Genomic DNA, 72,089 nt, shown 5'->3' with positions numbered 1-72,089 from the left:
ATCTCGCTTAAGATAACTGAGTCTCTAAGCACTTCAAAAACACCGCGAGGGTCACATTCAACGAAATCTTTTATTTTCTCACTTCAATCGTCACTCAATAGAGGAAACACTTTGTAGCATTTTGTATAATTTTGTTTAAAAGCAACCTGAAGGACTTTCACGTCATTTCTTGATCGTGGAGAAACTTTTGTCGATGGGTTTCATACTAGAAATACTGGACTTTCTTTCCGGCCGGAAGGTGTTGTTCTGGTGTGCATCTGCCACTCTACAATATTGCCTTCCATCCAGAAAATAGTAGAAAGGGGCGAGGTAGATGAACGTAGGGTGGAAGCATCTATACAGATGGCTCCAAAGCAAGATAACCGAGTGCGAGGTAGTGTCTTCTCCTGCTAAATTAGAGACCAAATTCAGCGGAGATCATATAATTTAAAAGAAAGCCGTTTTGTTCTGACGTTTTTCTTTAAGCACCTTAATTGGTCCCTGGACATAGTAATATCCCGAGGAACTGTGGCTTGAATTAGCCGGAACAGCCACCACCCTACAATTAGACTTTGGAAGGGAAATTTTATGCCTCTGTTCACTTGCAGATGTCTATTCGACAATATGTTATACATAACAGACTAAATATGGGTCACATGCCGACTACTAAAGAATTCTATCAGGAGTATTAACAGGGTCACTGTCCAATAGGTAAAAATACCGGTAAACTAAACATATAACGTCTATTGTAGAAGCTGTCAGGAGGTAGAAAGAAGACAATCAAACGTCTTCTGTGTGGGCGTCTGATTAACGACGTTTCCGGATTTGCTCCAGATAAAACTTCTCATGCTGATGATCTTTATCATCAAACTCAGGGGTGGTTCAGGGAGGAACCAATAGAGAATATAGCCGGAGATGTCTAAAAGAACAGATGCGTCATGAGAGAGCCGTTCTACTTACCTAAATCGCTTCTTGGAGGAGAAGTCAAAAGGTCAGGGCCGACCATATGTATTTGTTCTATCTAGGCTAAGAATCACTGCTCGGAACGACTTCTTTTTGTTTCCAAACAGGGAAGAATTTCACTCGTCAGAAAAACGTTTGTGTCGAACGAAGAGGTTGAGACCACTACAGGCCTACTTTGAAACCTCCCCAAAAGCAGTTCTCAAGACAGCTGTGGGTTGAAGTATGGGCTGTAGGAATAGAGAAGTTAAATAGAGACCGAAATGGAAAGAAAATTGAATTGTTTCAAAAGTTGTTTAAAGAACAACCCTCGTAACACTAACATAGTTCCACTCACAAACAATGGGAAATACTCATAGCCCACATATTCAGTTCACTTTAAATACACACAAAATACACGTACGCAGTGCATATTATATGTAGATACATTTGTTGATCTGCATAATTTTTCCCCCCAGTGCTATCTACTTTAGCCTGCTACCCTCCCTCTATCCTTTGGCATGTGGGCCAAGTGAATGGCGCATTCAGGAACTTTTTGAATTGCACCTGGTGGGTGTGTATTCGTTGTGCGTTGTTAAGTTGACTTCCGCTGGAATGCTGCCAAAGTGTTCGGAAATAAAAGCGAAGCAACTTGAGAATCACTTGAGCGCCAGAATGTTGCTATTGCACTCGTAACTGTTGCAGTGCAGTGTTTGTAACTTTTCCAGTTGCGTGTCACGGTTCAATGCCAATAAAAAGCGTTAATTAATAAACAAGCAAATGTAACCAATTCATTCGGCTGCGATTCGGCACACGTACTGCAAAGCTGGCTTAAGCAGTGATTTTACTTTTCTTTTTCCCATTTATTTTTTTAATTTGGCAAGCGCTTTAAATGCTAAGTGTGGCAAAGCGATGAATCAAGGTTTGATTTGGAAAACTGGTGATGAGCAATGTGTATGTACAACATGTAAACTCGTTTGGTGGAAAAACGCAACTCCTGAATTTCCAACTTCGCGCCCCCTGAAATGTGCCAATTTGGTGAAAAGTTTGATGATGTGACAAAGGTTCATATTAACGTGTCCTCATTGAGTTAAATCTGGTAAGTTCAATTTTATAAAGGTTGCAACAACTAAGATCATTAAGAGCAAAGTCAATGGCGGCACAAACACAATTAAGGAAAAGTATTTTGTGGTGGTGTGGCCCCAAACCATGGCGCTAACGCTATCTTACAAACGTGCCGGTAGACATCATCGGCAGGTGTATAACTGCGAAGATTACTATCGAACTCAGAGAATCTGGGTTCTAAAAGAACACCTGTTTGAACACAACTCAAAAATCCCTCCTCACTTTGACTTCATACGTAATGCTTGGATCATGGAGTCGCCAAACTCAGACTCTGGTGACACCATATCTGCCCCATTTCCGATGAGGAGTTGTGCGTTGGAAAACGCCGTTGAAGCAGAAAGGGCGGTGAGGTTCCTTGGATGATTAAGCAGGAAAAGTTGGTGGGGATTCACTCTCTATTTATCTATTTCAACCTCAGACTTTGCTGATTATTGCAGGAAGCTTAGCTGAGTTGCAGCTATTAAGTAGCGGTAGATTTACAGCTCCGGAGTGCAGCCTCCTATGGAAAAATGACCATCCACTCCCGAATAACAGGTGACCTTCTTCAGCCTGAACTCGTGGAAGCTGGTCAGGTGTGCAGTATAACCTTGCTATCAATGGCGTAAATGTCTTTTTGCGTTAAGACTGGTAAGGTGCAGAGCCACAGCGAAAATCGCAGGAAATCGTAAAAGCTGATGAGCTGAAAAGAGAAAGCACCCTTGCCAGGCCAGATCACCGCAAAGAGATCAGTGATCTCTTCACCCTCACTGAGCTGGCCCCCTCCATAGTTATTGGGGCTTTTAACAGTATATTATACGTGGCGTGACACAGTAGAATAATTATCCTATCAGACGTCATTTAGAAGTTGGTGTGGATCGTCATCTTCCATTTCAACGTTTATTGGTAGATTTTAACAGATTTGGCTGGAGGTTAAGCGTTGTAATGCAGCAGTATGACTTTCGTGCCTGTGTTGTGCCGCTTTTTCGTATAGTGCTTAGGTTCAATCGCATCAGTTGAAATCATTGTCAACACAATCCCTAAAGACTCTCTTTCATCGGATTGCTGTAATGAGATCCGCCACTGCATCTTTCGTTGCAATTCGATGCAGAAACCCCTTCCTTTTTTGGTAAAGAGTCGAGGTGGTTTCAAATCATAAGGAACCCAAATTTCTTGTTTTCTGAATACTGCATTTAGTCGCTTTGAAATGGCTTAGCGGATAACTCACTGAAGAAAGGTCTTCTTGCATTGACTCAAGATCCTCATCCAACAAACCCGTCTTTCTAGAAGAGAAATTGGCGTTGTCTCTGGGAAACAGACTTCGATGTTAATTTTCCATTGCATGGGTCTCTCGGCCATGCCTAATAAAAGTAGCTGTGTTTGGTTCTTAAAAATAGTATTCAGAATCTCACCGTATTTCCATTAAAAAATAAAATTGTAGATATTTTAGATATGGACACTGACCATATTGTGGTGATTCAAGAAAGCAAAGGAACCAAAAGATGAGCAAATTGTAGAAGAGTTGTATTATAGTCACAATACCTGCGTCGTTATACACGCCTATAATGTAACTAGTTGATGGTAATACTCATTTCAATCTAATTTTTTAGTTATATATGCCAAGTACCTCTCGGTTCCATTGCATCTGGTAACCAGACCACAGCACCGTGGAGTTTACTCTATCGACATCTTTTCCGAACACCGACCTCGAGGAAGATTTGTGGAATCTCTGAAGAAAAAGGCGCAAAAGAGCTTGTTCTCAGAATCTGTCAAAAGTTCAAGGCGAGAGAGAGTCTTTTGTCAGGGCTCTCAAATAGCTCTTCCGGCCACGTGCGAGTAAGCGTTGGTCAGCAATGATATTTTCCCTAACTGAACACCCTGCCCTTTGGCAGTTTGATTACATAACTTGTCAGGTTGCATCTAGAAGAATGGATAAAGCATCTGAATATTTTCTACTCACAGTCTAGCTTTCACCAGATTAAGGTTCTTGCATATCAGGTGCCATACTTTCAGGAACCCAGAGTAAGATAACTTTTCTGGTTCCAATAAAATTGTGTCTGGCTCCCGGAGTCGCCAGTGGGAATTCTGATCAGCGATAGAACAGGCGTCTCCAGCTGTCAGATGGGAATTATTCGACTTCACGAAAAAATCGACCTGTTTACCTAGCGCCTAACCTTTCGGCAACTTACGTCTCCAAATTTTGAATTTTGGTCAGTTGTTTTCAGCTTCAAGCAAGCAGGAAGTATTCTGAAATACTAAATATTGTGGCGCTGAGTTGGGTCACAAAAATATTGAAATAAAAAGAATTTCATCGGAGGAACATGACCACTATAGAGTTATTTAGATTTTAATGATTAGTAATTTTAAGATTATTTTGAATAGTACAGATTTCTAAAGACAAATAATTTCATTATTTACGAAATTAGTAAAAATTATTACACCCTTTATAGAGAAGCGTTATAAACATCTAAAACTTTTGCACCACACGTGACTACCGACATCGAAAAACCACACCTGCCTTCACCTGCTGGATTAATATTCTCGAACTGCCCGGGCGTGTAATAAAATAATGAATCTAAAAGCGTCGAGTTATTCAGGGAGTGTTATCACCTGCAGTGAGCGAATCGATGAACCGCCGGAACAGTAGCACGTCAAACACACCGCACAAACGCCGCACAATTATTTAACAAATTGGCGCTTGATTTTTAATTTAGATTTGGTGCAAAAATAGAGTGAAACAAGATATGCGAAAGGCAGTTGGAAAACACGCCAACCTAACGGAAGTTGTCGAGTGGCGATAACGGCAGAACCGAAGTATTTTCAAAGGCCTGCCAACAGCAGTGAAGGGTGCAAACCATGCGAGAGGAATTTTCAACAGTTATTGGTATGTGAGCACCAGGCTGACTAGTACATGGTGTGTGTGTGTTTATTGCGATATTTGTATATACCACAATTATGTCTTTCTATTTACGATATTCGCGTATACAGTTTTCCTTTTGGCGTTAATCACCGAACACACTGCGGTGTAGCATTGCGGTGGCATTCTGCGGCGTCCGGTAATAGTCGCGGCAGCTGCGGTTGTGCCTGGCGGCCCGTTTGCGCAGCTTGGCTGGCGAGGGTAGGGCGGTTGCGGTTTGCACATACCTATTCGCCGTTCAGGAATTTTCGCCAGTACAAGCGCTTACCTTGCGCGATTTTCGATTACTTACTGGTATCTACGTGAATGCACACACGCATAAGGGAGGGCTATCATGCCTACCCACGGGCATATGTTCAGATAACATAAGTATATACAAAAGCCCTATACATATTTACCAGCTAACGACATTAAGCCGCATTGAGGTTTTCGCAGCCGTGCTCGATATCGTTCGCTCGCCCCTTCTATCTCTCTTTTACGCCAGCAATGTCGCGGTGGCGCGTACTTGTAAATTCACCAAAATTCATCATTTACTTCACTTGGCCGACGTAACCTTACGCTGGTTGAGCGCATTCGCCACAAGCTGATGCGGCACAATTGATTTCAATTTTTATGCTTCTTCGGTTTCCTTTGTTGTCAGCCAAATAGGATAACATAATGCTGCAGTTAACTAAACTCTGCTTGCAATAGTAAAAATAGTTGGCAAATAAATTGAGCGGAGCAGCAGAGGGATAGCTGTAGGGATATTAAGCACTTGGTTAGTGTACTTGATTGTTGGTGTTGTTGTTGTTGTTTTAGACTTCAATGGTCTTCTGCACTTCAACATAAATATTTATTTACCCTTTCAATTGAAGCAGATAAAGCAATCAGAATTATGATAAAGCCGTTAAAGAAGTGGTTCGAGCGGATTTAATAATTAATGGCAGGTAATTTGGTGTTTGGTGTTGTAATTGTAGGGAGTAAATATAGAACATGAGGCTCTGCATAAACAGTAATAATATGTTTGGGTTATATTGGTTCACTTTTGTTTCTGAAGTTCATAGAAGCTCTTCATAAATTAAATGGTACTTTTTTAAGACTGTGGTTTCAAACGAAAAATTGAGGCTGTATGTCATTACAAATCTCGTCAAATATTCTCTTCCAAGCTGTCAGTCGTCTCGGGGTTGCCAATGCGCCGAACCAAGTGACTTCATATAACCCAACAAAAAACTTTAGAAGTCTTAAGTCGTTGTTGAACTTGGAGACCACATATAATGTCCCCAAGCAGAGTCCTACGCTTATCTAAAGTTTCTTCAAGCAGTTAGTTGTCTCGTTTCTGAAGCAGTTCAATTCGGTTCATCTAGTTTTGGGTCCCCATTCACCGGGCAGGCGACTTGTTGGTCCTTCGGCTTTAATTTTGCACGATTTCGATTTTAAGCCAAGCCCCGCAAACTAAGACTTTTCCCGGAAATCTTCTATAAAGATGAATAGTCACAGCTCAATTTCCCATAAACCAGATATTGATAAGTGCTCTCCGAAACGGGAGTTAAGCCGGAGTAGAATATCGTTCGGCTGTCTGTGGTGATTGCAACTTCTCGACGTCGAACCTTCCTTGTGTTTTGTTGGCGTGCGTTTGCTTGCTGAGGCGGGTGCGAATCTTGGCTGCAACAGATAATGGTCGAGTCGATGTTAGGACCTCGGGTGTTTGCTGCATTTAAAACGGATAGATCAGATACGTGTCTTTATCTATCTGGCATGTAGTCTTGTTGGTGGTTTTTCCAGGGCAACCAGTTAGCTTGATAGATTTTTATGCTGGAGTCTTGTGCTACATATAACCATATTTCGAGACTTGTAAGTCGATGGCCTGTGTCAGCTTTTAAAGAGACCTACTCGACTCAGTCATTGCCCCGTCCATCGCATTTCGGCGGACGGTGGGCGTGTCAACCTTCGCATTCAAAGAGGACATCAGCCAGATGGGCAGCGACATCTTTGATCAGGACAAGGACATTCAGGTGCGTGCCTTAAATCGTTATCATAGTTCATTTATATGATCGTCATCAGAGGTCTCTCATCCAGAAACATTGCCGTTTTTCATTGGTGATGTTTTTTTGCAATGGCGGGTTCAGCACAGCCCGACCCTGTGGACAGGATATTCTCCTTCTCACGCTTTAGCTCGCCTTCAGAGCGGATGTTTTCTGTAAGCTACCCAGAAGAGGATACTTGAACAAAAAGACTGGAAGTCGTGAGCTACTTGAGACCATATGTGGAATAATCGTGTCCCACTACCCGAAGTGAATGGCGATCAGAGGCACCTCTCTTGAGTGAACTTACCACATGACTCCGTCCCCCTTTGTTCTGATTACAACTTTGGAAAAATGGTTTCTATTCAGAAACCAACTAGGTGACCTAAGCAAATCGTTCTGACTCTTTTCACAAATGCCTCGTATTTTTGTTAAAAAACGCTAAGAACTTTCAATTAATTTGAACTATATGATTTTCAGGAACTACAATTTAAAAAATCTTTTTAGCTAACTATAGCGTAATGTGCAAGTCTGCTTAGCTTTATGGGACAGCTTGTTGTGGCTTGCGCTCATTCTTGCAGCAGCAGAACTGAACTTTGTGATCGGTTGCTTATCCTGGTCTATTGCTTTGTCGTTTATCAGTAAATATAACAATATGGATTATGGAAAAACTGTAATCGATTATTGCAAAAGTTGCTCCTAAGCAGAAATATTTAATGCTGGATTCTAGTGTGAAACACACTTTTTCGAATGGGGCCAAGTTAAAATCTAATGAGAGATTCAATTTGTATATTGATGATTAAAAAAATATGTCAAACAAATTCAATTTTTAGTACAATTTGTCTTTAGTTTTTTTAAGATATGGTAACTCTCTTTTAAAATTTCTAAGCCAAGTTATTGCTCAAGAAACACTTTGTTTGACAGTAACATTGTATTTGATGTAAATATAATTAATAAATTTTGGTAATTAGGTAGCAACTCTGTTTGCATATTTTACCAAATAAATACGTTCTGCATAGTGCTATAATCTATTATAGAATCATCTACTAAGAATCTATTTCTAATTTTCATACGTAATTAATTCTTGTCTGTTCTATAAATTTTATAAATATGTGGTATGGCAACACAAACTTCTATTAAAATCATACTTGTATGTACACTGTTTTCTTATTTGTTTTTTTTTTCTAATATTTAAGTAGCAACTCTGCCTTGAATATCTAGCATGTGTACGTTCTGCTTAATACTATAATAGTTTATAAATTATGTACTCACATACTATATTTCTTATTTTTGTAATTAGGTAGCAACCTTGTTCTGCAAATAATTAACTTTTTCAGAAATAGCTGCAATTAGTTAACTAAGTAACTATCTCGTATTGTAGTAGCAATAAAATGGTTGTTTCATCATGTCTTATTATTATGAGGTGGCAACTCCTTTTATAATTTTTTTATTCAAGCGTTTTGAATATTTTTCTTAATACATTGGTTGATAACTATTTTTACTTATACATTGAATTAAGTGAAACAAGAAGTGGCAACTCTAACAAATATATCCGAACCATGCATGATGCAAAGCTACATGCTACATTGCAACAAATTTCTGAAATTGTATGTGTTGAAAACATAAATTTTACCATATATGCTTATAGATTTATAATCACAAATATGTGTTGCTAAATATTATATTATAATTTCGTTTTCCAAAGCTACACTTATAATACTGCATAAACCATTACAGATAATGCTTTTAAATCCACTAAAAATCTCTTTGCATAATTTGCCGAAATTTCCCGATTCCCATTTATGTAATTACAATATTTCCAATATTAGATAATATATGTATGTATGTATATGTATAGTGTGTAGCGCGGGCGATAAGCTAAAGCCATTTGTATTTGTATTTATGTAGTTTGTGCATCATTTTAAAAAATATGTGGCTATTAAAATTAGTTATTACCTTATTTCTGTGCACATGTGATGGTCAGTGCGCGTTTGTTTGCGCCCAACCGCACGGCGTATGAGTAACAATTGGTGGTATGATGGCTGCCCTGCGCAAAGGCAAACAAAGGCGACTTAATTTAAAACAAACCTAACAGTGTGTTGGTAAATTTCAGCAAATATTTATCATTCGTAAATGCAGACAACAATAAATAATAAGTAAATATATTTATTAATAAAATTTGCAAACTAATTCACTTTGAATAGTATGGCATTAACAAATGAGTATTATTTATTTATAACAAATAGAGTGCAACCGAACTGCGGTGACTGGTAGCTTTATTACTATTTTATGAATTACTTTCAATGTAAATTAAACCATTTTCTTTTTGTGGGTTTGCAAATGAAATGAATACAGTTTAGCATTTTTATGTTGCTCTGAGCAGTTTTCTGATATTTGTGTTATTTAAACAATGCTTCTATTTTGATACAGATGTGGCAATGTGCATGGTACTTGGCTGCAGTGAAGTTAAAAGGAAATTCCAGGCGGCAAGCAAACACCGCTTAAATGAAACTGGATTTTCTAGTAGAAGAAGTGAAATCTGGTTATTGAGCATGAAGAAATATAAAACAAAGCAAGGTTATGGCTTTGGATTTGCACCAGCTAAATATAATACACAGACAAAACACTTTTTCCATAAAAAATACAGTTTTGCTCACGACCAGTTTGTATACCCACCTATATGTATAGTTATCCGATCTGAACAATTTTTGCAGAGATTTTAACTAATAATCTGAAAGTTTCGTGAAAGAACATCTTATTAGATGTTTTTATCATTTTCAAGAACTTGAGTTTGATCATTGGTGTATGACAGCTATATGCGATAGTGGACCGATGCTGATGATTCGTTATGGAATTACCGTTAAGTGATTTTGAAGACAGTTCTTTGCAATTTCACCCAAGCTACTTGTTCTACAATTGGTGCACGAGATCGTGCTACAAAAACAAACCATAATAACCTTCTTGTGCTTGAGTAATCCACGAGATGGAGCCGTAATGTAGGATTCGCCCCAAATAGAGTAAGTTTCTGATCGCCATTCACTTGGGAGTGACTAGAAACGATTCTTTTACATGGCTCAAGCAGCTCCACATGCTTCGGTCTTTGACCAATATCCTCTGGGTATTCAGAACATCCGTTCGAAGAAGGCGAGCTAAAAGTGAGAAGGCAGAAACATTCCCTGCATAGGATTATTGCGGTGGGCTTAGGACCGCCACGTAAAGCCACCCCAATGAAAAAAGTACCAACAGCCTCGGATAGAAACCCCCCTTTTGATGGCGTGTAGCGATAAAATAAAAGCTCTGAATCAGCCTGGAAATACAACACTGGTTGCTCTTGCCAGCATGTTCTACTTCGGACTGAGCGGGTAATTGAAAAGTAAAATCCTCTCTCGACGAACAGAAACCAAACTCTATAAGTCAGCTCATAAATTCCCGTCCTGCTATGGTGCAGAGGCGGACGATGACAGCAACCAATGAGTCGACGTTACGGTTTGCGAGAGAAAAGGATTCTGCGAAAAGATTTATGGTTCTTTGCGCGTTGGCCACGGCGAGATATCGCCTTCGATGGAACGATGCAGGCTGTGCAAGAGATATGCAGAAGACATTGACATAAGTTCAGCAGATTAAAAGACAGCGACTACGCTGGCTGGTCATGTTGTCCAGATGGACAACCTCCAGCTCTGAAAGTATTCGACTCTGTACCCGCCGGAAAGCAGAGGAAGGAAGACTTCTCCACTCCGTTGGAAAGGCCAAGTGAAGGACCTGGCTGCGTGGAATATCAATTGGCGCCACGTGGCGAAGAAGAAACTGACGCTGGCGCGCTGTTGTTGTTAACTCGGCTTTATAATCAGCGTGGCGTGTTTACACGCAAATTAAGAGAAAGAAGAATCCACGTAATTTTTATTTTTATTTGGCAAGCTATTATCTAAATTGTTTAGTGAATGCTTGGTATACACCGAAGGAAGTTTTGGATAAGTACCAAGTATGATTGTCCATGCTTTGATCATCATTTCCGTCAAGAAATTCGAACGGGAGTTTAACATGCCCTCGAGCTGATGGACATTTTCAGGATGATAAAAATGTTTGTCGAGTATCTTTGGTACGAAGAACAAATCATGAATGTGTTCATTTCCAAAGATAACATTCTTCTAAATTCAATTCAGTAGTCAGAGTTTTCAATTAACAAATAATTCCAACCAATACGTCTATATAAATAAAGATATTCATGGATCAATTGATGATTATAAAACTCTTTATTGTCAAGTTCAAATATCCAGGACCATTCTGCTTTCTTTCAACCACTTTGTTTATTCTTTCAATGTTTCAAGCACATCAGTCAAGTAATAAGAATATCAATGATATTCTTTGTTATATCTGATGGACCATTTTTGTTGAACAAATAACCAACAAACATCATTGCTGGGTGATCAAATCAAATGTCATTGAGCAGCCATTTGTTGACGAATTTTTTTCTGTGATGTGTAGTTTAATCAGAAATTTTTATTATTAATTATATTTTTAAAGAATGCTAGTATGTCAATCATTTGTCAAGTGGGCGCCGTTTTCTACCAAAATCGATTATATCATCAAACATATGATCGACAAGTATGCACGATCTCTCCTAATTGATGAGACGCTCTTGCTCAATCCCAGCTTTTCTCCCGGGTACGACCAAACATGTGTATGCCGTAATATTTCAACTCGAATCTTAATGCTTTTAGATGATTCACTGTGTCTTCTAAATACGTACATCTAATTGTAATTTGTAGATATGTAGCCTGCGCATCTGAACCTAATGTGAAGACAGAACAATTGCCATGGCGGAGAAGATGGAACTTGCCAAAGTAAGTAATTAAGCCTTTCGCATACCACTAGCCAGAAGGATCTCACATCCTTCAACATGACGCCTTTCTTCCAAAAAATTCAATGTTTTCGGTAACAGTCCAGATTTGACGCGCTTGAGGCCCAAAACATCCGTCAAAATGGTATTGGCTGAGCCTTTCGATATGCCAACTTCATCAGCAAGGTCTCTAATTGTCAATCGATGGGTTTTCAACACTAAATCTTTGATTTGTTGAACGTATTTCGTCGGTTGGGAGTTGATAGTCACTCTGGACGCTCCTCGTCTTCGACATGCTCACGGCCGGCGGAACTCACTGCCACCACTTGCAAACATTTTCTTTGACATAGCCTCATCACCAAAGCGCGCCATCATCAATGTATCCGCAACAGAAATTTTGATTCCGTAAACAAATTTAATGCAAATTCTTTGCTCAACAAATTTCATTTATCAAACACTAATGAATATTTTGACATGGTGACATAAATGTGACTGACAGTACTGCAATCTAAAAAAAAATAATTCACCCAAATCCTACACGACGCATGATTGAATTCAAGTGTCACCGTATAACTATTCCAAAATGATAAATTATGTTTCTATGCACTAGATTCAATACCTATAACTTACTTAAATTTGTGAAATTGTAGGTCACTATTTTACACCATGGATTATTCTATCCGTGTTTTAGAAAGGAATAAGATTCCTTCCTTCAGTTTTAGTGTGAGTATATGTGCATAATAAGAATAATAATACAGAGTACAAAAATATTGTGTTCTTCATATGCTGATATATATATATATATATATATATATATATATATATATATATATATATATGCATCTTCAGTAGAGCTCTACACTCATAATACAAAGTCATTTTAATTTATTTGCCCTTCCTCAAACAAGGCATTGACTTGTTGCAGGGACAAAAAAGCAGGATGGGGCGAAATTATGGCAGAGACATCAAAGTGATTGCAAGCAATTTAGGTCGCGGAGTTCTGGCTTCAACATAACACCAATAGCAACAGCAATAGCAACACAAACAACAGCACCAACAGCAGCAGCAACAATATCTTCATTAGCACATGCTGCAGCCGCAAACGATTACAGCAAACCGTGATTAATCAAACAACAACTTACGGCGACAACAAATTATGCACACTCAACAAACCAAGTTGAATGCAATTTATCATTACGTTCAGTGCTTTAGAATATACCACCTCAACTCGTGCCTGCACGCCATATACACTCTGTCGTCAGGGCAACGCGTGAGCTTTCTTCAGCTATTTTTGCGTTACAGCTGCTGTGGTGCATTGCCCTTCTGGCATGCTTCCCTGGTGGCGTTGCATTAACAAAGCCGCGGCAGCCATTATGTGTATTATAATAATTGTTGTGTGTTGCGTTGTGTTTCCATACAAAAATGTGTGCACTGTGACACCATTTTGTTGTCAATGTTGTTGCTTTTTGTTCCGCATAACCGTTCCAGCAATTTTAGAAGCAGCGCAGCAGAGTAAATACATATATAGTACGACCCAGTGAAGATCACAACGATCTCGCAAAGCTAATACGCTGCAAAACGGCGTTCGCTTAATGCCAAACACTCCGTCAGGATCGCAAGAAACCTCTCCGAGCCGTTTCTATCTGTCATCAAACAAACTGTCGTCGCACTGGCGACTTGGTGCCCATTTCACTGTTGGTGACAGTCATTACTTTGATTTTAAATTCAACGGCAACAACTTAACAAACGTCGGCAGCGAAATCAACGCTCTTAACAGTGCTACTTCGGACTAAGTAGAAAGTGTGAAACAAGTTCTCTCCTGGGACGGAGCAAAAGATCAAAGCCTATAAGTCACTCCATGTTCCTACTATAACAAGGACATTAATGTACAGTGACAACATCTGAGAGTCGGCATTACGAGTATTCGAGAGGAAAGTTCTGCTTACATTAACAACGGCGAAGCCGCATTCGATGACGCTGGTGTGCGAGATATAGGACGACATTGACGCCAGTTCAGCCAATTGAAGGCGGTTGCGCTCCAGCTCTGAGGAAGTCAGTACCCGCGAAAGAAAAACCGCCACGCGGTTGGAAGGAGCAGATGAAGACCTGGCTGGTTGGACCTGGCTACCCTTGGAATCTCCAATTGGCTCAAGCAGTGATCGACTTCTTGAGCTGTTGTAAACTCGGTGAATATTCGTAAAAGAAGTGAAGTCCACTCAGTTTGGCGGAGGTAAGTAGTCAGGGAAAAATATAGTCTTCTTTGACGGTTCTCCGAAGAGCAACTACGTGTAATAAGCGACGGCGAACAGGAGCAAACACATTGAAATATGGGAGTGTGAAAAAGAACAAGTGGCGATACTGGGGGCGTTCGTGTTTCGCGGCAATACTTTCGTTAAATTGAAATCAGTTTTTGTTTACTATGACATCATATGTTTGATCATCAAAGCATCATAAACAAATCGCATTGACCACCGAGAATAAAAATATTCTCAAAAGTTCTCTTAACGTGATCTGCCCCAACTCATATGGTCAGACAAATCTTCCTGTTCGCGCGGTATGCGTAAACGACCTTTCAAACGTACGTAGATCGACTTATATGTATAAAAACTGTATTATTAGCTTGCGTTACATTTTTCTACAAGAGAACAGTACTGGTGCTGCCAACGCATGGTAAACATGAAAGTGGCTCATTTTGGTATTGTAAAATATTTCGATTGTGTTTGCTAGCTTACTTTTAGAGATGGCAGTCGAGAACCAGTGATCGCATTTGCAATTCTGAAATGGTGTAAATACGAATACGAAATACTCGGGCTTAAATATTGAACCGCGATGGAACGATCTACCGTGATGCAAGTCATATGCGAGGCGGTAAACTTAAAATATATAAAGTTCTAGCTCCTCTTGATATAAGGTGGTGCGGGATCATAATTCAAATCCTCAGTGGTGATAGTCTGGTGTCAGATCATGTCTGCAGAGATGGGGCTGACTAATCGAGATGACGGCGGGAAATGTTGCATCGTGTAGGGCAGGACAAGGTCTATGTCTGGTTCAACAACCTACACTGCTAACCTTACTAACCTATGACAAATAAGTTCAATAAAACGTTGTCTGAGTATGCCATCTAGACTTTCTCCCCTACTCTAAAATGAAATCTGTTGAACAGTTCACTAACATTTTTCCTGTCATTAAAGTGAATGTTAATAAATAAATCACTAAGTGAGGAAAGAGCTCTTTGTAATTTCTATGCAATTTAATTGTGATTTTTAGATAGATAGGACCTATCAAATCAAAAGAAATTTAATATAAAATGAAGACTAGCTCTCAAAAGATGGTTCATATAACTAAACGCTATTATCTTACAAATTTAAGACAAGTGAAGCCTGATTTTTGCACGAAAAGTTTTCTGTGCTCAGCTTGTTGCCTACATTTGCCTGTGTTGATATTATACCGATTATTATTACAGATATTATCATCCTAATAACTGCTTAGATGTATTATATGTGTATGTTCCTCACATATAGCGCATGTAAGAGCTTAAGTAGTTAATTGAAGATGTGTTACCTCTCCGTCATTGTCGTCATTTGGTGCAATTTTCTAAAGAGCGCTTCTTTGGCTTAAATTGCCGCCTCAAGAATGAAACGCAGAGCGCTGTGGCGCAGGCATTTACCTTTACATATGCGTTGCACACCAGATTACGTAAGTGCACTTTATGGGCATCACACACATATAACTACTGTATATTGCGTTAGGAGCTACAAGCATGACACAATGCTGAGCTAAATGTTTAATCACAACAATATACACCTTGCAATTGTATATAATGTGACCAATATTTATATATGCTTATATATAACATTTATATACAATATGGTAGCCATAATGAAACCACTAAGCGACCTGCTCTACAAGTCGTTGAGGCTTAAAATTAAAACCGTTTTGTTTGCTATAATTAAATTTAAATTGAATTATGAGCCAGAATTGAATCTCTATCTCATCTTTCTGTCTTCCACTTTGACGTGTATTTCTCTATGTGTGTGTGATAATCTTCATTGCTATTACTGGTCTTCATCAATCATATGCAACTCCAACTTTCGACAAAGACATTATTCATCAACTATTCTCATTCTACAATAAACACGCATACATCCACGTAGAAGTTGTGTGATACGGTAAACAAAATGTTGCTAACTATTTATTTAGAAACTTAATACTTAACTTACCTTAAATAAGCTCAGTTTCAGTTTTGATCTAACAGAGAAGCGCGATACTTTGAAGTATTCCATTTCGTGAAAGTTTTACTTTCGAATAATTTACATTAAAAGTATCTGCAATTAAAATTTAGTTGAAATTGATTAAATATGAAATACGCTGTATTCGAAATATTTATGAAAAGTGTGATTTTATACTCATTTGCAACAATCGATCAAATTTTAATACCTATGAACTCTTTCTAGAAAAATTGTAGAACAGAAAAATTATGCCTTTCTTTATTTGCAGCCTCATCACATAAGCTAATAATTATACTACAAAACAATCTAAGAAGCAAGCTTCATTAAAAGTTTATTTAATGTGACTCAAGTATCTACAACCTTCATATAACCTATATAGTAATAACCCCTCCATTGGGTTAACAAGCAAAACAAACGGATGATTGGTTCAAAATATTAAACCAATTAATTCCATTTAGATCATTTAATTCCGCTTGCTGTGAGTCCATTTAGGGTACGAGGCTTATGGCCGAGCGGTTCCCGAAGAGCAAATTGTGTTTTGTTTCTTCGTCTTTAAAAAACTTACAATTTATTATAAAGATAAGAGTTTCTGGCAAGTGAACACCGGGCAGGATCAAATAAACTCCGATCGAGGGCCAATTTTCAACCACTTTGCTACTCGCGCCGTATGTCGGTGCAGAATTCCCCTTCAAAGAGTTATCTGCGTGTGACGACTTCTGACGCCTCAGATAATGAGATAATGAGCTCACCAAAGTTTCCTTCAATAATTTAGCGCATCTTTTTTGGAACAAAAAGTCGTCCCATATCAATATCCTCAATTCTGTCTTGAAAAAGTCATTGATCGTGGCTCTATAATATTAACCCAAAGCCTGTAATAATTATGGCCGGTTTTATCTTTCAAGAAATATATGTACCAATGATTCCCTCTGATCATAGAGTACACAAAACAGTGAGTTTTGGAGGATGCAATATCGTTTCAGAAATGATTTGTGGATTATCATCACTCGATATAATAAATTTAACTTCCCACAAAAGAAAAGGACTGTCAACTATTCCATTTAGGATATTCATTAAGAATATTATGCCAAGCTTTTCTAAGCTTTGCTAAGTTTAGAGACTTATAATTTTAAACGACTAATGTAAGTGGCAAATGTCCTAAAGTTAAGAGAAAGAATTAGTTCTCAGCAGAGTCTAACTTGTCAAATTGATTTGGTAGCTAGAACTCCATATCACAGAGCCATATTGTAATATAACCAAATTTTAAAAAAGTGCCTGGTTAAATTCAGAATTTTCGAATGTGACAAATTATTTTCAGGCAAAATGTTAACTACTCATGTGAACTGACTGAAATGGACTACATAATTAAAATCATAGAAATAATAGGCTTAAATGAAAAGTTTTGAAATACATATATACCACCTAGCCACTATTGGAGGACATACATACATATACTATATATGTATGTAATAATAAACAGAAGGTATTGAAATCAATTTATGTGTTTCAAAGGCTTCCGTTGTTTTATATTTCAGAATTGAGAACAACAACTAATATTAATAACCGAAAATAGCTTTATTACTTTTATTATTCTCAGTTGAGATCTATACACTTTCGAGTGCGTTTGAACCAATTATCGAAGCGCTTTATCCTCTCTGATTAAGGTATCTCCAAAACAAGCCTTTTGAACGCATCAACCGCCTCTTCAGGTGTCAGCGTAGTCCTCTTTGTTTATTTTCGCTTACGGGACTAAAAAGAACTCATTCGGGACTCATCAAATCGATTTTTAAGTGCTCAAAAATGCAATTGTCTTAGTTTAATGTGTGAGAACTCGCACTGTAGTGCTGAAAAGTGATACCTTTTCGGTGGTTAGTTTTCTGATTTCTTGAAAAACAGCTGGCAAAAAAATGTTTGTATACCACTAAGACTTTACATTTCTGCGTTGTTCTAGTGTTATGGTTACGACATGTCCCCTTTTCAAAAATAGGGCGGCCATTTGCTTGGAAAGGGCTTCGTGCGCCAGGCTGCAACTTTGCTGTATTTACCTCCACTTTGACATTCAAACAGTTTACTTTCGGGTTCATAAGTATAAATCCACGATTCATCGTCTGTCACGTTGTCATGGACGTGTTTCGAAGCACCGCTCTCATATTTTGTTAACATTTCTCGCGACCAATCGGCAAATTGTGTAGGATCCAACTTGGGAAACAAATTGTTGCACTCAAAAGTTCATGCAATATTGAATGAATACTACTAGTTTCACTGTACTGATTGTGGACAAAGCTCCAGAAATTCGCCTTTGAGCAATTTTATCACACTCTATTGAATTCACTATACCATCGATAAACGCTGGTCTTTGGTGAGCTTCATCCCTACAAGTTTAATAAGTGCATCGAATCACTGTTGCTGAGATAATATACGTCGAAAGTTGTAAATAGCGCGAAATGTTTTTGCGATTAATTTGTTATGGCTGAGATGAATATTTCAAGTTACTAACAAACAACACAAAAAAACGCGCTTGTATTTCAAACGTTCTGTATAGAGGTTGCCAAATTATATAAAAGAATACAGTAGGCAACCTACTTATAGAATTTAAGAAACATTTTTGCCAACAAAAATGACTGGTTGTCTGAGACCCACCAAAAAAGGCAGATTAAACATAATACTTTGTGCTTTTGCTAGGGGTATATTCAGATTTAATGCAGCACACGTCAATATATGAACATCTCTACTAGTTTCTTTACCCTATCAGTAAATGGCACAGCATAACCAACTTCTTTGAACACTAAAACTAAAATGCGAAAATATATTGTGTTTTTTTTGTTGCTGTTGCTTTTTTGTCTGTCACATTCCTTGCTTGCAATATTGCTTTTCGTAATATTTCAAAGAATCAATTGCCTGTAGCATTTTGCCTGCGAATCAGTTGTGCCCGCTCGATGGGGGTTGTGTGTATGTGTGGTGGGTGTGGGTGTGTGGGTAAGTTGGAGAGTAGTTAGTATGTGCTTTGTCAAGTCAGTTGCTGGCATTCAATTCCTAACTGTACAAACACTAATAACTAAAATGTCAATCATGTGATTGATGAGATTGACAATTGCTGTGCTGCTATGACAACAACAACAACAGCAACGACAATAACAAGCAGCAGGAGCATCCCACATATAAGAGACGGCAATGGTAAGAGCAACGGCGTAAAGTGTCCCACCGACCCTTTGAAACTGCAAATGCGCACACACACACATATGTACATACATACATAGTGGAGAGCAGATCTGAGGGCTGGAAGCCATCTTATTCTTTATTTCTGCTAGCGAACAACACATTTAGCTGACAGTCAGTCAAGCAGTCAGACAGTTGAGCTGACAGGATTATGAATTCGTGTGATTACAAATGTAAGTGAGTGTGTGTGTATGCATATATGTGAGTTGGTGTAATAGCTTGTTTGTAAGTAGGTGTGTTGGTGCGTTGGGGACTGAGTGCATCACTTGTATATCATAGTTAGTACTTCAAAGTTGTAGGTATGAAGTGTCTAAAAGCTATAAGCACACACACAATCATATACATATATGTATAGGCACTCTTACACACTTATAACATATATACATATGTACACGCTCAATATATGTATGTATATGTCGTATGTGGGCATGCAGGCACATCCGTCCGCCACCAATTTCGTTGCGTACGTTCAATGCGTTCGATGATGGATGATCCTGCCATTGCTGCTACTTTGCTCTTGTTGTTGTTGTTGTTTCGGCTCTTTTCGCTTGGCTCCCGCTGCTATTAAAGATGTTTGTTGATGACCTGGTTTCATTCATTCATTCACCGGCTACAGCGGTGGCGGGGCGGTGAGTAACTGTTGCGATTATGCGCATAATGAATGCAAATAAAAAGTTTAATTGTTTTTATTGGAAAAGTAAAATAAATAAACAAATCACTGCTGCGGGCTTCGAGCGCCACAAACAAGCATGTATTTGTATATTGACGTTTGTAAGTGCATGTGTGTGTTGGCTTGACATTTCGCTGCAGGAAAACAAATTATGTACTATAAATTATTACAAATGCTCGAAAATGATGGATGAGCTAAGCGGAGAAAAAGCAATGCATACAATATGCCAGCTGATGTTCGAAAGATATGCAAATGAGTTTTATTGTTGATTGTAAATTCGATCGAAAAAACACTTTTTGTAAACCAATAAAAGGTGGCAACAATTGCGATTTGTATACATTTGGCATGTGCATACTTAGCTTCTGAGTAAGTACATGTGTGAGGAGAGAGTATTGTAAGTGAATGAGGGATTACAGAAGTTCATTGGGTCAAACTAGGCTAGAAGCTTTCTGTACCATCATATTCGAGGCAAAAATGGACAGAAGACTCCGGTGCAAGCAACTTTCAGCCATTGCGGTAACTAAAATAGCATAATAGTTGCTAGTTGGTGCTCCATAATCGATTTTTTCAAACATAGAGTCCAATTAAGACAAGAAAAAATGTTGACTTTGGCTGCTAGAAAGCTTTAATACCTTTCATAAGTGAATTTTTGATAGCAAAAAAGTGTATACAAAGATCTATTTCTTGATTACGATCAGTCGGTTTATATGGCAGCGAAATGTTTTAGTGATTTTCCACGAAATTCTTAAAGATACCATGTCAAGTAAAAAGTTTTCCATACAAGAGCTTGAGTTGATTCGGTCAGTTTGTATGGCAGCTATATGTTATATTTGTCCGATATCAGCGGTTCCGACATGTAAGCAGGTTCTTGGGCAGAAATACGTAGGTTGACTTTTATATTTCGGTATTAAGATTTATACTCTTTCGAATGCGTTTCAACAAATTGTCGATACACTTTTGACATTTTGATTGAGTTATCTCAAAAACATGCATTCTAAACGCATCAACCGTTTCTTCAGGTATCACGAAACCCTGATCTCTTAGTTTATTTAACTCGAACAGGGCTAAACAGAAGTCAATATGTAAAAAGTCAGGACATTATTGAGAATGACTCGTCACATCGATGTTTTGAGTGCTCAAAACTGCAATTGTTTCAGTCGATATGTGAGAGCTTGCTTCGTCATGGCGAGGAGTGATCCGTTTTTAGTATTTGGCTTTCCTGATTTCTTGAAAGACAACTGGCAAGCAAATGGTTGTATGTCATTCAAAATTTACTAGTCTGTATCGTTCTATTTCTTATTTTCTACAGCGCCGTGTCCATGCAATGTTGAATGCGTGCTGGTCCGACTAATGCTTATAGTTTTATTTTTCTCAGGATGGGTCACATGATGATCTTGCAATATAACTTTGCGCAAAGCATCAATAGATTCCGGAACAGCAATTAGTTCTGAACGACCTTCAAGAAATTTCGATGGGTGTAATTTACGACCTTGATTAAGTTCATCATATGTCACCATGGGCGATAATCTTCATCGCCTAATTTGAATTAATAATCGATGCTCTAAATGTTTGCTGTAATTCCATTATTATGTCTGCGATGAATATTTTAGGTTACTTTAAAGAACACAAATAGCGCTTGTATGTAAGTTTTGAACTCAGTTGTATATTGCCGGATTGTAACACTAGGGTTGACAAACTCGGAAAAAAGAGAAAATCTATGTAGTCAGCCGATATCGCAACTTTTGAAATATTTTTACGTATATTCATGGGATATGGTTAAATCGTGTGCAGTTGGTCATGATGATATTTATATGCATAAAAAACTCAATGCCCGTGACTTCTGGCAAGTTTGTTTCGATGTGTGTGACACTGATGCTATACCGGTAAACAAAATCCCTCTACTAACCCAAAGCTGGTGGTTTCGGGGCTATTGTTATTTAAATTTTTAACAGTATATTTGCAGCTCATCGTGGACGATTCTCTAAATCTACCTTCTACATCAATATTTCCTAATCGTCAATCGAGACTTGACCGTTTATGACGGTTTACCGCGATTAGACGACGACTACTCGCTTGACGTTGTCGTAAGTGACACTTTATCCGCAGTAAGCATTCGCTTCAGAATGAATCTAGCTTCGTTTAATTTCCAGCTTTAGCTGATTGAGATTTCGTGAAAGTGGGTTTTTCTGTTAACTCGGGGTGGATGAAAAATGGGTCTTCGTTTTAGTATCCCATTCTTGAAAAGTTAACCATTAGAGTTAAATGCAATGAAAATGGATACGCGATTCATACGATTTAATCGATAGTTTTGACATTTGGCCTTCAGAACAGTCCATCTTTGACGACTGCTCATAGTGTTAGTCAATGCAATCAGAATTACATTTCAAACTTAAAAGCATATATAGAAAGAGACCTTCAAAGTAAAGCAAGACGTATTTAGTCACCTTTTATGGACTCCATCATATGTGTGTATTCATTTGCAATATCGACGATAGAAAAATAAAGAGTTTCTTAGCGACAGTTACATAAAAGTCCCATTGGTTTCAAGCAAAACATCGTATAGTTCTCTTTTAATCGTCAATCAAAAATTGGCCGCTGAATAACAGTTAGCACTCCTCGTCAATAATATTGCAAGTTTGATGAGTACGCAAAACTGAAGATGGCGACTGAAATCTAATAAAACCAATTGGTTGACTTGGATACACATTTAGTATTCTCTTTTGAGAAAATTACAACACTCTTTGGCTTTGCACAATATTAACGGAAGAAGTGAGTTCTCAGTGCAACCAACATGGAGAGTAATACAATTAGAATTTTCCCAACTTTAATACTTTAAAAAATAGTTAGAACAAATTCGAATGCTAAAGGAAACCTGAACCAAGACTCAGCACTCTATTCTCCTTGAAAAAATGGTAACAATTGGTCGTGTTTTCTACGATATATCAGTAATGTCCTTTTGAGAAGCCTATTTATAAATCGAACATCATTGTTGGGCTTGTGGAAAATCACTTCCCCATTGACTTGACCAGCCATTGCTTTAAGTCTAGTCCAAGAAGTTTCTACTCTAAATGTTCTGGACCATCATGAAATAACTGAGCCTACTGAGGCTTTTAAGGTTTATATAAAAGATAAGTTTTAATTTTCAGAATTCCACACAACCAAATTTATCCACAGTCAGTGTCTATTGCAATGATCCGTAGAGTATTATTGCTAATCTCTAACCATGTATTATATTATTTTCCAAATCTCATGGAAAAAACCAATTGAAAATTGTCACAGGGGGCCCATCTCGCTATTAATAAAGATGACCTGTGAAATAAGATTTATTTATATGCAATACTTTGGAAGTCTCAGCTAAGCCTTAATACAAAGATAGAAGATTTTTTATCCATAATACTGTTTTTATGAAAATGAATATTTCCTCAACCTTATTATTCCATTTTATTCGCATTCCTTGTTGAGGCATAAAAATCATGAGATCTGGCTAACATTTGAAAAATAACGTATATTGCAGGTAATTCACTATTCAGGGAAAAAGAGAGGCCGTACTTCTCTTCTTCAACACAATTTGCTCCATATAAAAACTGTTCCCGATATAATGGGAAAAGCAGACATTTATCATTGCCTCACACCAACAGCACGCGACAAAGCGACAAAAGTCGTGGTAGGATAACTGTGGTGAAATATGTTACTGTTGGTTTTACCTTATGCGCAATCAAATAAAAAATAAAAAAGAATTTTTTTGAAACTGAATTTTGTTTTGCGATTATGAATGAAATAATTTCATAAGTCGTAGCTAATTTTATATCCTATACAATAAATGTTGGAAACTGCTCTCACAAGTGAATCATAGGACTACTAACACAATACAACACATCAACGAAAGTTTAAAGTAACTTCTCGCAACGGTATTTTCTACATAAAAATACTTTACACTCTCTCCAGAGTGCGTAACTATCAACGTGAGGTTGCTCTTGAAAGGAGCCAACAACAAGGCGTGAGAAACTAACTTGTTGAAATTAAAGACATTAGCGGTGGGTTTTTTAATATTTCTGTGTTGAAATTCGGTTTGGCCATTTTATTTGTAAACAAATGTAAATACAGTTTTTGTTTACCTAAACAAATTTTTATGAAAATAATGCTGAAAGAGAAATGTGAAACGCGGCAAGGCAATGCTCTTTGTGGTCTGACAGTTACTGGATATGATGTTAATACAATACATTACCTCTGTTCCAATGAAACTATTTGCCGCACCAACACCAGAATTGTAACTTACGACACCAACTGTTTAACATCTTTGGAGTTAGCTTTCAGCCTGAACGCCTCACCACAAGCTAACCTAAAGCATAAATACAAAGCGAACCGAATAACTCAGCAAGAAGTTACAAGTCACCTACTACAGTAGTGGAAATATGTACATTTCGACAGAAGTTGGTACAGTCTTCGGAATACATTTGATACCAGTATTTCTTATTAGTTTATTTTATTCACAAATAGCGTTGAGTGCTATTGTACCATTTTATCTTATAGATGTGGTAAAATAAGTCCCAAATTAATTACGTTATTTACCTATTGTCCATTTTAAACCAATCGAAATATCGGAAAATATTCCGATATTCGGTAATTGAAGGACTCAATTGAATCCCATTTGAACAGCTGGGAAGTGTGGTCCTTTATGATTCGCAACACTCCTATATACGGAGCGTAAAACCCTTATATGTAGATAAGCAGAAGCTCTTTGAGCCTACATACAAAATTGCTAAGATGACTAATATCAATGACAAAAATTTCTCCCACGTACGCCGAAAATATGTATGTCTGCCGTGATATTTCAACCTCAATCTGGCTCTGACAGTATTCGATGCAGTATTTTCCAGTGGAAGCAGAGGAAGAGGAAGGCCTCACCTACTTGGAAAAGACCAAATAGTGAGGAAGAAAGAACTACTGGCGCGCTGTTGTAAACTCGGCTATAACCTCGTAAGCGGTGTCGTCAATAAAAAAGTCTGACAAAGGTGGACATTTCACAGTTAAACAAAAAGGAGTCTAGGTGATGCCACCTCGCCTTCTTCATATAACTTTGTTCATTTGTATCCTACAATATACAATATAACCTTACCGAATGAGGGCAATAAACAGTATTCAGTCAGGAACGCCTTCCAAGGTGACAAGATTAACTTTGTTAAAGGTAAATAGCTTAGGGGATCATGAATTTAACTGGGACAGAAGCATCTCGCAGCCACTGGCATTTTGGTTTTTAATAGCGGATAAAATAGCGGATTACGAATTCGATACCAATACGATGAAATTGAGGTAAGGGTACTATCTCTGGTAAGCTCAACGCATCCGTAGTTTACAGCGAATCTGCTGTGATCCAACGCCCAAACAAGTCAGATAACAAAGTAGTTCAATGCTATTAATAAATATCCTTTGCAATCAGATTTGTATCAGCAAACGTCGGAGACCCTATAAAATTAATACTAACGCCCTGTGACATGGCGAATAATCGTGCTGAAAACTGACGTCGTTTTGTTCTTAATAGATTTCTTCAAATGAAATTATCAAATTTTTCTTTCATATACGTCTCACTGTGGGATTTTTCATCAATTAAATAAATTCCTTTTAGTCCGTAAGGACTATCTTGCTTACTGGTTGGCATATTGTTGTTTGTAGGCATTCGCCACTGAACCGTTTAATACGCCTTATCCATACATGATGGATACCTTCCGACAAAGATATTAAACTTGGTGTCGTTTTGGCATATTTTTATATAATTGCACATTGCCAAACTTTTAAATGATCACATGATGAGCTATTCACGTAAACTCAGTTTATGACATATTGTTCTGAAATTTTGCATACGTCCTTTTCAATCCAAGAAGCTGTGCATTTGTCAGAACTGCCGATATCGAATTACTATAGCATATAGCTGTCATACAAACCGAATGATAGGAATCAAGTGCTTGCATTGAAAACTTTTTCATTTGACAAGATAGCTTCATGTTATTGTCTAAAGACCACACTTTCAAAGAAACTCAAGAACACTTAACATCATCACGCATATAGTGCCCTTAGACATCGTCAGAAAGGTGTATGGCTGCGAAAGTTGCTATCAGACTCAGAGAATCTGGGTTCCTAAAAGAACACGTGTCTGAAAACTTGGAAATCTTCACTCATTTTGATTTCACATACCAGATCGCTTTCATCATCGAGTCAACAAACCAGACTCTGGCGGCTCCTTCCCTGCCAATTTACCGGTGAGGAGTTGAGGGTAGAAAGAAAGGGTTGAAGGAGGAGGGGCAGAGAGCTTTTACGAATGGGTCAAAGCTTGGGGGTTGGTTAGTAGAAAGTTTACTGTCAGGAGCTCTCTATAACTCCTTCAGACTTTCTGACAATTGCAATGTTTTCTAGGCCGATGTTGCAGCCATTAAAGTAGCAGAAGTGACCATCCACCCAGATAGCAGAGTCTAAAGAACACACTTTCTACTACCACTATACTAGCTTTAGACTCATTAACAGTCCTTTCTGATAAGACTGATATGGATGCGAGGCCACAGCCAGTTGCGGGAAACTGTAAAGCTGAAGAGCTAGCAAGAAAAGACACCTTAAAACCACTATCGGTAGAATGGAAATGGGTTGGTGCTCCCGTATCCTCTTGTGGTCTACTACTAGACTACTAGATAGCTGGGCTTCGCGGAAAGCTTGTTCAACGCTGGTTCAGCATCGGCATCATCACTGCTAAAAAAGGCCTTTTGTTGCAAAATTGATCGGAAGATATCTGGTGATCTTTTTGCTCTCAGTAAATAGCCTCTTCCTAGTTGTGGTGCTTTTAACAGGCCGTTTCCTATTGGCGTCCACGCAGTAAGGCAGGAATCCTACAGACACTATCTGCAAGCTGTTTGGAAAGAAGGTGGAAAGAATTCAACACTTCTTTCTTGTCTGCCCTGCGTTTCAGGAGGTTAAGACTTAAACACATGCTAGCGCATACCTTCAGATATCCCACCGAATTGGCGGAAAGCCTGTAGAAATTTGTATTGGCTACTAAGAGTTGCTAATTTATAAGTTCGAACAAAGTTTCTTCTTTTGTATGACTTCACAAGGGACTACATATATCAGTCTTCACGCGATCTTTGATCAGCCATCTTAACCTAACCTTTTGTAAAGAAATTGCATCCTTCTCTGAAGAAAATGTTCAGATCGGATCAATATAGTTAGGATAAAGATGCCATAAACTGAGCGAGTAAAATTTAGTTTAAGTTATAACAAGGAATCTAACGTTTTTTCTTGTTTTAATGATATTGGTTTACCAGACATTCCCATACCCAGACTTTTCAGTCGTTACCCAAAGCTCTGTATAAACCGGCTGCTCATTTAAGAATAAGAGCTTCTCATTGTGAGGTATGAGTGGTAATTTGTTAAAAACCTTGTAACTGTAACTGTATGTCATAGCAGGAGAAAATTCAAAACTTAAATTCCAATAAGTTTCATTATTTTTTTCTGTTACTAATTGCATTAATAGACTGAAATATTCAAAAATTAGATTCAATGCTTAATTTCACTATGCTTCCTCCTGTTTTCATTATTTGTGTTAATTAAAGTTTAATACGATGGTTTGTTGAATTCAATCAGGATGCGATTCATATTGCATTTCGACTCAATTATTAAAATAGATAACAAAATAACTGCATATCTGCATATGTAAGCGCATGCACTTATGTTTCTTCAATTTCCTATCACTCTTTGACCTCAACGTAAGCTAACACATTCATTAGGGGATTACAACAAAAACTTAACAATTAAATAATTGACTTAACAAAATCTTCATTTGCCTCCTAAGCTAGGCAACAACTGCCACACAAATAAAGGGCATAAGTCAAAAATTAGGATCATATAAAAAATGCAGTTCAAATTCACTGCTGTAGCTAATTATATAAAAGAAATTAACGTTATATAGGTTACGTAAACGCCATTTACCTTTTTTTTCATAAAGCAATCAACCAGTTTACGAAAACAAAATTTTTGAGCGCTTATTATCGTTTGTTCGTTTATTTACTTACTCTCTTTTTATGGTAAGAATCAGTTATTCCAATACGGACAATATGCCGGAAACTCTTTGTATATGCATTTCTACTAAATTATTATTTTCATTAAAAATTAATCAAGTAAATTAATACTAATCCAAAAGAATGGAAACTGCACATTGTTATTTATTTGGATTTTGGAAGTTTGCTTCATAATTAATTGTTACATTGCTTTGAAAATTTGTTTGTAAAATTTTGAATCTTTCAATAATCAAATTGCGGCTCAAATTAAGTTAAATTAATAAGCTTACACAGAATTTATTTCAATAATTTATTTAAATGTAAATATAACTATATTAGGTTAGGTTACACTGGCTAGCTGTCAGGCCATACACTGAGCCACTGGTCTTTTGTAATGCCAGATCTTGCTTCGGTTTAACACGAAAGTTTACTTGTGCAATAATCTTTTTTACAATTGCGTTATCAAATTCTGCTCAAATTAAGCTCCTAAATCTAATTCCAACTTTCAGACAGAATGAAATTATAACTTCCTGCTCTAATATGTATCGTTAATAATGCGCAAATATTGTCGTGGTTTGTGACTACGTCAACAACCGTCTGTAATCTTTTCTAGACAGCTCTCTTTGCACATGATCTTGGCGATCTTGCAAGCCCCTAAAGCCTATCTCGCATATCATCACGCCCTTTCGGAAATACCAATGTGTTCAGCTTTTAGCGACTTGATGTTTCAGAACTGGTTCTAGCTTGCGGATCACTTTATCAAACGTTTACGTTCACGAGGTCAGCTTTTGGAAGCCACTGTCTCTACTGCCTCCTTTTATGGGCATACTGTGACGAATGTTGTGAGATTATATCTTTAATTACCCCTTGGCCATCGACATCTATTTTGAAATTTTTTATTGCGTGGGTATCGTTGTTAACTATCCGACCTGAACCCTTATCTCCTCGATACCTCTTGCCTATCGCGATTTACCCAAAAGTTCTTGTGGAAAATTCTTCTAGCAAGCAGCGAGCCACTGTGTTCGCTCATACGCACCTGCCAAACATACCATCGCTATGTAACACCAATGCATAAGGACAGATGATAGGCCCCATGTTGTCCTTAGGATCAAGTATTTTGGGTGAATAAACTGAACTCAGTTTCTTAAGTAACTTCTAGATTACTGCCCCCTTAACGCCTTGATTGGGAGGACGTTGTTGTCCAGAGTTATTCCAGCTTGTAAGACCTGAGTATCTAAACGTATAGTATATATTATTGTGTAGCCGTCAAGGAGGCATCATCTTTCTCTGTATCTCCGACTGAATCACGCGACTCGTGGTTTCACACATCCGAGTCTGTTGTTCAAGTTGCCAAAGCAATTGGATTTCTCGATGCAGGGTCACCCCTTGGAGTCTCTCTGAAATTGACAATTCTGAAATCTACGAAGCCTGTTCATGATACCGTGAGCAAACTGAGAGCTCCTACGATGTGAAGCTACAGGTTGGTTAAGCGTTGAGGCATAGATTGTTAGCATGAATAGTTATTTAATGCCGCCAAAACAGCCGAAATGTTGCGTGTTATATCATAAACACTAAGGATTTATGAGGAACTCATCCCAATGATATCTCCCCCCACATCGTTTGGAAGGAAAATCATACACTGAAATCAAGAAGCTGTTAATAGCGTCTAGTCTCTTTCTTTAGAGACCATGTAAAACAATGCTATCGAGTTGTAAAGTGAACGTACGTCGGGTTTTAATGAGACACGTCCAGATGCAACGAAAGCCACGGGGGATGCTATCTGTAATGTCCAACTGATGTTTGGATTTTCTTTGGATAGCTGAGTAGTTATCTGTGTATAACACCGCGTACTGGAAAGACGGGGTTCTCGTTTGCTCACAACGACTTCAAGCGCAATTGTCAGAAGATAGAACGAATACCGTCAACGAACCATGATTCCACTGATAAGGATGAGAAAACAAGAAACTGTAGAAGCAGCGGATTTTACACGGCGAACCAACTCCAAAGAAAACGAAGACTGTATTATTAGCCGGAAAGGTACTTATTAACGGTTACTTAAAAAACTTCAATGCGGTATCAACTGGGGGTTGAGCAGCTGTGTGGAGGCCATTTTTTGCCGAAAAATTTTGTATAAAATGAAGACAGAAAACGTGCAGTTTAAAAATAGGAAACTTTTACTGCAACCTATATATAATTCCAATCAGCAATAACTACTTTGGGGACCGCAATCAAAACTATCTTATCTAAAGCGCAAAGGGTCAAGTGGATTTCTGTATTTGAGTATTTGGCTTACTTCTGCGACCATATTGATTGCTAGCAAACCACAAAAATAATTCCAAAGTTTGATGCAACACTTGAGTACTTATATCCACTCCAAACTAAGTTGAACTATTTCCACATAAAACAATATTTACAGAAATAGAAAGGAAGCGCAGAAGCAGCTAAAGCCAAGGAGCTAATTTCGATGATGAATATTTGACACACACCCCACCTGGGTTGTGCGTGCATAGTAAGTAAAGAACTTTCGTTTGCTGTCACGAATCAACACAAATAGCTTTTCAAGAACTGCCGAGAGTAGTTCTTCAGAAACTTTTATCTTTCAAAAAGAAAAGCAAATGTCAGTAAGCCAAAATATTTTACCGATGAAAGCGGTGAGAAACTTCAAGGCAAAATTAGGTTTGTATATAAATGTATGCCTGTAGATATGTATATTAGTTGGAGAATATGGTTCAATGTGAAGAGACTAAACTTTTAAATTAGATATTGAGAAAACAAATACCTAATTTTCAAATTACTGATTTATTGGTTCAGTATGCAAGAACGCTCTGGATGCCCAAAAGAGATTGATAGCAACGAAAATATCAAAAAAATATGTGACAATGGATGAAGTCCAATCTACAGCCATCCGATTGAACGGTAGACGATGAAACCGCTCCAAGCCGTGGAAGAATACAACAGTCTGACTGGCAGGTTATGGCGCCCATATTTTGTGATTCGCATGTAATAACTTTTATTGACCACCTTGAAAAATAAAAACCATAAACCGCTAATATTATATTTTGTTACTGGCCCGTTTCAAAGAGGAAATCGCCGAAAAACGGCCACATTTCAAGAAAAAGAAAGATAATACACCTTACCACAGGTTAGTGAAAACGATGGCAAACATCCATGAATTTGGTTTCGAATATCTTTCGCCTACTGAAAATTCTCCCCAGCACTTATTTCCTGTTCTCAGATCTCAAAAGAATTATCGCTAAGAAAAATTTTTTTCCGAATGAAAAGTTAGAGAGTCGCTATAATCCCTTGAAGGAAGCTATGTTGAATAAAAAGCAAACATTTTGCGAAGGAAATATGTGTTACTTTGGTAGGCTGGGGAGTTTTCAGTTGACCTATTTGTTAGCATTATCCAAGTTACAGTATCACTCTACAAAACAGTTTTGCTCTGATCAATGACTTGGTTAAAGGATGTTCTCGAAGGATATTTGTCCACCATCCACAATTAAGCCATAGTTGGTTTTATTACGTTTTGAGCTGAGCCTTAATTATACATATTTCATATTTGTTCAATAAAATGTTGGAGTTACTTCAGTCTTAGCCACTTAATTTCATTTAGATTGGAGCTTTGGGCGCCGCAAAAGATATTGCGGTCAATTCTACATAACTTTCTCAAGAAAAAATCAATAGGTTAAATCGCCTGTTGTTATTCCCATTGATAATACTGAATTTATTTTATTCAAACTTAAGCTGACTTATGGTAATTTTTGGCATCTATTGTCGTCATCATTTGATCATGACAATTCGTTACGTTTTCATTCACCTCACTAAAACCGGGGACCGAAATTTAGGTCATTGATGTCCTCACTTAAAGTTAATTTATTGCTCTTAACATTATCTTTAAGTCCGAGAATTAGCGTTGAGCCAATCGATCGCCAATAGTTATTCACTTAAAAGTGTGGACGAAAATGTTCAATAGGCGCTTTCTGTCAAAAACTTCGACAGAAAAAGGAGTCGTAGCCACTAAATCGAAAGTTATCTTCCGCATAGGACTACTTTCAAAGGGCTCTCCGCTTACGTACTATTTTGAACCATCGGTTTTTGTGTAGGCTGAGCCATTCTAAATATTGATCTACTGTGTAAATATTTTTTTACCCCAGAAGTCTTTCTTGATTAGTCAGTTCATTTCAGTACTACTCTTAGTTATGATGTCATACCCTAATGGCAATGAGAGAACACTGTCTACGAGCTCTGCGCCATGCTTTATTTCAATACTTAATGACCGCTTGTCAAAAAGGACTTCCACGATTTGCTTTAAGTTAGTTTTCGTAATATCCGATCCATAATTTTTATGCTTCTCTTCTTCAATAGAGATTATCACCACATTAGTAGACAATCCTTACATATGTAGAGACAATACCTTTCCTTTAAGATCACCCCCCTAGTAATTTTCTTGATGAAGCAAGAGCATTCAGCAAGCTTTATTAACTCTATAATAAATTCAGACGCAATTTAAGGATGATAGGCATATTTAGAAGATCGACAATTTTTGTTCTATAGGGATTAGATGTTCTGTCTGGACACTGTCCAATAGGTTCACATGCGAGCGAAAACTTGTTTTTGTAATAGTCAATATATTCAACGGATGTGGAGCAAATTGATGGGGGTTCTGAAAGCCCCAAATTCTGCTCTTTATCATTTTTGGCATTTCTAATAAAGTGATGATAATTGTAAGTAAATAAAATGCACTCATAAACACAAAATTATTTACAAACAAATATTGCTTTTGTTGGCCATAATATATATGTAAATTTATATGTATGTATGTAGATGTGAATCTTCAAAGATGCCTTTATCGAGATAATTATGTCAAAGTAATTAGTTTTGGCACACCGGTGCACTTAACAAGACAGGTAATTCATTATTTAGTAAATACGATTGCCATTACATCATCAGGCCGCCACTTCAACGCTGACATTTAATTAGATTTCTCCTTCATTACATAAACATTAATTAACCCACACCGTCAGTGAGTGAATGAACTATTTCGCTGCGGCCTGGTGTATCGATCCACCAGCGCAGCAATACGACAGATATACCACAAGAACTCGCCTAAAGTTTTGTAATTTTTCGCGCATATTTAACGAGAGAAGTTCCCGAAAGCTCGCAACTAAAGAAAAGTGTATGTGGTCAAATACGAAAACATACTCGTATCTTCTTAAAATGCTTGTATGCGCTGAAATGTTAGCGAACTTTTTCATATCTTTGCAAAACTAATTTCAAGAATATAGCTTTTAGTTTTGTGTATTTTCAAGTTGCTTGTGACACTTTAAAGTAATTGAGTTAGATACAACAAGATAGGTTTCAAAGGCTAGACAATCAAGAGCGAAGGAACGAGAAAAGACCGAATAAGACAACTAACAAACCGTCTACAACGACAAAAATGAAGTATTTGTTTTCAAATGGATTCTGAAAATTATATTATTATCTATACGAAAATATCGCAAGCCGTAATTGTCACTCTTGTTTCAGATTAAAGTGTAGCAACAGGCAAAAAGTTTTCTAAGACATAAATGGCGATACTATTTACACTTAAATCCACATGATTTTTAGTTAGCCCTAAGCTTCGAAAGGCGCGTGTTTAGATTTGACAGCTGTGGGATCATTAGCTTCTAAATTGCATTGTTTTGAGTGAAGCAACTTTTCTTATTGAAAAGAAGTGTAAAAATGAATTTTTCGTGTTGATAAAATATTGCTTTTAAAATACAGCTGAAGCAAAATTGAATTTGAAAAAATTTTCATACAGCGAATACAGGGTGAGTTCCAAAGTAAACAGGGACTTTTGCAAAAATTGAGAGTTTTTGAATGACATTTCTTTGATCGACTGGAAGAATCTGTCTTTATTTATCTGCGTTTTCAGTGTCAGTTTCAAGTGTCATGTATTGTGTTATCGGTGCGAAAATGAGCTTCGAACAAAGAGCCAACATTAAATTTTGTTTTAAAATTGGTAAAACTTTTACCGAAACGTTTCAATTGATGAAACAAGTTTATGGCGATGATTGCCTATCCCGTAGCAAAGTGCACGGTGGTTTCAACGTTCTCAAAGTGGTCGTGAGGACATAAATGACGATCAACATGTGGACCAATCAAAATCCGTGATCACCGGAAGTTCCATCGAAACTGTGCGTGAATTCATCAAAAATCAGCCGAAATCATCATTGAAATTCATGGAAATGGAATTGAACATCTCCAAAACATCGATTTATCGCATTTTGACAGAACATTTGGGCTTACGAAAGTTGTGTGCACGGTTTGTTCCGCACAAATTGACTGACGACCAAAAATTGCTCAGAATCCAAAATTCGAAGGATGATTATTTGACCAAAAATCACATTTTAACCATTAACCACTCCCTGTATTCACCTGATATGGCACCGTGCGACTTCTTCCTTTTCGGAAAAATGCATTTGCTCATGAAAGGAAAGCGTTATGCAGACGTAGAGGCCATTCAAAAGGCTTGCACCGGCATACTGGCGGCCATACCGGCCAACGAGCTAAAACACTCGTTCGACATGCTTTCGGACCATGCAAAAAGCTGTTTTCAAGCAGAAGGAGACTATTTTGAAAATAAAATAAATTGATTTTGCCGAAAAAACCATTTGTTCTGTTTTTTTTTTAAGTCCTGTTTACTTTGGAACGCTCCTTGTATAATTAAGGAAGATGTCACTGCAATAATGTCAGACAAATAACCTGAATAATTCTGCTTTTTATGAGTATACTCAATATTTATTTAAAGGAAAAAATCACGATGTTTGGGTGCCTTATAAATGGAATTTGAACCTGCGAATCACTTCAAAATCAATCCGTTTCTGATGGTGGCTAAGGTTTTACCATATGCTTGATGTAATGGACAGGAAATCATCTACTATGAACTACTCCTTTCTGGTCAAACTCTTAATATGGACCGTCTGAAGAGTGCAATCGTCCCTGAGTTCCATCTAGACAACGCTAGCCCAAAATACAATAGTAACTCGCCAGAAGCTGCGGGAGCTTGATGGGTGATTCTTTTGCATCCACCTTACATTCAGGAACTTTAACCAAGTGATTACCTGTTACAATATTTGGACGACATAATCGCTCAGCAACCATGTATCTGTTTCGCACCACGTTTACTCTAGTGGGCATCCTCTAGGCCGCCGTATATTGTTCACTGAAGACATTATTGCTGGCGTGAGGAAAACAATCGATAAAGAGTCGAATCCATTCGTCATCACAAGCAACAATTGGAGCCCTACCCATCTCCTTTATGTAAGATATTGCTGAAGCATCTTGGTTTGCGAGCTTATAAAATTCAATTTAAAAATTGCAAAAATTGAAGGCGATCGACAATCGAGCGCCGACGGTGCGGTGACCCAAAATGAATTGCCATTGGTCTCGAATTTCACGAAAGTTTTTTTTAGAATAAGGCTCACCTTTGGGTTAAAGAGTACGTCCACAAACAATTGACTCATTTGAAGTGATTATAATCCAATAGCCATTGTTGAGACGTCGTTGCATCCTCAAAAAAATTTCATAACTTGATTTGCTCAATGGGCGGAGGGAATCATTATTTATTAATTATTCTAAATTAGCAGGCCATGATCTTACTGTCAGTGGAGAACATTCTTAAGGAGTCCCGGTGGTCTAGAATTTTCAAAAAATCGATTTTTTTGATAGTTTGAAAGTATAGTCCTTTAAAAATATACTGTAACATTTTTGGAAGGATATTTACATTATTTTAGCTTCTACAGCCGTTTTAGCAGGTAGCGCGCGGTTCTAAAATACAGACACTCTAAACTTTAAACTCATTTATCTCAAAACTACTTTTTTCGGCGTGCCGTTGATGAAAAAAAAACTAGCCATCCGAATCACTTGAAATTTTAATAGTTTATAAGATCAATATCTATCGCTGGGACTACGATCAAATATTAATTTTAAGAACTTCGATTTTTTTTATCTAAAACTGGTCCAAAAATAGCTGTTTTCAGAATCTGAACTTCAAAAGCGCAACATTTTTTTAATTTTCAATTTTTTTTTTGGTTGTAGTCCCAGCGATAGCTGCACTCCTACTGATTAATAATTTATTTGGTTTTTATGTTTCAGATGTTCAGAAGAGTCAAAATCAACAACGGCACCGGGAGTCATCTTTTAAGATAGCTTTTTTGGACGCCATTTTTAATATTGTTAAAATTTTTTTTATTTAACAAAAAATATTTTTGTACTTTTCATAAGTGTATAAATAAACTGTAAAATTTTTAAATTGATTGCTCTTTTTTAAACCTTAAAAAAAATCCAAAAAACACCCTTAATTTGAGGGTTCTAGACCACCGTGACACCTTAAGCTATGCTTAAAGACTTTTCGTGCAAAATTAGAAGTTGTTGATGTCGACGACTTTTCGTTTTAGATGGCGCTGAAAATCGCTTGATATAACGCCACTGGCCAGTATTTTTTTGGGATATGTGAAGTTGTTTGTCTACACAGACAAGCTCGAGCCGATTGACGAATTAACGGCGATTGAATCTCGGCTGGAAATTAGTCGAAGTTTTTTAATTTCAGAGGATCCTGTTCAGAGATATAGTGGTCACCGCAAAAGGTGTTTTTGGAGAGGAGCTCTCGGAGATCAGCTGTAGTTGCTTTCCCAATAAATATTTTTACTAATAATAAATCCTAAAACGCAGTTAAAAGAAACAGATATGTCTACAAATTTTTGGATCAATAATTTTAAAAATTTTTTTCGCAAAATATTTGATTTTTTTGGCCATCTAACAGTAGATAACCGCTTAAAACATAATGGAAAAACTTTATTTTTAAAATAAAGCTAAAATATATATTTATTTCTTCTTAAAAACAACAAATCTTTAAAAAAAAAACATCCTTTATTACAGTACTTTCAACGAAAGTTACTCATACGCACGGGTGTTTCCACAACGACCGCAAGTACTAATGGTTAAAGTAGTATTTTTAATTTAAAATTGTTCAATTCATCTTCCAGCGAGCGCGTGTCTGTTTGCACTTGAGTGAAGTGATGAGCGAATCAATTTGAAAATGCATGCGATCGAGTTGATTGTTGGTTTTAGCTTAAACTAATAATTTACCTTCAAGATATGTGATTGCACAACGCAACAACATGCAGCCATAAAATACACACAAACCCATACAAGCAGCAGGGCATAAGCGCTCACTGCAATGCAATCAATAGTAAAGAAATTTCAACAACACAAAAAATAACAACAACAATAGCAATTTCGTATATTGTAAAAGTCAATAACTTTGTTGCACAAAAGAGTTAATGGTTCCTGCATACATATGCATTACACGAGCGCTTGGTGGGTGGGAGTGTGTGTGTATGTGCTGGTAACAATTTATTGTAAACTTTTGTTGGTAAACATATGTAGTTGCACTGGTGTGTGCGCGCGCGTGTGTGTTAAGTGTAAGTGCAGAGTCAATATGTGTGCACTTTGCTTGATTAATTTTCAGTATTCGGTTGAGTTGGTTGAATTTTCGCCAATGGCTATGATGTCCCATCACCACACACACACACACACACACCACATGCTCAAACACTGCGTCGCCTGTCAACCGTATCCGTTGAAGGACAAACAATTCTTGGTTCGGGTGTCAATACGTTGCACAGCCCCACAGACTGACAGACAGGCAAGCGGACAGCAACAGAGTTGATTGGTAGCTGGGCGGGTGGGGGTTAGTGCTGGTGGTAAGAGCCTCAAGTGTGTCTTATCGGCTTACAGGTGTAGTGGTGAGTGCGCGGGCATGCGACACACAAACGCACTTCACTATAGGTATATACAAGTATGTATGTATGTATGTATGTACTTGTATGTATATGCCCAGGTAGATATAAATAAAATGGTCTGTAATTCGACTTCGTTTTGCATTTTTGAGCGTTTTTTTGTATTTTCGTGTTTTTTTTTTTGTTGGACTTACATCGGGTGGTAAATCTGCGAATTTAATCAACTAAAAAGTGTCAAAGCAGAAAATTTATGACTACACTTGTGTGGCACGACAGCATTACGACAGCGAGCATTTAACACGTTGGCAATCGCACATATTAGTCTGTGTATACATGTATGTATGTATACTTGCATATGGGTGCCGTCGGCTGATTCTGAGGGTCATATATTCTATCGACCAAAAGTTAGTTTTTTATCGAAGTCAACCATTATTACTCAGTCCCGCTTAAATTAGTACAAAGAGATTTCTAACTTGAATAGATAATGGCAAACTGGAAGGACTGAAGAACTCGTATTCAGCGTATGCGTGTTCGGTGAAAGTAAAGACCGATTTCAGCAAGTTTTATCTTACTTATAAACGCAAAAATAACCTTCCGATGTTTTTTGATTGTAATTTTTTTAAATGAAAAACTTTGATTCTGCTTATGGAATATTTTTATTTGGTCTTTTAAATTTTTTTACATCAAGTCGGGAATATGATATCATGTAAATGGCCGCTGATACAGTTGATTGTCAATACAGCCCTTTTTATGGTATTTCCCATAACTTTGACCAGAACTTCCGGCAATAGGTCCTCACATTCTTGACGGATATTGTCTTTAAGAGCGGCTTGTTGACATAAGCCCGCGACTTCAAAAAGCCCCAGAAAAAGAAGTCTGGAGCGATCAAATCAGGCGATCTTGCTGGCCAGTGCAAATCGCCGCCAAAACGAGAGATTATGCGCCCGGAAAATGCAGTTGCACCGTCCTGTTGGAACCACATGTTTTCCAATCCCAATTCATCAAGTTGCGGCAAAAAGAACTCGTTGATCATTGCTCTGTAGCGCTCACCACTCACATTAACTGTTTGGCCGCGACGTCTTCGAAGAAAAAAGGTCCGATGACTCCTCCAGCGAAAACAGCAAACAACACAACATCTTCAAATCTTGTACCAAAATTCGCTGTAAACACCGTCGACTGATACCCATTTGCATGGCACGTCGTCTGGTCGATGTCGACGGCGCTTTCATGACATCCTCGACAACAGAGCAATATTCTCTGCAAAAAATTCGCAGTATTACCAGTAGGCGGATATCTGCGACAAAATCTCGTTGTGCCAAAGTCACCGACCGATTATTGGTCAAATAAATAGTCACAAATAACCGGCGTTCTGAAGCAGTGTAGCGTACCATTGCTTATTTACGTATATTTTGGGTTTTTAAAACAGAAATATCAAAACAGAACTGACATTAGAGATCAATTGCGAAATTTATAGCATCTTCGGATATTGTCTTATTTGAAGTCCTGACAAAGCTACTTTTAACACGTACGTCTTCAATACGTTGTTTTTCAGCGTTATTCACGGTAACTAAATGACGTCTTTTACCGCTTAATTCCCGTACAACTGTCGTGCTAGAAAATGATGGATGGATGAGCGGACACATATCCGGAGGCCAATTATTTCCCTCATCTTGGTCATTTGAATGCAGAAAAAACACAGAAATTTCAAATCTATTGGGGTATGCTTAATATCATTCGAGAGAACATTTTTTGTGTTTTGGTTTTTTTTTTTTTTTTTGAAAATTATCTCTTTCAGATGTTGGCCGCGATTTAGTCTCAGATGGTCTGTTCATTGAGTCCAATTTTCAATGTCTTGTTCGAGCATTTCGAGCGTTTCGAGCGTGATGTTTTGCTCCAAGGCCTGAATCGAAGCGAGATAGCGCCCATAGACTTTAGACTTTACGTATTCCAACAGAAAAAAGTCTAACGGTCTTCTTGGCCATCGTGGTGGCCATACGACCGGACCAAAATATGAAATTATCTTCCCACCGAAGTATTCTCTCAATCAAGATAGTCGGTTATCATGGTGACCGTTATACCATTGACGATTGCGTTCTCATCGGCATCCTGTTTGAAGAAATTTGGACCGATGATTCCACTGGTTCACAAAGCACACTAAAGCGTTATTTTTTCTGGATGAAATGGCAGCTCTTGATTCAAGATTGCTGAGGTTGCTCTTCCCAAGTGCGACAATTTTACTTGCTTACATACCCTTTGGGTCAAAAATGAGCCTCATTCTTGAACAAAATTTTGCACGAAAACGACGGATCTTCTTAGAACTTTTCGGAAGCCCATAGAGCGAAGCTATTTCGCTTTGAAGGTCAAGCGGTTTCAGTTCTTGTACAGGCTGTATTTTGTACACTTTAATTTTAAGATCTCTACGTAAACTGCCCAAAATAGTTCCATTCGTCAGTTCTGTGAACGATGCCGAATCGACTCTGTACGGTATTCGTGTACACTCCCAGCTATGGCTGCTATGTTTTCTCCCCGCGTGCTGGACGTGGTCTATTCGGTCGAATATTATCCAATAATAAATACTGGGTCTCAAGTTGGTTGATCTTTATAGAAAGTGAATTTTCGTTATAAAGTTGAACGATTTGTAGACATTGTTCAGGCGTCTTTCCATGATGAAATGCCAAACAATGCTGAACAAAAATAACACGACAGCCTTCACGACTCACACGTGATCTGTCAAAAATGGTGGTTTTATGATTTATAAAAAAGAATATCTGAATATTAATAAGAAAGAAACTGAATATTTATTTTAACTAAAATGGACCAAGTATTCCTCGCCTCATGTCTTTTTGTGGTCTTATGAAAATCGTTCAGCCTTCGGACAGCTTTCTCAACTGAAACTTGAACTCACAAAAACATGGATATTCAAGGAAACACTTTTAGTTGAATATTACATATGAATTTCAGTCATGTGGTAAAATCTAATAACTGGCAAAATTATATTTTTCGGTCTTTCAAATCGTCATTAGCTTCAGTCTTTGTTCCCAACAGTTTCTCTCTATGCTCCGTTCTATGCTCCGTTCTTATCTAATCCCCAGTATGTTTTCGTAAGTTCTTGGGCTGCAACAACCACAACAAATCAGTTATGTTAATCTTATCTGAAGGGGTCCGAGCAAAAGCTCGCCAAAATTGTCTTCTTCTTCAACTGTTTTCCTGAAAATTTGGATCAGTACAAAGCAGAGACTATGTGTGGTGGCTTTTACTCAGCTCACAGACCAAAGACTGATGGGAAATAGTTGCTGTGAGCTTTTTCACGGGACATTTTTACTAGGCGTTTCCCATTAATCTATACTTTAGGCTTATGGACCATCGTAGTACTTTCCAGCCAGAGGTGGCTGCTTTTAAGGTGACATTAGATGTGCTGCTAAGAACTACAGCCTCTTGCATGGAATTGAGCAATCACACCGACAGCAGAGCGGCAAAACTCACGCTGAACTCGCTAATTGCGTGCTCTAAGGTGGTCAAGGACTGTCTTTCCTCACTAGAAATAGACTCAAGCTACTTCATTATCACGTTCGTTTGTATAGTGAGCCATAACGAGATCGCTGGTAACTGCAAAGCTGACGAGTTTGCTAGAGGCGGTACCACTGGCTTGCTCACATTAAAAACGAACATGCCTTCGGCGAAGTGGGAGGCATTGCTGAAAAAATTTGTGATAGACTGAAAGCGCGTTGTCGATTTGTGAGAGCCTTATGAACTCTAATATAGGAGTTTTAGGTATCACAATGGATCAGCGTTCCAAGCTGTGCCAGTGAGATTCCGTTTAGAATCGATATCTTAATCTAACCTAATTTAACCTAAGATTCTCAAAAAATAGTCAGCTTAACACTTTTCCCCGACTTTTCGGGAGAACACAATTCTTCCAACTTGCTGCTGACTTGGCCTTGACTTACACATACTTAGTCGATGGACAAATTTCCGTTGCATTTGTAAGTGAGTTGTTACCGAAAAGTCATATTTCTTTTGCCTTTCCGAATTTTCTAACCACCATTTTCGCTTGTCAACCTCGGCACAATGAGTGTCAATGTAAACCCCAGCAACATATTAAAAAAAAGGAAGACTTGAATTTACCAGCAAAACAATTTCAATTTCTCAACCGTCCAACAAAAGAAGTCAAATGCGAATAGGACAGCAGTAGCATTCTACGAAAAGTGTCTTTGTTCACAACAGCAACAACAATATTATTGGCAAAGCACTGTTGCAGCAAATGACGTATGTGGCAGCACTGGATTTCGGTGTGCCGCACTTGGAATGTGGCTCCTTGTGCAAAATTGATGATATGGGCTGGTCACACTACTTTATTGTGGCAGGATCACGTGCAACATGATACCACCGAGCAGCAGCAGCAAGGAAGCAGAAAGAAATGTCTTTGCGTGATGTCAGCTGCTGGAACATTGCCATTGGCAGTTGCCAAGTGATTAAATGGTCATCGTTTGTGTGGTCTTCGAGAGATAAAGCTTTTCAAAATGTTCGAATGACTATTATTTATGTATAAGGTATGCAAAATGGCCCTCACATCAGTCGATAGGTTTGCATTTTTTTGTTTTTTTTCTGTGAAAGGGAACAACATATTTTCATTGGACGGAAAATGTCAAAGTGTACTCGTACTTGCATGCTCATAGAAATATATTTGGAGATTCTTAGATTTGAATGTGTGTCTATCAGAAAGAGTATTTGAAAGCTCATAAAATTACAAAATTGACTTTGGTATTTTAAATAGAAATGTGAGTGTAATCAACGAGCTTGGTGCAACCGAATGTCGCCATCATTTCAAAGCACTAGCCTCTAGGTTAGAACCTACTTTTGAAAAGGCAGTGACGGTGTGGGATTTTCGTTAAAGATTCAATGCTAATGGCTTTGCTGGCGGTTTATTGCTTTCATACAACTTCGAAACATAGCACGCGATCCTTAGTTTACTTTTCTGAAAAACTAACTAAATACCCTCGATAGCATTTTCTAAAATCTCCTCCGTTAATTAATCCGCCTTTCAGTCAAATGACGATTTCTATAAAATTACGCTTAATACTCGTTGAAAAAATAAGGCTGCGATAGCTGAGAGTGTACACGAAGACCGTGGTAAGTCGATTCGGAGCCGTTCGCAGCAACTCGGACAGACATTTGGAACGACTTGTCGTACAATATACGGCTTGTGCTAGAACTGAAGCCGCTCGACCCTCCCGAGCGATATCGCTTTGCTCTATAGGCACATGAAAAGTTCCTAGAAGACCCAATGTTTTCGAACCAAATTTTATTCAGCGATGAAGTCCATTTCTGACTCTATGTGTAAGTAAACAAGCAAAATTGTTGCATTTGGGACGAAAAACAAAATGAAGAGATTCAAGAGCTGCCGTTTCATTCAGAAAAAGCAACGATTTAGTGTGGTTTGTGGGCCAGTGGAATCATCGCTCCATACTTCTTCATAAATGATGTCGGTGAGAACGTAAACGTCAGTGGTGACCGTTATCGCGTCATGATTACTTACTATTCGATCTCTGAAATTGAAGCTCGTTATCTTGGTGACATTTAGTTTCAACAATTTATTGAGAAAACACTTCGGTGAGCTGATAATTTCACGTTTTGCGTCGATCGATTGGCCACCAAGATCGTGTAATATCACGCCGTTCAGTGGCTTAGCTATGGAGGGCGAAGGGGGCCGTCGCCCTGGGCGCAACCTCTTGGGGGCGGCAAAACGATCTTCGCTATTTTTTAATATTCAGAAAAAGACTTCAACAATTTTTTTTTACAAAATTTATTATAAAAGATAAAGAGTTGTACACTCCAAATTTTCAAAAATGGTGTTTAAAAACTCCAATTCGGGCCAAAATTACTGCAAATTGTGTCAAAGGTGTACAAGATATAGGGCGAAAATGGGTTTCTTCTATGGCTTTTAATAAGATGTCTTGTAAATTTACTATCAATTTCCTCAAAAACCGTATTGTGAGAATTTTGGAACTTCAGAATTTGCGTGGCTTCTAGTTCCTAAATTTTATATACTTAATATCGAAGATATTTTGTAAAAATTCACTTTGGTTCGAACCACCTCATGACACTTGTAGGTAGGTAGATAAAAGAGAGCGGCAGAACATCCTTGACACCGGGCGCCCTAAGTTGTAGCTACGCCACTGACGCCGTTAGACCCTTTCCTGTGGGGATATATAAAGGCGTGTCATTCGCCAGTTACCAGCCGCAATGCTCGAATGAATCATCAAAAATTGGGCTCAATGGATGGATCATTTGATTCCTAGCCACGGCCAACATTTGAAAGAGATAATCTTCATTTGAAGTTTCTGTGTTTTTATTTAAAAAAGTAGGGACTCTTGTAATGGATCACTCTTTACGAACAACTCTCAAAAGTAGAACTCTGACACAACTTTTCGACATCTTCTTTATATGAATTGACATTACATAAGAAGTCAAGGATATGCGATTTGTAGTTAAATTAATTTAAATTCAAATGCATCATGGTCGGAATTCCCCAATGAGATGTTTACAAGTTTAGTGTCGCTTGTGTGCAGACTCTAGGACTTCTGCTTAGCATTTTGTCATATTTGAAAGGTTAATGTCACCTGTCGAGGTGTCAGCGCAAAACAAAACGCGCGAAAACTATATACATATGTTCTGTTGGGATCTAAACCCTTGCTCTACCAATCGGTATTCACAACCTTAGGTACAGCTAACACTTTGGTAAAACTTATGTTCTACGAAGCAAACTTATTAAACTTCAAAGTAGACTTAAAAGATTTATTAATGCAAAGTTCGTCAGAAATCTAATTTCGTCAGATAGAAAAGCGAAGTATGAACGCGAAATAATATAGTATAATGATATTTTTTTTTAATCTACACATTTCTTACTAACACTGAGCCTTCTTCTGTAAACGCCCATATTTATCCATATTTATGTGCCACTAAAAGCACCTTAACGTTGCCTCTGCCTCGGCTGCTGCGGCTGCCACTATTAATAATAAAAAACATGGAAAATTAAATGGGGTTTATAGGAATTTAAATGGGGCTTCACACCAACGTAAACACACAAACACATATTTATATACAGATGCAGGTGTGTGGGCGCAAATATGTACAAGTGATGAAAAGCTTACTTGAATATGCGCCCAGCTTCATCGCTCCTTATGATGCCGCATGATGTGCATAACGCTAAGGAAAGTGTTAAGCTCGCCGGCTTAGGAGCAGGCTGAAATTCTCTCACCTACTAAGTGAGTGGCGTTGGACGGCCACGGCTGCTGGCGACGTCCAGTTCGTGCATATTTTATTATGCCTGCATTTTAATGGAAATTAATGTGAAATTCGCAGCACACAAACTAATTTTGATTTAGTAAAAGATTTACGATGCTGCTCTTATATAACATTACGCATTAAAACAGCAGCAACAACCACAACAACAGCAGGCAAAGCAAAAGTCACCATCGTGACCAGAGCGAGGCGGCGGTGAGTGACGCCGGCGAGTGAATGGGATTTGTTACCCCTGTGCGGTAAATGCGCAGTTAATGCGTTCATATTAAATTTTATTGTGCAACGACAAGCAACAACAACAGCAGCAACAGTAATGGCAGTAGCAGCAAAAAAATTTGCTCACAGTAAAATAGAAGTTATAGCACATTTGTGCTAAATAGGCCTCCAGGTGCGGAATGAGGTGCCATAAATACACGCGCCATGCCCGGAGAACACTTCCAGCTGGTCATAAATTATTTGACGAGGCACGAAATAAGCGCGCAGAGAATTTGTACGTCATTTAAACAGTAAAATGTGTTTATTGTTCATATTTTTATAACCAGCGAGTTGAAATGCTGTCGGATTTTATATGAAATGCGTGAGAGTGCATTAAATTGTTTCGTGTTTTTTTTTTTACCCTTTGAATACTGAAAAAAAAGTTCCATCCAGAATGAGCTCCACATATCAATCTCTCTCCCTGTATAGAAGTGACTAGCAAAGGTTCGATAATAATTTAACTGCAATCAGAGTATGCACGGACCATTCCTCAGGACTCAGCGGTGAGTCGCATAAACTATGAATACTACAGAGTTCGCGTAGAGGTTCCATTCTTATAAAGAGAGTTCGACTTTCGGCGTTTCTTGCTCTATATATTTTGTACTAAATACAAAGAAAATAATTAAATATTAAATGAAACAGTGTTTGGTCACATATATGGGGAACTAAGTAATCATAGATGTCGTAATATGATCAATAAGAAAACATCGAACATTTCACAAGATTAAAATATTTTTTCAACTTAAAGAATATTATTATATAGCCGCGAAGGTGGCTATTAAAATCAGAGAATCTGGTTTCTTAAAGGAACGCATATCTGAACAATCGGTTATCCTCACAAACTTTGATTGCATACTGGATCATCGCCATATCGAACTCTGGCGGCTCCTTCTCTGCCCATATACCGACGAGGGGGATATGGGTGAGAAGAAGTCGTTGGAGGAGAGGGCCAGTAAGCTTCTTTACGGATGGATCAAAGCTTGGAAAGGAAGGTTGGTAGAGTGGTTTACTGTCGAGAGCTCTCCATCAACTCCAATTTCAGACTGAGGTTGCAGCCAATCTGTAAGTCCGAACACGGGTTCTTATTTTCAATAGCTTCACAAAGGACTACATTTATCAGTCCACGTGCGATCTCTTATCAGTTATCTAACCTGACCTAACCTAGAGAGTATTATAGGTTCTGTTCCTACTTCAGCATAAATAGCATAGAATGAGATTGAATATCTTCAACAGAATCTGAAAAACGTGAGCTGAAAGGTTTAAAGAATATTATACAGATCTTTAAGTCAACAACTTTCGGACAAAACAATCCTGACTTTTTGTGGTTCAGTTGACTTTTTTGATCGATCTGCATATTAGCACCGTTTTGGTAATAAACGGTAACTTTAACTTTGACAATTTTATTTAATTTTATAAATACATTTAAGGCTTTTCAGCATAGCTTACTTGTCTCATTTGGATCATTTAAAAACTTCAGCATTATTCAGAGGTTATATGGGTTTACGGGTTTCAAAAAATTTAATTTTTTTTTGTCTGATTAGATTTTGCAATACCTCTAGAATATTGCCCTAAATTTTCAAGTTGAACCGAGTAATAGTTTTGGATATACCTTGAGAACTTCAGCGTTAGAGGCTACCTAGGCTAAGTTCGTCATCTTTAAAAGCGTTTTTCGCAAAACTGTGTTTTTGAAGTCGGTTGGTTGGTAAAATTTCTCGAAGATAACTCAATTGTTCTTCACGAAATTTTACACTACTCTTTTAGATACAATTCGAAGATTACGAAGGATCTTTTTTCGATTACAACTATTAGAAAAACATGTCGCAAAAATTTTTCACGGAAATTTTCAACTTTTTGTAAAAATGTCTGCCAAAAATTCAATTTTCAGTTTTTTCCCTTTGACCAAGTTCTATGTTAAGGTTTCAACTAAAACATGTATTTTTACACTTTAGATGATTCTGTAAGGAGTTAACCTGCTAACGTGGGCGCATCTTTTTTCCGAAGGGTCACCGGAAATAGCGTCGCAATGGCCGAGTTTAAATATTTTGTTTCCAAAAATTTCAGAATTTCTTTGCTAGTAGTGTATGTTTGTAACAATAAGATATTTAATTTTTTATATGAAAAAAAAAATTTGAAAAAGGCTGTTTTTTTACCCAATGAAACCCATGCAACTTCTTAAAGAGGGAGGATAGAGAATATTGCTGTGAGAATATTTTTCCGCGTAGAGTGGGAGCAGTATACGTTGGTTTAAGGGGATCGATCGGCAAATGCAGCACATTTCGGCAACCATTTCGCAATTTTAGAGAATACAAGACTCGAATAGGTCATATGATTCTCTTATCAAACTGTTCAAATCAACACTACCCAAAAGGCAATGTAAACTTGCCCAATATAATCTTGTCAAACCATCAGTGTTATGCTACGGAGCAGAATCATGGACTCTATTCGAAAAGTACAAAATCAAACTGTAAATATTCGAAAGGTACCAAGGAAATGGTTTTCAATCGACCATCTCTTCACGAGATCGATGCAAGCCGAAAAATCAATTCCAGAGAGAGAGAGAGTGAGTTAGTTAATATACACAGAGATACAAACTTGAAACAGGCAGTCAACATTAACTCCAATGCATTCCACTTATATGTATGTCTACATAATTATTGGGAGTTTTCTAGTTGCATATATTAATAGTATTATGGTGAGTTGGCATGGTGGCTTACTTACTTCTACCAAAAATGAGTTAAGCTTTTATTATTTTTTCCACTTTGATGCATCAGCATTGCAAAATGACGCATAGCTAAAAAAGGAAATGCTTTTGCAAAGAGAGGGTTGCGGAAAACGATAAACTTAAAAACCTCGTGTGGTCAGTCAAAGTTTCTTGACGCAAAACAAGCCAAAGCGGAATGAGCAGAAACTTGCCGATGCTCTGAGCACTGTCCCATTTCTATTTCTTGGTGGTTGTTTATGGGCTTCTTCTGCTGCTGCTGCTGCTGATGAAACTTCGGTCAGCTCATTTTATTGCCGATTTTATTCGACGGCATACGATATGGAATTTTTAATGCAGCGGCCAAATGAACGTGTTGCTAAACTTTTTTTATTAGATGCCAAGTATGTGTTGCCGCACGCGCTGACGCAGGCACGCACGTAAGCACACACGCGCGCCTCCGCCCAATTCCGGGCCGACAAAAACACACCACAAACTTTAAATGCGCAATAAACACAAACATTCACCAGCTTCTGGACACTGGAAGTGCGAATGTTTATCAATAGATTGCTGCGAAGTTATGTACTAAGTTGTCGGGGTGCGCGGGCGGTTCACATGTGGACCACTGCCGGGGTTTTAACTGCAATACACAGCGCTCATTTTGTCTGATTGTATTTGACAGGCTTCGACAGCATATTTTCAAATAGTTTTCCCAAAACTTATTTAAAGTTTGCCATAAAGTATGAAATGCACAAACACACACGTCTCCCATCCACTACCATCCCCCCCCCAACCGCACACATAACCAATCACATAAGCACTCGCTCCCAGCCGCGCAGCCTTGCTCGCACTCGTGTCGGTCCATATACTAGTCGCAAACTTATGGAGTTAAGTTGTGAAGAAAAACAAATAAAGAAATATGACAGAGTGTTGATTGTGTCTTTAAAGTTTGATGCGGTTGTAAACTTTACAAATTGAATAATTTAGAGCGGAGCACATCACTGGTCGGGTGGGTTGGAGTGTGGCATTGGACGTGCGCAAAGTATATTGATGCGTTTGCGGGTGTTAGTGGGAGGATTGTGGGTTTTAGAAAAAGTTTGACAATATTTTCACTCAACATTTTCACATTTTGTGTCAAGCAGCTGTCGTCGAAAAAGGGCAATATTCGCATAAAAGGACAATTGCATTCCCAGCATATATTATACAATTTAGGTATGGAGATATCTTTTGGAACAAATAACAGTATCTGTATATTTACGGATTTCAACTTAGAACGAGAAATATCTGTGTTTATGGAAACTAAGTTATGATCCGACGAATCCAATAATTTACAGACGCAAGCCGGTTTCCCTCATTTTAGAGTGCCATATTATTTTCCAAAGGTCATATTTGGTTTATCACACGGACTTGACTTCCAAAAAAAGCTGATGACCGAAATGGAATGGAATGGTCACTTACTGGTCTTTCATTGGTCACCTAGAATGCCACACACTAAGTTATTTGATCGCGAAGGCAATTTACCGAAATACGCCGGACATTAATTTCAAATACATCCATTTTGACAACTGAGTTTCCCATAATTCTGCTACGAAATTACTTAATTTGGTTCCACACGCCCTTAAAATATAAATGCCGAACGAAGTGACATCAAATACCTCGCAAATCTTCTTCAAAAAGCGGCCGAGGTTCATCTTACATTATATTAAAATTGAACTGAGCTGTTTTCCTTTAGGTCCTTAGATGCTAGTAGAAGAGATAATTTTTGCAGCTTAACAATTTTGTTGTTGTTGTTGTTATTTAAGCGGGTACCTAGTTCACGTTAGGATGGAAAGGATTAGCTAAGTTGTCATCAACGTCATCCAACGGAAGGCTCTACAAACGTGCTGTTTCGACGTGGTCGCACCAAAGGGAGCGAGGCGTCAGATGAGTGGGGTTGGTGGGGCATGTAAAGAGGTGGTCAGTGTCATGCGGAGACACATTGCACGCAGGACATACATATATTGGATATTCTGGATAAGTAGGCGTTTAACCTGCTACAGTATCCAGAACGAAGCAGTGCAAGGGTTACACTCGTTTCTCGCGGCAACTCGAGCTCCTCGTCTGCAATGGGTGGTGGTTTGCTCCGAGTACGCCATTCACTGGAAGGGAGTCGGTGAAGGTGTTGATGGCTCCATTAAGAAGGACGGTCAGTACTTGTCGGAAGTTTGTTGCATCTGAAATCTGGTCAACGTATTGACTGATGTCGTCGACTTAATTAAGGAATGACCTCCTGATGTTCCTAGGAGTCGCTTCCGCTACAAGCAGGTGACTGCAAGGATGATATCTGCGAAAATAGCCCAGCTGCCTGGAGAGGAGTTTATTATGCTTCTTAACTTAGAGCATACGAGCCTCACTATGCAAGTTTTCGATAGAAGACATCAAGAGGCATCCTGTCATTAGTACGGAGTGCAATATTCTGACAGGTCTGAAGCTTGCTTGTCTGCGTTTCACTGTATCCGGACGACCATAAGGGTGCGGTAATAACTATTTTGTCGTCTTGAGGTGCTTATATTCTGTATTAAGCCAGTATCAGTACTTCAGGCCGAAATTGTTGGCATAACTGAAGTTACCCAGTGGGCTTCTATGTGCTCTAAAGAAAAAGTCCATAAACCTTTGATTGGACAGCGAGCTCGCAATTAAGGCTATATGTGCCATAATAAGTCTCACTGCATTGTGTTCAGCAAGAAGCCACTAACTAGACTTTCAGTAGGTAACTTGGTTAATATCATCTGGAAATCCAGTCATATAAGAATAGAAAGAACGAAAAGGGCGACAAGTTGGCAGCTAAGAAAACACTTCTTCTAAGCTGCCTCAGACCACTTCTTTGGTATCAGAAAATATTTGACCATTGTAGTTTATCTAAGACTAAAGAGTCTGTAAAAACCAAATTGGGCTTTGAAGTCCATCCTTAATAGTTACTGATAGAACCTTTGATAGCATTAGAGCACACCAATAAACCTGGGTATTTATATAATAATTCAATAGATAATTACCCAAAAATCATTAAGTTCACATTAAATGACTTAAATGAAGAAACATTTTTCGTGTCGTCGGCCACGCATAAACCCAAACCATATATTACTGCGACTAGCAAACCTCATCCCATTTCGTTTTCCACACAGAGATGCTACAAAAAAATACCATTCGCACATACTATTTCCATTTCCATTTCCAAATCCAAATACACGTCCACGATGTGACAGGATTTAGTTAAGAAACATCGGCAAGCCATAATAGAAATAACAAAAACCACTCGAATGTAGTGGCTTTGCCACGAATTTGCCAAAAAGTCGTCTGTTGCTTGTCATGCTCACCACGCACCAGTGTTTTGCTTGGCCTCAAGTTATGTCGCTACTTACTTTCTGAAACAGATGTTGATCATAGATTAAACTCACCGATAAGCGGCTGAGAGAGCGAGCGAGCGAGTAAACGGGTGAGTGAGTTGTCACAAGCTCGGTGTATTATTTTATATGGGCTACAGCAACAAAGCGGCAATCGCAAGACTGCGTCGAGGAAATGAAACATGCAATATTGCACTTAACGTTATGCAACTTCAGCTACAACTTGCAACTTCAGCGAGGAAATCCCATTTCCCTGCACTTTGTGACAATGCTAAAATGGGTGAAAAATTGGCAACGCTCCTAGAAATAAAAATGCAAACATGAAGAGGCCATAAATTGTTCGCAAAAAAGGTGGCAGTGCCATATGATGTGTTGTGGCAAGTAAAAATTGCTTCTTTATATGGAGCGTAAGTGTGTGTGCACATAAAAATCTGCAAAAAATCTTTTAAAAGTTACAAATTGCTGCTGTAGAGTAAGCCGAAGCCGAAGCATACTGCATAAGCGCTGTTGTGAGTGAAACAAACGGTAAATTACAGCGTGCATAATAAGTGCCATAGAGCATACACGTATGTAACATATGTGGTATAATTTATCTAAACATGGAACCCTTCGTATGAGTTGGTGCTTTGAGATGTCTACGAAACAGGGAAAATCGAGAAACTTTCGGTGAAAGCAGCGAAGTAACTAGGCTTGATATTAGATGTCATTACAAATTTGTTATATAAGAATCTGGATATACAAATCTAGGAGTTTTGAGAATCACAAACGATCAGCATTCCCAGCTATCTAAGTGGGATCTCGCGTTACTTTTGGTGCGATTATGAGCCCGTTGGCCTAACCTAGTCTGAAGTTCAACAAACTAGTGCAAATTTGTATATTCACCACATTAGACGGTCCCTATCAAACTTTAAATAACTTTTGGTATCATCTCATAATAGCTTGTAGGAATAATTATTGGAAGATATGGTATAAAGTCAAAAAGAGGTGGGAATGCCTATATCCAAAATATATGGAGACTATAGGAAGCTGTGGACTAATTTCCTTCATTTTTAATGTCATGTGGTTTGTGTGCTTAAGAAAAAAACTCTCTAATAGGATATCCTTAAGAAATAAACAGCATCACATATTGACAGAATTTTAAGTTTTCGCGTCAAACAATAAGTCAAAACGATCATGTACTATATGGTGCGATTTTGATATAAATCCGACGATTAGCACGGCATCACCCTCTTTAAGATAAAATCTCCTATCCCAGGACCTGCTCGACTGTTGTCAACTCAATTTGGAACACAACATTCTTTTAATATTCAAAAATGGTTGAAATCGGACTACAACCATGCCTCCTCCCCAAATGACACAATTATAAATTCCAATTTTGATTCCTTCACTTTCTACTATACAAATCAAGACGCAGTTAATATAACGAGAGAAAACGTTAGGTGAATAATACCTTTGAAGAATGCTACAATATTTCCAGAAATCAACCAAATCAGACCAAGCCTGCTTAAGTCCCTAGGCACCGAATATGTTGACCCCAGTACTTATAGTTCACTTTTGAACGAAAATATCGGTAAAAATGTGAGAATATATAATTGAAATACAGAGAGAAACGTTTCCGGATAATAGTATGCCTGTGTCAAAAATTAGTTGAATAGGGTCAATACTTCCTTTAACCCCATCGGCCATTGAGTGAGTTATCTCCATGAAAATCAGAGAGCGAATTTTACTCATAACATTTTTTTGTGCCTAAGATAAATAAATTTAAACTAAAACTTGACCTATCCCTATAAAACAATTATCAGGATTTTCGAACATCCGGTGGACTTTACTCCATATGATTGGTAATTATTGGTGAGTTACCTCAATGAAACCCAGGGAACATATTTTTAGTATGTGGCATGATAATAGTTAATAGATAAAATCTTGTCTATATTACTCCATGATTTTCGTTTTTCTAACAAACCTTGTTTGGATTCCGATACTCTGATTAACGTTTTACAGCTCAAGGTATTTCCCTGGGTTTGATCCCTACAAGTTGCAAGAATATAAAATGTTCGGAAACACTCAAGCTTGGCGATTTCTTATTTGTTTAATATAGTAAATAAAATACCGTTAGATAAATATAACTTTATATATCAATTGGTGCTGCGTACAACCATTAGATGAATAACTCAATAGTCCTATTCCTTCAATATCAGCTTACGTTAAGCGGTTACATGGGCTTACGGGGTTCGAAAAATCTATTTTTTTATTGTTTTATTAAATTCTACGAAACATCTAGAATAATGTTATCAATTTTTAAGTTAATGCAAGTAATAGTTTCAGATATACAGCCTTGAGAACTTGTGCACTCGAGGCTAGCTAGGCTAAGTGTACCGTCTTTAAACGCGTTTTTCTCGAAACTGTGTTTTTGAAGTCGGTTGGCAAGATTTCTCAAGAACTACTCAAACGATCTTCATGAAATTATACACAGATCTTTGAGATACAATTCTTAAACACTTGGATGAAGGATGTTTTTTTCGATTACAACTATTGGAAGAAAAACGTCGCGAAATTTTAATTTTTTTATAAAAAAGTCTACAAAAATCCAATTTTCCTTTTTTTCACTTTAGATGATCTTTTAAGAAGCTATCCTGCCAACGCGTGCTCATCTTTTTTACGAGAGGTCAACGAAAATGGCGTCGAAATGACCAAGTTTGTTTTTATTATTTATTTCAAAAATTTCAGAATTTCTTTCTTAATAGTGTGTGTTAGTACATAATATTTCATATTCAAGAAAAGCTGTTTTTTACCCGAACCCCCATGTAAACCCTTAAGATCTACGGTAATTGACAGTAGGAGATCTCACTTGGCCTGTTTGAGACGATCATTTGAGAAGTAAAAACAAGAAAAAACGTTAACTTCGGCTGCACCGAAGCTAATATACCCTTTACAAGTGCATTTCTTTTAGTAACTATGTGTTCAGTTTGTATGGAAGCTATATGCTACAGTAATCTGATCTGAACAATTTTTTCGGAGATTATTTTATTACATGAAGCAGTAATCCATGTGAAATTTCGTGAAGATCGTCAAATGCGAAAGTTTTCCATACAAGTCCTTGAACCGAACGATCGGAAGGATTGTAGGGCATTTATATGCTATAGTAATCCGATCTGAACAATTTCTTCCGAGATTACATTGTTACTTTAGGAAATAAGCTGTGGCAACTTTTGTGAAGATACATTGTCAAATGTGAAAGCTGCCCATACAAGAAGTTGATTCCGATCGTTCAGTTTGTACGGCAGCTATATGTTATAGTGGTCCGATATCGATATAAATTTCAAACAATCTTTTAAAAAGTGAGGAACTAGTTCATATATATACAGACGGACAGACAGACGGACATGGCTAAATCGGCTCAGCTCAACATACTGATGATTTATATATATATACTTTATAGGGTCTCCGACGCTTCCTTCTGGGTGTTACAAACTTCGTGGCAAACTTAATATACCCTGTTCAGGGTATAAAAAACTATTATAGTTCGATCTTAAGATTCGTCTTCTGACTCTATAACTATAACAACATTCGTAGTTTGAATTTTTTCGATAGAAAAACGTGTGATCTTTAGACTCTCTAGAGTGGTATAAATATGGTACAGCGATATGCGGCGGTACTTACCTAGCAAATACAGTTGTTTATCAGCTTAATGCAAGATTCTTCTATCGACTGATTAAACATAACATCATAACATCTACATTACATGTTGCCTGACTCCAATAGTCGCTCGGAAGAGGCTTGGATCTTCTCCGTTTTAAGAATGGCATTTAAACGCTTGCTAGAAATATAACAAGAATCAGGGAAAAACAAGAAGTAGGGTTAGAGATAAAAAAGACATATGTAGGTATATTACTATGCTAATAATATGACATGAAATATAAAAATGTGGCAACTCTGTCAGTAGTGGATAAGAAAAACAGCAAGTCAAGCCTGATATAAATTTTAGGTATTATAAATCTAATGCTAAATCTATCAAGTCAACACATACTGATGTATGTATTATGGATGAACCCTGCATACATAAGAAATTCACATCAATATGGCAACTCCCAAAGTGCCTACTGAGCTGACAAGCGAAATGATACGCATTACATTTCAGTATAATAATATTAAAATTAATTATTTTCATTAATTAAAACATATGCGATTGTCTTTTGTGCGCATACACTTACGGGCATACACATAAGCACACGTCTATACGTTTACGAGCAATTTCTCATTCTCAATGTACAAACAAATTTTAGGCGCATTAACGAAGATAAATTTATCTAGCAGTTTCGCAAATCATAACGATTTATTGTTTTTGCTTTTGTAGTTAGACAAGTGTGCGTGTGCAAAGCCGTAAATGAGCCGCAAATTCGCCACAAGTCACAACTGAGTAACTGATACGCTTCATATTTTAAGCAAAAAGCCGCAAATAGATTCACGAAAATCTGCTTATATAACTGTAAATGAACATGGCAACACACTCAACGTGAGCGATACTCACACCTACATACCAGTGTATGTATTTGTAAGCGTGTATGTGGAAACTATGCCTCAAAGGCGCAGAAGACTTCGAGATTGAAGCAGCTGCAGTGGGATTTGGTGAGCGAGCGAAAGCAGCAACCACAAGCATTTCACCGCAAATCGAAGTGCAGATATAGTGCGGTACCCACAAGCATGCCTACGACACACATACGTGCGTAGCTACTGAGTATAATAACCCCGCAGTGAAACATGGCACTATGTGGGTAATAAAGGAACTAGTTAGATATAGAGTTTTTTAACTGAAAATAAGGTAGTCTTTAGTAAGTTAAAAGTAAAAGGGTATACTAGATTTCTTTACCTACTCTTATTCTTTACTCAAGTGAAACTTCACTGTGAATTGTGATATCTTGATGAATTATACATACACCTACTTCAAGGCTATCTAATGACTTCGAGGTTTTCTATTTCCCTAAAAAAAAACACAGAAACTTCAAATTTAATGCGGTTATCTTTCGAAAGAACATTATTTAGCATTTATTTTTTTATTTTCTCTTTCAAATGTTGACCGTAGTTACATCTCAGATTGTCTATACTGGCGAATGAAAAGCGTGATGTTTTGCTCCAAGGCCTGAATCGAAGCAGGATTGTCGACAAAAACTTTAAACACCACCAAAGGAAAAAGTCTAACGGTGTGATATCACACCATCTTGGTGGCCTATCAACCGTCCCAATATTTGAAATTATTTGCCCATCGAAGTGTTATCTCAATAAATCCATTGACTAATGCGATTTGTGGGAAGGGACACCGTCTTGTTGAAACCAAATGCCGCCGAGATCACGAGCTCAATTTCAGGCACCAAATAGTCGGTGCGATAACGGTCGCCATTGACGGTTACGTTCACACCGGCATTATTTTTGAAGAACTTATGATTCCGTCGGCTCACAAACTACACCAATTAAGCCAGAAATGTTCCTCATCGTTGAACAAAATTTGACTTCAATACGTCGGATATTTTTGGAACTATTCAAGAGCCCATAGATCGAAGTAATATCGCTTGGGAAGGTGGAGCGGCTTCAGTTCTTGCAATATTTTCTATCTTATATATATATCTTGTTGAATGAATATGCTTTGAATTTAAGATTCCGACGTAAAATGCGGTAAGTCGTTCCCTACGTCAGTCCGAGATGCTGCGAACGGCCACGCATAGACTCTCCAAGGTCTTCGTGTACACTTTCAGCTACGGCTGCTATATTTTCTTCTCTGTGTGCTGGACGTGGTATATTTGGTCGACTATTATTCAATAATAAATGCTGGATCTCAAGATGGGTGATGGTGATGCGAATATATCTCTCTCTATACCCATTTCAATTGACCATAAATTGAGCAAGCTTCGTAATGCTAGATATATTGTTATATAAAACGTGGTTTTCGTAAAAAAGTTGAAGAATGAGGCTGTTAAGACGTAAGTCTTTCCATATTATGTACCGCTTACGAGCTAACCCAAGCGTATCTCAGCGAGGTATACAACTGGGCGAATAGAAGTAAAACTGAAGTGATTTTATTGGGTCGTTCATTTAGCAATTCCAATTTTTAGTACAATTTTTTATTGTGTAAAACACTTTATGAAATTATTTATACTCCATTTTGATCCAATACCCTCATACCCTTTGGCATCTTTCTGGCAAGATATTGACTCCACGCTCATACAATTTTAAATTCGTGCAGACAAAAAAATGTTCAAGTGCTTTCTGACGTCTTAATTTGAGGTGAAGATTCTCCCGTCCCAAAATTTTGCAGACATCGGAACAAGTAAAAGCCAATCCTTGAGAATATAGTCATCAAACTTGTATGACGTATCGCATTATGCGGGTGGAGCACCACATCTTTTCTATTGATCAATTCTGGCCACTTCTGTTTGTTAGTCCAGCAGATCACAATACATACAATTCAGAATTAATCGTGGTATTATCGGGCAAAAGCTCAAAATAAACGATTTCTTTTGAAATCCCACCAAACAGACAACATAACCCATTTCTCGTTGTAATAATTCGCTTCAAAAATAGATCACTTCTTTGACGTTTGATAAGTAAATCACAGTCGTCAATGCGACGAAGCAAATTTCGTATTATTTGTAAGAATACGAGGAACCATTAGCTTAGAAATTAATCCAAAGCGTTTCAAGTGCTTGTGGACGGTCGCGTTTGACAAATTTAAATTGCTAGCTATCTCTCTCGATGTTTTTCGGCGATTTTCATAGACTTTATTTTATTCACATCGGTTTTTTCCAGAACTGTAAAGCGGTTAAGTATGAAGTTAGCTTCGAAAAAATTCAATAAAGTCAGCTGTTGTCAGCAAACGAAATTAATTAGTGGACTACACAATATTCATAATTTTTGTACTTAACAAAATTCCAGACGCCCCGGTCCGCTTGATCGGATGCTCACACCTTCAATCTGAAAGGGTAAAATACCCAGGACTAATTCTTGATAGAAATCTCTCAGGAAGGTAAAATATTGAGGAGAGAGTAAGAAAGGTATCGGTTACTTTATACTTCTTTAGATGTGATATGCGGAAATAGTGAAGATTCCCTTCAAAGATGGTGTTTTGGCACTACGAAACACTAATAATCAAGTCAATAATGTTCTATGGTGTATTCGTCTGGTGTTGTATACTGAAAAATACTACAATCGCTAAGAAGCTTGAATGTGTCCAAAGAGTGGTCCACTTCGGCATCTACATTGCACTGTGGACTGTTGGTAGTCCAAGTAGTGGCCCTTAAAGCACTTGCCGCAATGGTAGGAGTTATTACTGAACCTTGATGCGACAAATGTTTCATCAGTCATTGAGTTTGATGGGTGCTTAACTGGTAGTAGCAAAAGTTAGAGGGTCTGACCGGAGACGTAAATCTGGTAAAACTGGAAGCTGTTAGACCTTGAATTTCATTCCAATCTGCTCATTGGTTGTGGCCCTTTCAGGGAGATTCGTGGTGACTGTGGTTTAAAGCTAAAGGCCGGGTATAGCACTGCAGAAGTCTTAGATCGACCACGTTTCTGACCAACGTAGAAAATATGTGAAATGATGATATCGAAGCACTTTCTTCTCCATTGTCAAAACTTCGAAATACTGAGGATGAAACGCTTTAACAGTCGTACCTTCGGCTGTCTCAAGTTTGCGATCTACTCAAAGCGCTTTATCGATTTGTGAGGCTCTTTTCGATCAATTTACGAGGCGATCAGGGTATCACAACGGTCCGGCATTATAAGCTATCCTTGTGGGGTTCATAATACACTCGAATATTTAACCTAACCTAAATTATCTCTGTTTCATATATTTTAAGAAGATATTGTTCTTGATAAGTTTACGCCGACATTCTGCACATCTGACTTCAACATATCGAATGTACCAAACCATCTTAAGGTATTCATAGAAAATATAACCTAAATAATAACTGGAATACAGAATCCAAAAACGCTTTGATGAAAACTTTAAGCGATTTACAAAGAAAATGAACAAATCTACACATGCGACTGTCACAGATAGAACACGACAACAAGACATGCATCACAAACTTGATTCCAAAGCACCGCCCTTTCATCTCTAATCCTTATACATATGTGTGTATTCATGGACGTGCCAGTATTCCATTGCAGTTGTGTACTCGCCGTCACCGGTAATAATTCATTTTGATCAAGCGTGACAACCGCAATTGTTGGCAGTTGTAGGTAACCAAGCGCTTTTTTAGAAACTTAACTAAAAATGTGAAAAACTAAAAAGTGGAAAAGTGAATGAAACCTCAGTCCCACTGAGATCTTGTCACAGCAACTGCGGCGTGGCGCGGGGCATGAGGTATGTGGAAGAGGGACAATGAAATGCTGTGACAGCCCTCAACTTGACAACGCCAATTAAAATGGAAACCGAAACGTGTCGCTGCCATGACTGTTCGCCTGCAAACAAATAACCATAAAGTCAGACGTGTGGTGTGGTATGAGAACATTCAGACACAAATATGTGGCAACGGCAACCATGGTCATGGTACGTGTGTACATATGTAAATGTGTTTATTTGTGAGCAGGCGAGTTGTGGAGCCTCAGATTAGAAATGTCCGTTTATTTTCAATTGTTGTAAGTTTATAACCACATTCGATATTTATATTTCGTATTTCAAGCTAAACGAGAATTCTACAATGAAACTGCAGAAATTATTTATGCCGACAGAGATGAGAGAGATGGTGTTGTGTATTGAATTGTGGGAAGTGGAGAGGTTGTTTTCGTGGTGTCTGGAAAAAAGTAAACAAAGTGAATTATTAAAACAGATTGTAGACGTCAGTTGATATGCCAACTCTGTGTGAAAACTGGATAGTAGTCCGATACCTGTTTTAGTTACAAGAGCTAGGTTTTCATAGCAAACAGAGCTAACAGGGTTTTATAAAGGCAAATAAACAACATTGGATCGAAGGGGTTGATTCGGATTTTGAACTTTTAAGCGCGATTTCTGATCAAATGAAGAAGGATGTGAGATGGATAGGGTTCGATGAGCATGCAAAGATATGGTTCGAATCAGGCGAAGTCTCATTGCACGCTGAACATATATTTGTTACGTCATAATCGATTCTGGATAAGTATGAGTTTATTTTGAACGAAGTTGTGCCAGGATCACTGGATTTTCGAGGCAACCCGAGCTCGGGGACTGAAATGGGGGGTGGTTCCACCGTGAATGGCGGTCAGTCCGAGTCTGAAGTTAGTTGCTTTCAAAGTCTAGTCGGTACACTGTTCGATGCCGTCGACTAAATAAAGAGAATACCTCTTGATGTTACTACAAGCTCCGCTGCAAGCAGTCGACCGCAAGATGGTTTCTACGAAAGCTTCTCAACAGAAACTGCTTAGAGAGGAATAATGAGCTCCTTAACTGTAAAGATGCTGGCTGTGGGAGTGTTCAACCGGCGACTTCAAGAGTCATCGTGTAATATTCCGAATATTCTCTGCCAAGGGTCGTCTCGAACTTATCGCCGGAGTTAAGCAACTTTATATAACCTCACAAAAAACGGTTCAGTGGTGTTAATCCGCACGATCTTGAAGGGCCACTTCGCGAGATAACGCGCTTACGGAAAGCGTCAACTTCATTTGTGAAGAAATCGGGACCAATGAGACCGTCTGTCTTTTGAGCGCACCAAACAGTAACTTTTTGAGGGTATACCGTCTTCGAAACAATGATTTGTGTTCATCAAAATTTTCTTGGGAAAATCGGGATTTATAGGTATTTCCTTTTGGGCCCATTCACCAAACGTGCGACGACTAATGAACGTTCGGCTTCAATTCTGCGGCAAGTCGTTAGCCCGCAAGGCAAGAACCTTCCACAAAATCTTCCATAAGGTTTATGGGGACAATTCCAATCGTTGCGACCGATGATGGATGGGCTCGTCTTCTTTTTTTGTTCCACAGCAGCAATATTCGATGGACACTGAGCGGCTTCTCTGATGATACAAATAGCAAATGTGGTGCGATACAAATGCATGGTTGAACGAATTTCAGGCTCCTACTGTGAAGGTCTTCCTCTTGCTCTGCTTCCACTGGCCGTTAATGAATAGAAAACCTTCAAAGCTGGAGTGCTACATGATAGGTACCTTGGTGTCACTAACTAACTATTTCCACGAAGCGTACACAGTTTCTGGAATAATTATCAAACTGAAAAGCCAAATACTCACACATCTCTACATACGTATACATGTACGATAAGTATATGGAGCACTTACACATATAATACGATTAAGTATGTGTGAGCATGCTACACATGAGCCCCTGCCACAAATTCATCGGTATAACTATCTGTATGTCGAAATATATCAATAGTCGACTTATTACCGCTAAGTGGCAACAAGAATTAGTAGTTTGTGGCGCGTGTTGTGAGCACATGAAGCGTTCAACTGTAAACAACATCTTTCGAAATGTTGTTAACACAATTGCGGCGCGATACCTTCGCTATTTATGTGCCGCGCTCAAGGATGGATGTAAAACAGCGACGTTGAACGTGGAAATTAAGCTATTGTTGCCGATTACAATACATATGTATATTATGTAAAGGCATATATAGATAACTACATACAGTATATAAATATATATTTGATATAGCTTCGCTTTAGTGAACTGCTTATGGTAAGCACTTGGGAGACTATGGATATAATATCTCCAATGGGATATGGTTCTAAATACATAAAATAAAAAATTGAACTTTTTTACAGTTGTGGTTTTTAATGAGGTTATATGTATTTTTGGCCGAAGATAAGACGACAAAGAAGCGAAGAAAATCTAAAGCAGAATAACTCTTGCCAAGTGCTACTTCGGACTGAGTAGGCGATTGAGAAGTAAAGTTCTCTCTCGACGAACAAAGACTAAATTCTAAAAGTCACTCATCATTCCCGTTCTGCTATCTGGTCCAGAGGCATGGATGATAACAATTTTAATAGGTTAACTCGACTGTTCTGCTAATTATGGTTTTATCTATCTCTTCTTTTCTTTTAAACTTTTGAACAAGATTTTCCGCCAAGACATTATTGGCAGTTGTTGAGCGCAATACTATTATGAACAAAAACTAGTAAGACTTTGCTCATTATTTTAAAATTCTTAATTTATTCTTAAAAGTCTAAGTCGTTCCTCTCACAGCAATCCTCCTTGGCCCGAATACACTTGTGCCAACGTTTTCTCCGATCCGTGAAACAGTTGTTAAAGTCAATTTCGGTACTTTTTGATATTGTATTTGTTTGAGTTTGCTGAATAGCCAGTAGTCTCACGGAGCTAAACCAGTCGTATACGGTGCTTGCGGCACGACAGTGGTTAAAAATTTGTTGAAAAACTCAAGCATATTCAATGCAGATATTGCGGTGTAAAAACCAAGAGTTGTCGGTCCATAATTCCGACCACTTTTTATCAACAGATTCGAGCACATGACACATAACACTCAAATAGTATTCCTTGTTGACAGTTTGGCTGGTCGAAAGGAATTCCGAATTCCTAGTGCACCACACCCCGAAGAATACTGTCAATTTAATCTTGATCTTTGATCTGCTTTGACGCTTTTTTTCGGCTTTGGCTCACCTTTGCCACGATTTTCGGCCGATTGATCGTCTGTTTCCGGGTCGTATGCATAGATCCAAGGCTCATCGTCAAATACTTTCCATGACATCCAAGAAGTCGGAAAGTATTGTTTCACAGACGTTAATGCGTCGTTTTTTTTCGAAAAATGTTAGTGATTTGGGATCCAATCACTTTTCTTAAGCCGAAATGATCCTTCAAAATGGTTTTCACTGATACTTCCGATATTCCAACGATACCACCAACCACACCAGATCCTCTATTTAATTGACGTGCGATCATCAGTTGCTGTTGATGGCCGTTCTGGATGTGGTTCGTCGCCTGTAAATTAAAGTTTTACTAGTTTTTGCCGACATAAAGCCTAGCCATTCCTTCCACTTTTAAAAATGATGTATTGGTTTTTGTTAAAGCATATTATATAATGGTATTCTAACGGGATTATAAGAGAAAGCTCGCTTTACTTATATTGTTGATGGAATCATTGATGACCTGGTAGCTCACTGATATATCCATTTTAGCTTTTTCACTCTCTTTCCTTGTAGGTTCCAACTACATATATTGGGGAGCCTTACGGAAGCCAGCTGGAATAAGTTAGTAGATAAATTTCTGCCTTCGAGGAAGATACATAATGCAATAGAAAACAAAAACAAAAGTGTGATGAACCAACAACATTTAATGTTGTAGTATGTGAAGATTGTTCCTCTCAAATGTATGTGTTACGTGTAAAGGCGGTTTTGAATAACTTTTCGGTAGAGAAATATCTCACCTTAAAATTTCACACATTCAAAAATATTATCCCTTTAAATTAAGCACGACAATTTATATACTATATAGACAATACATGTGTAAATATGTAAAGCATATTAAGAAATTTGTTTATCAGCAATGACACGTTCCAAGTATTTCGCATGTCACAGAAGTCACTTTAGCCACGCGAATATAAGAAATAAAGATATCAAACGGAAGTAAAGGTACAATTGTATATATGAAGACTTTCGGATATCTGTGTACATATTGATAAGTGTACAAGTGTAAAAGAAGTAAAGTAAAGATGAATACGAAAATTTGTTTGGCCATTGATGGAAATTTGTTAACATCAAAAAGTACATTACCGTCTGCCTCGAAGAGGTCACGGCCAGGTGGCAAAGCAGAAAGGATCAAAAGGAAGTCAATGTGAATTCGTGCGGAAATCCAGTACGTGACTAGCATCTGCTATTGAACTCACAGTCCTCGGGCTACGTGCCGTACTCACACATGCACACACGCACGCATATTTATATGCCCAAGTGTGTGTATGGTGCATGATATTGGTTTCGGGCGGTGCGCAAATATGCAGCCTTATGTCTACACGAATATATATTTTTCCGAACATTAAAAAAAAATCCACCTTTTCGTACGAACACAAGTGTGTAATTAATAAGAATTTGTTATGCAATTGCGGGCATTAGATATACAGTTTTTTGCAGGAAGTTGTTAATAAAAGATAAAAAATAGGATGGAAGTGAGTTGAGGTGAAGTTTATAGCGTTAGTCGTTACTTTTTAAGTAAGTCAATCTTCTTTGAGGCTTTCCAGTTCGACAAGTAGCATATTCATTATCTCGATAGAGTACCGTTTGATGCATCGAGCTCAAATCCCAACCGACGGAGTAAATGTTCATTTCAATTTGGATCTTATTGTCTAACATAATCCTGTTTAGCCACATTGTTTGATAATGCAAAGACCTGACATGGATATCGAGCTCAACTCGAAAGCATACCAAGTACCTGGAAATAGTTGTGGATGTGGTTCGGTGGACCGTTGTCCGGAAAGGCTTATAAAAAACGGTTAGAGCGGATAAAGCGACACGCTGTTCTTTGCATAACGGGAGCGCCAGAACCACTTCAGCGCCTGTATTATTAAGGTTACTCAACTTAACGATATAGTAGTGGTTAGGTAAGTTCTTCACAAACACCTTCGGGCACAGCTCAATAAGTAGGGGTTGGTGGATAAAATAGACCACATACACCCACCCTTTATGGCAGGAAAAGTAGGCTACAAGTTACACTAAAGAAGAGTGAATGAAGCAGGAGCATGCGACTCGTTAGTGTAACTTACAACATTTACACCGACGGATCAAAAAATGACTAATGGAGTGGACGTCAGAAGATATTGCTCGGGACTGAATTTCAGGCGACCAAATACTGCAGTGTCTTCCTGGCGAAGGTCTTTACGGTCAGGAAATCGGCTGAGATGACCAACAGTGCAGAAAACTTTAAGAAAATTGAGATATATGTACATCGATAGCCAAGCGTCAATTAAGGCTATAATGTCATATGGCACCTCTCAGAGAATTGGCTTAGAAGCAGGAACGTAGTAGATGTAACGGTTGCCGAAAAGTAGCTACATATGTATCCGTACTAAGTAAGTTTCAGGCCACAAAGGAATTGCGGGAAAAGAAATAGCAAAGTCCTATTCGTCTGGCTATCGTAGCAGTACTGGAAATACATAAGTCATCAAAAAAGAAAAATAACGAAATTTCGAAAGTCTGACAGCGGGGTCTGGTCGAATGGAATATCTTAAGGCCATGTAGGATCGCTCAGATTGTGTACAAGATTCCCGAAGAAAACGAATAACACTTTTCACTCACAAGATATCGAAAGGACTGCAGGTCCGTTGTTGTTCTAATGACAGGTTACAACCTATCGGTATCACATGCTATCCGGATTAGCTTTAGTAAAGACGATACATGCAGAAAAAGCAGAGAACTAACGCTGGAATACCACCTATGCTTCTGTCCGGTCTTATATGGAACTTGTTTTTGATATCTAGAAGAAGCTTCGTAGTTCAAGGAACTAGAGAAAGTATCAAAATTGGATATCAAGTCTCTATTAGACTTTGCAATACCTGTCGAATACCTCACATACATTATATTGAAAAAAAAATCTTTCATTACTAAGGACAAGTAGGTCTACGTATGGCATGACAGCCGTCCCTCAAAACGTAACCTAATCTCTTTACTACAGTGGTTCGGTCTGAATAATACTATGTTCAGAAATAGTAGCGTTTCTTTATAATAATTGAAGCCAAGTTTCGTAAGTCTTGATTTTGACCAGTCAATTTGTATGGCAACTACATATATCTAATAGTGCTTCGTTATCAGGGGTTCCAAAAAATAACCAGATTCTTGTAGAGAAAACGACATGCAAAACATGCTTCCGATGTAGGAGATTCGGCCACATTGAAGCTTCTTTCCAAAACTATTAAATTTTTAGTATTGGTAGTTCATTTCGCATAGCAAATTAGTAAATTTCAGGCACAGAAAAAATCTTAAGCTTCATATTGAGCTGGCCTTATAGTTCATTATCATAATGGAAAGCCTATGGTGTTCATAAACCCAACGTCTCGTAATGGCAAGACTATCTTTAGGAGTCTTAGACCAAAACCTCATCTGAAAGTCTAAAAAGAATTAAGGAATTAGGCTTAAAATTCACCGTATTCTACGGATTGGACCTCTAAGCTCTCTTATTCCCTCCGATCTCATAATTATGGTTGCCAGAACGAAATTAATGGTATAAAGAAGGTTTCACAAAAATACTGGTAATCGAAAAGTTGTAAGATCCCTTAAGCCAGTTTAACGACCACGAGAATTGAACTAATATGCTGTACTATATATATCATCGCTAAGTGGTTGACACGTCACAAGTCTGAGCTCCAACTGTGCACTTAACTCAAAGAAAGCACTCGTGTATATTTCTTTGAAAATTAGGTATTTTTATACATAAATACCTTCATCTTACAAAATCTGAAAGCGAGTACTTTGGCATTAACTTAACTTGCATGCTTTAAGAGCTTTCATCCTGCTGTGACAGACGGGCCACTTAAGCGCTTGTGTCGGAGAAATTGCCACATGTCTTCGCTGTCAATCGTGAACAAGTGTTGAAGGTGTCGGCGGATGCTGGCCGAGGTCAACACGGAGTCATTAGACTAAGCCGAGCGCATGTTTAATTGCTTTTGGTCACGTAAAATATGTTCCACGCACTTGCGAGAACACAATTTGGATACATATGTACAGATTATACATAAATGCATACATACAGGTATATAAAATCGGAGGATTAACATGGCAGGTCTACTAAGAACATTTGATGAAGTCTGAGCTGAATGGAAAACAGGCGCCTGCTAAAAAAGAAAATGTCCTCGCGTTTAAGTAGCAGCGCTGTCAGAGAGGGTGGGAAAACCTGGGAAGGGGGAAGCGGCGAAAGTTTTCACTTGTTAACAAGCGGCAAGAATGGCACTTCTGCCACATGTTGCTTGTACTGTTCATGTTCAAGTGGCTTTAGCAAGAACTTACCTAGCAGCTGCTTGTTTATATGCTGCTCTCAGAGGCACTCGAACTTATGCGAACACAAGCGTTGCCACTCGTAATTATTTCACCTACTTATGTATGTGTGCGCATATGTGCGATTGTGGTCGCGTGTAAGCATCGCTTCTAAAGCCACGACGGCTGCGAGCTTGTTGATGGCGCCTGTTTCGCCACTTTGCCGCAAGAGTGAGTACTTATCGCCATTTCACTTTTGTGCGCTGAAAAAGTTGTTATAAACAAATGACTTGAGGTAGAAATGAGTAGCGTTGTGGAACGCGTGGGCCTAAGCACAAGTTGGTGTAGGAGCGTAAAAGTTTATATGGGCAACACTTAAATGTTGCCAGTTACGTAGACAAATGCTGTGAGTAGGGAGTGACAAACTGCGAGCGGTCTCTGTTTCCAATAATAATTTCACACGTTATATTATAGTACAGAGAGTCCCATTATTTGAGAATGTTGGGTGACTGAGTAAGATCTCGTTCAACAAGTCGAAATTACTAATCGTCCTGTCAGATCAACAATTCTAGTGGAAAATTTTAAATTCGCTGTCACAATACAAAATGTTCCTGTGCAGTGAGACAAAGTAGGGCCTCTAGTTTCGAGAATATTGCTGCCGCTAGCGCATCAATTGAGGAAGAGCCAAAACAGTCTCTCTCACGTCGTTCTCAAACGTTGAGCATATCTGTGACGTTGTTGTAGCGTATCTTTAGCTAGCTCACTGTCATTCGACCGCGACGATGATCATGACAGTCGATTGTCATTATTTCATTCATATTTTCGTCAAACCCTAAGTATTCCTATTTTGCATTTATCGAAGAAAACTCCATTCCCGGTGTCCATCTTTGACACATGCGCAATCAATATAGGATCAAGCAATCAAAGTGCGAAGACTTATCACATACAACAGGAGATACTGATAACTGAAGCCGCCTTCTTGTTCTGACAAGGAATGTGTTCACAACAAGGAATCTATTTATATATATAGAGAGCCCGGCGATTGTGAGGTCACCAAAAATGAAAGAGTTTAGTTAGTTAAGGAATGCTTTGATCTTTTAGTGTATTTAACGTAATATTTTATGATGAAAATGCAATAGCTCACAGGACATAGTGATATTCCAGAGGACTGTAAAGCAGATGAATTAGCCAGAATAAGCACAACCCTACAATCAAACTCCGAAAATAGGAATTTTTTATGCCTCTGGCTAGTTGCAGATATCTAATGGAAAAGCATGGTGTAAATTTAGCTGAGTCTCGGTGAAATCAATCCATGACTTGCTCAACAAGCAAGGAAACATGGCGAGAATCGAGTATAGGCTGAAAATGCTAACTATTAAAAATTAAAAGGAATGATAGAATAACTCTAATAAGAGTACTAACAGGTCGCTGTCTAATGAGCAGTCCTGCCAGTAGGCTTGGATCGCCTTATAACGACTATTGTAGAAAGTAGTTGAAGATGAGTACAGAAAGTACAAGAAGATGAGCCCATCAAACATCTTCTATGCGATTGTAAAGAGCTATGTAGGAAAAAAATCGAAACTATCAGTCGAGTTTTTCTTGACGACGTCGGCTCGGAGGTTGCTCAGATAAAACTTTTCACGCTGGTGAACTACATCAGAAGCACGGGATTGTTTGGAGTGGAGTCAGAGGAGTGACTAACTTTAACCCGGTGGTTAATAATGGCCCCCTAAAGTCCAGAAATTAATAAATTTTTTGGCTGGCAACATATCATAAGTTTTCGTGTTAAGTACTTGTGGCTGTTAAAATTTTTTTCATCTAACGATCTCTTATAATTATAATTTTGCTCTCATGCTTGAGAATAGATAACGCTCTAACACTATTAATTCTCTCTCTCACTGGAAAAGTAAAACTTAATTTCCATTTATTTTCTATTCCCGCAACAGCAAAAAGGAAACGTCGGGGAATCTATAAAATATATATATGTTAAAATTAAGACCCTGACGAACTAGCCATGTCCGTTTGCCCGTCGTTCTGTCCCTCCTACTGTCTGTACATACGCGAACGAGTCCCTCAGTTTTGAGCTATCGATATAAAATCAGGCAAATCTAATTTTCGTTACAAGAAGCTACTCATTTGTATGAAGCCTAGGCATTTCCCTCTTTCACAATGCGAATGTGTATGAAAAAAAGTGTTTTCGAAGCTTTTGAATTAATGGGAGAGTGAGATACTGCAAGAAAGCTTGCTGATGTTTCGGAAACTGCAGGAATATCTAATAATATTTATATAGTCAGCGACAACACTGGCTAGGTCATGTCGACCGAATGCATGAAAACACTCCAGTTCTGATAGTATTCGATACAGTACTCGCCGGGGAAGCAGAGAAAGAAGAAGACCTCCACTCCGTTGGAATGAACAGGTGGAGAAGGACCTGGTTTCCCTCAGAATCTCCAATTGACGCCAAACAGCGAAAAGAAAGAACGACTGGAGCGATGTTGTAAGCTCGGCTATAACCTGGAAGGCGGTGTCTACGCCAATAAAGAAGACGAGGAATATTTACCCATATATTTATCTCCACACTCTAACCAGCAATCATTAGATGAAAAGGCTACCATACTATTGGTAACATGTTGCAACCGTCCAACTTTTAGCAGTTGAAGGATGCCATATCGGCGAAGGCATTCACCTGAAAATGCCATTGTAACGAATAAGAAAGTTTTTTAATAAATAAGTTTAGATACACACAAAAGTATAAATGTTCTATTCATTTAATTTAAATCCTTTTTTCTAACATCAACAGAAACTCTTCACTTTTAAGCCCCACGCATTGTCATGCGTCTCCGCCGCTTCACGCTGTCATTTCAAACTGTCAATTGCGAAAGTTTCTTGTTAGCTCATTTATTCTTCGCATTGCTCTTTGGCTGATTTCTTCGCGTTCGCATTTGGAACGTTAATAAGTGCACTCGTCGCGCGCGGCTGTTCGGCACCAATCAGCCGGGTAGCAGGCGTAGTTTCAGCCACTTCAAAAGCTGCCGCTGGCACGGTTGACAAATACCCAGTTGGCAGTTAATTATCAACCGCAATTTTCTAGCAATTTGTTTGTCTTTAGCGCAAGAAGTTAATTAAGAAAAACGAGGACAACGCGAAAATAAAAGAAAACAACAAAAGTCAACTTGTTTTTTTTTTGCTGGCATAGAAAGCCATAGGCATTCAAGGATGTGGTGAGTGTACGAAAAAGTAAGTAGCGGCGAACCGAATGTGTTGAGCGCTGCAACAAAAACGTTTAATTTTGCACGTGACCTCCTCAATGCGACGCGAGTAAATGGTTGCCATGGCGACTTTTACACTTTTACGTTTGCTCTCTCGGATAGAGCTGTGTGAATGTCGAGTTACGTGCTTCTCTTCTTTTAAGCATGCAGCTCATCGATAGCTTCACTAATTTATACGAATGTCGTTTTCATTTCTCCTGATATTTAGTAACGTTCAGCGAGTTCTGGCTGGATTGAAAAGTTTGTCAGAAAAAAAATGAAGTTATTACTGCTAATTTCACATGCTTGAAATCTTATACTCTGTTTGAGAGTAATGGTTTTAGTCGTAATTTCATTGTTGTCAAGTCTAAAAGTTACTGAAATCAAAGCATATGCACAGCGAAGAGATGTGAACACATCTTCTTGAATGTCATTTCGGTAATTGAACTTAATTCGACAGTAACTAAAATTGAACAAATTTCTTAAAATTTTTGGGAAAAATTAAAAAGCTGATAAAAATAAGAAAGGAGACAGCAAAAAAAAAAAAAAAATAGAGAGGAACATTACAACTGCGGGTACTCTTCAGGTTGGAGAAATTTTCTCATTGCTTTCGATACTGGCGGTATATAATATACTAAAAGAAACCCGAAAAACGGGGCTGACGGATGAAAAAATTCTAAATACCGTCTACCAGCTAACTGTTTTATTTCCCTGGAGGTATAAGATCTAAGACACTCTACCCATATCCGGAAGCTGACGTCTTCCACTTATTGATAAGATGAAATACCAGGGGCTTACCCCTAATAGAACACTTCAATGGTATATGTATATTGAGGAGAGAGTAAAGAAGGCACCGGTTGCCTTATATTGCTGTAGAGAAGCTGTAGGAAAAAGGTCCTCACCACTCCTATCATCGAAAGTAGTATTTTGACTCTACGAAACCCCAGTCAAGCAAATAATATTACGTGGTGTATTCGTCTGTTCGAGGGCGTTGGAAAAGGCCACACTCGCTGAGAAGTTTGAATGTGTCCGAAACGCGTATACCATCAGCGTCTCCGGTGCTCTGCGGACTACACAAACAATAGCACTTAAGGCTATTTTACTTATAGAACAGTGATAGATGACGACATATCGACGAGAGATAAATAGACGAGAATAGTCGCTGAACAAGAGACGCAGTGAGCTTTTTCAAGAATGTGTCGAAGCTAAGAGAGACGGTCTCAGCTTTAGGCTACCCAACCTTTGTAGTGTTTCTCAGGCAGAAAAGGCTGTTTTTAAGGTGTCAGTATACGTATTGATACGAAGTGCGTAGGAGGCTGTCCTCACTATAAATATCATTAGCTACTCATCAGAATCGTTTGGGTATCTGGTCATAGCGAAACCGCTGGTAGCTGCAGCCAAAGCGGGAAACCATGCCCAGCTCAAATCGAAATGGAACCGAGTTGAATATCCATTGACATCTTGCGCTCTAGCACTGGAGGAATGGACTACACATGCGATGCGCAGGCGCCTCACAGGCACAGGTCGACGGCGTGTTTCTGTGCGACTGCAAGATTCCTTACGATTAGACTAGAGATCTAAGGGACTACTTGTCTTTAGCAAAGTTC

This window comes from Bactrocera neohumeralis, chromosome 3 (assembly GCF_024586455.1).
Source record: "Bactrocera neohumeralis isolate Rockhampton chromosome 3, APGP_CSIRO_Bneo_wtdbg2-racon-allhic-juicebox.fasta_v2, whole genome shotgun sequence".
Lineage (NCBI taxonomy): Eukaryota > Metazoa > Arthropoda > Insecta > Diptera > Tephritidae > Bactrocera > Bactrocera neohumeralis.
This window is presented reverse-complemented; position numbering follows the sequence as displayed.